The sequence below is a fragment of the Bombyx mori genome, chromosome 18 (genome assembly GCF_030269925.1).
Source record: "Bombyx mori chromosome 18, ASM3026992v2".
Lineage (NCBI taxonomy): Eukaryota > Metazoa > Arthropoda > Insecta > Lepidoptera > Bombycidae > Bombyx > Bombyx mori.
Window position 1 is genome coordinate 1,180,711 of NC_085124.1, and position 72,089 is coordinate 1,252,799.

The 72,089-nt window shown below is 37.5% G+C and overlaps 5 non-coding genes across 5 annotated transcripts; 3 read left to right on the top strand and 2 right to left on the bottom strand.

Annotated features, from left to right (window-relative positions):
• Positions 1 to 6,537: 6,537 nt before the first annotated feature.
• Positions 6,538 to 6,609, bottom strand: TRNAP-AGG (transfer RNA proline (anticodon AGG)). The gene has a single exon. It is a non-coding gene; the product is annotated as a tRNA-Pro (tRNA).
• A 21,304-nt stretch (positions 6,610 to 27,913) lies between these two features.
• Positions 27,914 to 27,985, top strand: TRNAP-AGG (transfer RNA proline (anticodon AGG)). Its single transcript has one exon. It is a non-coding gene; the product is annotated as a tRNA-Pro (tRNA).
• Positions 27,986 to 30,148: 2,163 nt separating this feature from the next.
• On the bottom strand, positions 30,149 to 30,220 carry TRNAP-AGG (transfer RNA proline (anticodon AGG)). The gene has a single exon. It is a non-coding gene; the product is annotated as a tRNA-Pro (tRNA).
• Positions 30,221 to 33,237: 3,017 nt separating this feature from the next.
• On the top strand, positions 33,238 to 33,309 carry TRNAP-AGG (transfer RNA proline (anticodon AGG)). The gene has a single exon. It is a non-coding gene; the product is annotated as a tRNA-Pro (tRNA).
• Positions 33,310 to 48,271: 14,962 nt separating this feature from the next.
• Positions 48,272 to 48,343, top strand: TRNAP-AGG (transfer RNA proline (anticodon AGG)). Its single transcript has one exon. It is a non-coding gene; the product is annotated as a tRNA-Pro (tRNA).
• Positions 48,344 to 72,089: the final 23,746 nt, after the last annotated feature.

The following is a 72,089-nucleotide window of genomic DNA, read 5'->3' on the forward strand; positions in this document are numbered from 1 at the left end:
TACAGAAACCCATAGAAATCACAACGTAACTGCCACCACCTGCCTTGAGACATAAGGTCCCAATTACATTGGACAACGATTGTTCCACTCTTCAAAAGGAGCACCTGACTGCGTTGCGACAAAAATGAACAGCTTACACTACGAACGAACCACCAATTACTGCCTGTTAGCGCAGTATGCTAATTTTATACACAGACAATATTGCTGCCCATTCTCTGGTGAATCTTCTACGACATCCAGGGGAAAATACAAGATGGTGGCTATTCTACATTGACACCATACACCTGAAAGTCCTTTTGCCTTTTCTCTTAAGCACCACCGAGTTTAGTTATTCACAGGAATTTTGAACAGCTATTTTACCATTGTAAGTCAATCTATTCTGATATTTTGAGACCACGATATTCGACTTAAAACTTGTATCTTTAGATTCAATGTCTCAGTCCTTTCTCTCACATTTACTAAAAATTCACTAATATAAAATATCGGTATTGTAATTATTAATTACAGACTCCCGCTTCTAGATATTTACATTAAAAAAATATTCAAATTTCAATATCTCCCACGCCTCAACTCCAAAGAGTGTCATCACCCTTTATAATCCCAAACCCTGAGTGGGACGTACTTCAAGTTTGAATCGTGAAAAAGATATAATACAAAAGATGTTTCCTTTTCCTCTCGTAAAATATGTTTTTATGGAGATTTTATTTTCAAGACAATCCAGGAAGGTATCGTCTAACCTATATATTAATCTAAATGACCTTTAAAGTTTAGCATTTGAATCTTATTCTTTCTTTGAAGTATCAAAAAAGTACGCAGCCTTCTTATAATTATTTATAAATGACGGAATGTTTCTTTAAAAATATTTTGAATGTCCAAAATTTGTGATTTTGGATCAGCCACTGTTCTGAATGTGTCAATGTCATGAACAGTGCTTCCGTTCAAGCTCTCCATTAAAATCGCAAAGCTGTAAGTTTTCGTTGGTAACAAAAGACATTCTATTATACGGAAACAGGAAAAATGTAAATTGAACCTTAAATAGAAATTCAATACGACTGTAAAGTCACTTGAAAACTGTAATTGCAACTTGTTTCGAAATTATTTTCTTTGGCTTCTATAAACAATATCTTCTTTTCAATTGAATGGGTTGCGAGTTTTATTGGAATCTATTTATAAACAGCACCTCCGATATTTTGGGTTCAATTGTTTCTATTTTGTAAAGGGTTGATCTGTGACCTTTTCGATTTCGCATTTGCACGATATAAATCGTTTCTGGATTCGCATATTTTGTTTACTGTTTCGTGTCTTCAATTGATAAAATATATTATTATATATATATTTCCTACCTATGCTAATATGCCTTGAGAGGCTATATCAGCTTCGCCCTAACGGGTAGGTGAGCTCACGGGGCTCAAACCGGAGTGGTGCTAACCCTGGCCCTAGCAAGAGCAGCGCTTCGCAGAATCTAGCACCGGATCGGAAACGCGACCCACTGAGACGATCCGGCGAGAAACTGAGTGGGCTGTGTCTGTGGGTAAAAATATATGGTAAACGGAATGACATTAGTTAGTAAGATAGATCTGATTTTTTAGTTCATATATCAACCTTATGTTAACTTTAACTGGCATGTCTCTCCAGTCCACTGAATTACTCGCCATATCTTCTCAGTGGGTCGCGATTCCCATCCAGTTGAAGATTCTGCGAATCACTGCTCTTGCTAATGCTGGTGTTAGCTAATTCTCTCAGGTTGAGCCCGTGAGCTTAACTACTCATCCGTGTGAAGCTGGTATAGCCCCTTGGCTAGCCCCAGCGAATAGGTAGAAAAAAAAAACCTGTCAACCTATGGAAATGTTCGATGTTTGATATAAATTATGAATAGCCTTGTGACTTATCTATTTTTTTAATAATGTTCATGACTATGTAAGCCTACATATTTATTCAAGGCCATAGACTTCACAGTTTGAATGCCATCGCTAATCCTCAGATCAAATTCGAAATCGCTTGGTTGTATATAAACTGTAATTGTATAAAATAACTTGCAATTGTGGCGATACTTCAGCAGTGGACGTCTGTGGGCTGATAGAATAGAATAGAAAAAGGTGTATCCGGGACGCTTTGGAGTTTATTTGCAATTAGGAAATTGTTTCGACTAGAATAAACAACACTTAAGTCTTTTCGTAGCCCATATATCTTATTCTTTGTCTCCACCTTATCCCACTAGGTGGGTCCGGCACAGCGACTTTTTCTATTCCATTCTCTTCTATCAACCGTCATCTCAACACTTATTCCTCTTTCTCTCTCATATCGTCATTCACACACTTCATCTATGTCGTTTTCGGTCGATCTCTTAAGCCGATATATGCACTAAGAAATATGGTAGTGGTCTCGTGTCTTGCGTGCGTACTCACAATATTCCAGCACGAGTTCTGACATGATTCTCTAAGATGCCGATATATTTTTTCTTTTGTAATTCAGCCCTGCTATAAAATTTAGTGACATATTAACCTAAATATTTTTCCTCGGTATTTCAAAGAGAGCACAAGCTCAAAAGACCACGTTACAAATAGCCAGGGGTTATAAAGGGGCGAGTATATCCAATTACGAGAGATATGTGGACTCTAAAACGGCTCATAAGTTATAGAGCTCTATCGATACTGGCCTCTGTATTTGGATACGTCGATCAATGTTTTGGAACTTGACTGTAAAAATATTTTGTTTTGTTGTGGCCATTAAACTGACGTGGTCGTTTCGTAAATGTCATTTTTATTTTTGTATGTGTTTTTACCTTTTTGAACTAGCGTAATATTTTGTGTGAATTAGTCATAAGTGCGTCGTTTTTGACGCCTATACCTTTTATGCGATTTTTGTAATGAGTTATAAGCTATCTGCATGAGATTTAAACAAACGAATAACCATGGAACAACATTGATAATATTGCCAGACTCAAAGATATCGAAGGATACTATTTTTTGGAATAACATTACGGTATTGTACTCTTTTATGTTAGGCTCTGGAATTAAAGCTTTGGTAAGTAAATATGTAAGTTTTTTTTTTTAAATTACCAATTAGATCATTTGACAATAACTTTATGCCGCACGTCAATTACAAAATAATCCCATCAAAACGCTGTTTTCGTGGCCACCAACAATTCAAGCGAAAGTCTCAAGCTGAAAATTATTTTACCAGACGTGGGACAGGAATTTAGCCAGTTCATGATATTTTTATTCGCCTCACAATTTTAACAGTTTTTAGATATATTTTCTGTTCAGAAAAAAATACTGTCTGGCTTCTTTTTCTTTTGGCTATTACTTTCCAGCCGCGGCTGAAATTTGTGTTAAAGATTTTTGTTACTATATATGTTCAGTCTAGCTCTAAGCCAGCGTGTGAGCTATGACATGAGACATTGACGTGACATCAGAATGTTTATTACTGGTAGTAGGACCTCTTGTGAGTCCGCACGGGTAGGTACCACCGCCCCGCCTATTTCTGCCGTGAAGCAGTAATGCGTTTCGGCTTGAAGCGTGGAGCAGCCGTTGTAGCTATACTGAGATCTTAGAACATATCACAGGATGGGTAGTGCATTAACGTTGTAGATGCCTATGGGCTCCAGTAACCACTTAACACCGGTTGAGCTGTGAGCTCGTCCACCCATCTAAGCAATAATAATAAAAAATGCCGTAACCTCCTACTAGAACCGTTATAGCAACAAGTCCAAATCGCAATTCGAATTTAAGATGAAATATTATGGATGATAAATTATTTGAATTAATTAAATTCTAGTACGCCGGACAGCAATGGAATGTGAGTTTTTCTACTTCGACTTGGAGTTGCAAATTGTTTCATCTTAGCAACGTATTGTCAGACTTTTGCTCCACGCGACGATGTAGCGAACAGACCTTTGATCGTTACTGTTATAATCACTTTATGTATTGATTTAAAATGTTTTTATAATTTAAGTAGCAGACCCGACCACACGTTGCTGTGGCTAAGGTTTTTGTTTCTAAATAACACGCGGCCGGCTATGCTTACGCCAAAAATTTACAAAGTAAGAACAATTGGATTTCACTGTATTGCGTTTACTAAGAAATAAATTTCACTTATACTTTAGCCTCAGCAACACGTGGTGTAAATGCCATTAAATTGTAGCTTATGTGAAGCTTTGGAATTTTTAACACAGCGCCATCTATGAGATATTAATGTCAAACAGCGTTACAATTGTCTGTAAGAACTGATTTAAGGCGCCATCTGTTTTAGACTTATGAAACTTACAATTAATAACAAAAATCAACATAAGAAATCATTTTATTGTTAATTAATTAATATTGCGACCATTAATCGAAATAAAAACCACCCTATCTTTCAAGTTGAATCAAACTGCACACGACGTGTAAATTTAATTTAAAATCAGTTAAGTAGTTTAGGAGTCCATCGCGGACAAACAACGTGACGCGTGATTTATATATAATTAATATTAAGATATTCATTTACACAATTATTATAATACTACTCTCTCAAGAAAGCACCGGAATACACAAAATGTTTGTTATTTATGCATGTTTATTTTATCACCTTCAAAGTATGCTCCTTCAGAAACGATATACTCGGGCTAATCTCTTTCTCTTTCTTTGATCGGTCCCTCATTGCTGAGGATCGTGACTCCGTTTGATTTCGTCAACTAGCTGTCTCCTATGTGCTAATCTAACAAATATAAAAAAAATGAGTTTGGAACCATAAACAAATCATCCATTCCCGATACTTTTTTACCTCTCATTGGTTCTACGTCCTTGAAAATCACTTTTTACTGGTGGTAGGACCTCTTGTGTGTCCGCGCGGGTAGGTAGCACCACCCTGTCTATTTCTGCAGTGAAGCAGTAATGCGTTTCGGTTTGAAGGGTGGGGCAGCCGTTGTAACTATACTTGAGACCTTAGAACTTATATCTCAAGGTGGGTGGCACATTTACGTCGTAGATGCCTATGGGCTCCAGTAACCACTTAACATCAGGTGGGCTGTGAGCTCGTCCACTCAACTAAGCAATAAAAAAAAGGTAGATAAAAAACTATAGTTAAATGATTTTATGGTTGCACTAAGTAATGATATCTCATTGACCAGTATAATAAGTAAGAGTTAAGAGGAAATAGACGATACACAAACATAAATTACTAAAACGCTAACTCCTTCTTATCCATAGCCGTGGTCGGGTAAAAACTAACTGAAACATCTTCAGTAATCCGATGACCGAAAAATAAGAAATTACCAATAAAACACAGCGAACTACGGCTTTACACCCTTCTGCGTGATCTAGTTTATGTCTAAACATCCCTGATTCAGGGCTGGCACATAAAAGTTTTATTAGTAACATGAATTTCACCGACATATAAAAATATTTGCAATAAAAAATTATATTTCAGCGGGTAATGGCGATTTTGACAATTTTTTTTCTAAGGAATTTAGTGGAAGTTAAATCGTTTTGGGTATCGGTGATATGTTTAAATGACGGTTCGGATAATAAAGCATCTTTTATGAGCTTACGAAAGCACACGGGCAGGTGTTAAAGTGCTCAGTTAAGCTGCGGCTATAATGTTTGGGCATGAAAAATACCCTAAAATTATCATTCTCCTGCCCTTCTCCCAGTCACCTGGGGTCGGCGCCACATATTTCCTCTTTCCATTTTCCTCTATCATAACATTTCTTCGTTCACTCCCCTCTTATACATCTCGTCTTTCACGCAATCCATCCATTTTTTCTTAGGTTGACCTCTTCCCTAAAGCAATCCACATTCATAATTAAATACCCTAAAATATGTTTTTAAATAACACAACCTGGCTAACAATTGCTATTTTTTCATACATTATGTTTTCACTTCTCTGTCTACAATTGGTCCCTCATTGCTGAGGATCGTGACTCCGTTTGATTCCGTCAACCAGCTGTCTTATCGATCCCGTTCTGTAGCTCGGTGGAGTGCGTCGCTGACAGGTGTTTTTAGTTCCTCCGATATTTGGTCCGACCACCGTTTGGGACCTCTACCCCTAGGCCTTTTTTCCTCGATTTTACTAATTACTACTTAACTGGGTCATCGGCCCAAAGCTTACTCTGAGTATGATGAGTTTACGGATCCACCTTTTTATTTATTAATTGCGTAGATGGATCGACGAGCTCCCAGCTCACCTGATGTTAAGTGGTTACTGGAGCCCATATACATCTACAACGTAAATGCGCCACCCACCTTGAGATATAAGTTCTAAGGTCTCAGTATAGTTACAACGGCTACCCCATCCTTTAAACCGAAACGCATTACTGCTTCACAGAAATAGGCGGGGTGGTGGTACACATGGTGTACCATGTGTTTTAGCTTACAAAACTTCTACTCGTATCTCGAGATGGGTGGAAAAATTCAAATAAACCTTCAGTAGCCGCTTCCCAATAGTTAGGACGTAAGCTTATATGGTTATGACGCAAATTATAAAAGCAGTAGTACAAACAAAATATTAAAGTAAAAAGTAGACAGATCCAGACCGATCAGAGTGTGTGAAAAAAAAATTGGGCTCGTCCGGGATTTGAACCCGGGACCTCTCGCACCCTAAGCGAAAATCATACCCCTAGACCAACGAGCCGCTTGACCATCGAAGCAAAATTACAGACAGTTTTATATGTGTAGATAAAAATAATACCTTTCACTTGTCATTTATAACGCCATAAAGATTACAGACCAATCATACTAATACACTAAAGTTGCACCGAAATGATTTAGAATGTTAGTTGCTAGTAAGTGTAATCTCTGTGATTCTCTTTGTACAGCTTTTTTTTCATTAATATTATTTCCTTCGGTCTTCGCGACTCTTAAATTATCCATTAGTATATATAGTATCCATAACGGCTGTCTGGTGTAGTGGTAAGTGACATGGTCACTACACAAGGGGGTCGCGGGTTCGAATCCCGCCAAGGAAAGATATTTGTATGAGAAATATAAATATCTTTCCAGGGTTATGGGTGTATATTAAATATACGTATGTGTATAATAAAAATATTATATTTATTTCCGTTATCTGGTACTTGTAACACAAGTTCTTTACGAACTTAGCACTGGACTAGTTAACGTGGCGTGATTGTTAGTAAATATTTATATTTATTATTTATATTTATTAGTCATATGTGACAATCAAAACTCGTAATGAAAGTATGAAGAAGGTCAACAATAATATGTAGTACAATAAAAACACGGTTTTAATTGACACAATCAAATGATGCGTGTGCCCATTCATTATAATTGATCAATTATGTAATTGTTCATTGTCAGTGGTTTGTTTATGATCGCACTGATTTGAATATTTCATGAAAATTCAGTATAAGTTGCAGCTGTGGCTTAAATTGCTATTTCCCTGCAAGGTTAATAATTTTTTTATAGCTTAGATGGATGGACGAGCTCACAGCCCACCTGATGTTAAGTGATTACTGGAGCCCATATACATCTACAACGTAAATGTGCCAGTCACCTTGAGATATAAGTTCTAAGGTCTCAGTATAGTTACAACGGCTGTCCATCCTTCAAACCGAAACGCATTACTGCTTCACGGCAGAAATAAGCGGGGTGGTGGTACCTACCCGTGCGGACTCACAAGAGGTCCTACCACCTAAAGCTTAATGGTCTAGGTCGGGACTCATAGACATAACAGAATACCATAGCCTATTTTTATATATGAAATGGAATTCTGAATATCATTACGGCCGTTGGTGGTATCCAAGAGAACATACTAAAAATCGGCGTACCACAAGTATACTATACCGTTCACTTAGACCATTCAAATCACCCAAATCCAATTTAGAGTAAGTTAGCTAGCAGCATATTTAGGTAAACATCCATTTAGGGCTAGGCATTTAGGGCTTAATTTCATTGTAAACTGTGCATTTTATTTAGCATGTTAATTGTATATATAAAGCTTAGTTAGTGTTCACTTATCCATGGATTGATACCCTTTGCAGATCTGCGCTCATTCACTTTAAAATAATTAGTAGAATAGATTATTACAATACCTTAAAAAACAAAGTCTAAGTTTCTTCTGATTAAGGATATACTGTTCATAGAATAACGAAATAATAAAAAAGCTCCTATCAATTCGCAGATAACACGCCTTTACTCCCGAGCAAAGAAAAAGCTGAACATAAAACACAAGTAAAAAGCGCCCACATTGGCCGCCAACCCTCTTAATAGATTCCACAAAAATTATTCCCCAAATAAATATCAACCAAAAGCAAGTGAGAATTTTGTCGACCAATTTCTGCGAAATTACTCCGAGCCCTGCCAATCGAAGGACCCAAAACGTAGGGACCACTCAGGGGGCCAATTTACAGGGGACATAACGAGACCCCTAATGGACATTTAAGGGTGCAACTGGCTATCCGATTTATCGTGTCAGTTAGGTCGTCGTAATTATTTAAAACTTCACTATCTACGGACTAGTTTTTGAATAATTCATTTGATTATCTGGTATTTTATTAATATTACCGTGTTTGACGCGTTCAACCGGTTCTTTATGAAAGGGTCACGTTATATGGTCTATAGCATGGGACTTCAACTTTATTTCTCAAGGCAGGGGGGCAGTATTCACGTTATGATGTCTATGATTTCCGATAGCCGTTTAACAACTTGAGTCTTGAGAACACTCATCAATGGAGTAAAAAAGGTGAACCTAAATAATAAAATATGTATGTATGTAGATGTGTATATATATTTACGCTTATCTATGGTATGTATACATATTTGTGTATGTATTTGTAATCTCTATATATAAAAATTAATTGCTGTTCGTTAGTCTCGCTAAAACTCGAGAACGGCTTGACCGATTTGGCGAATTTTGGTCTTGAATTATTTGTGGAAGTTCAGAGAAGGTTTAAAACGTAGATATTATATCTATGAAAATGCTCGGAATTAAATAGAAATAACAATTTTGTTTTTCCTTTTATTCTGTCCCTCGTCGGACGGATTCTTTTTGTTTGTATTAAGTTTATTTTATAGAAAAGCTTAGGTCCGCCAATGCAAATTTTACATGAAGTGTAATAAATAAATAAAATAGAAATACCGGTTTATGCAGAAAGCAATCATTAGACGTTAAAAATTCGATGTTGACCGTGAGTCAATTAAGCATGGTTACCACTAGCTGTATGATAAACGACTTAAAATACAAAAAGGCTTTTTGTTTGAGCTTTAGTGAACAAAAATATTTTTCTCTATAAGTGTTTGAAAAGTATGCATGAATTACGAAAACTTTCTGTCTAAGCCCTTTTTTTCTACCTATGCTGATTGTCTTAAGAGGCTATTTCAGCTTCGCCCTAACGTGTAGGTGAGCTCACGGGGCTCAAACCGGAGTGTTGCTAACACTGGCCCTAGCAAGAGCAGTGGTTCGCTGAATATACGACCGGATCGGAAACGCGACCCACTGAGAAGATCCGGCGAGAAACTCAGTGGGCTACTAGATTCTAATGCGCGATATAGTATAATATATATCACATTCGGTGCTAGAAATTTAATAATATGATGAATATTACAACTGAGTGAATCCGTAATGTGGAGTAACACGTATACTTTGGAATATTCCTTTTTTTCTGTATTCAAAAGCAGCCTCTGCAAATGGAGATTCAGCTTAGTACGAACTTCGAAAGCTTCTTCCCTCTCACGTTCCATCCAGACTAAGTTACATTTATTATAACTTAAAGTTTCACGGGCAAACATCACTTAAGTACCCGCGGGGCTTTGGTGCCAGAATTTTAATAGCCCGCACTTAATTAAGGACGTTTCGGCAATTTTCGATTTTGTTCGAAATCTTTAAGGGTCTTCAAGCTAATTTAAATATAAAAAGCCTCAATGCCTTCATTTAATTTGAATATCTATCATGATGCGCTTAAAATTATTCCTTCGATCGACAGTACTGGAAGTTCGTAAAATTTAACTGAAAATGTCTGTTTTTGTTGTTGTATTTCAACGTTTTTATTTTATACTAGCTGACCGGCAGACTTCGTAGTGCCTCAATCGATAAATAAAAGACCTAAACTTTTGTATAAGATAAGCTTAAAACAAACAAAAGGAATCTGTCCGACGGGGACACATCAAAGGAAAAACAAATTTGTTATTTTTATTTAATTCCGAGCATTTTCATATTTATCTACCTTTTAAACCTTCTCTGGACTTCCACAAGTAATTCAAGAACAAAATTAGCCAACTCGGTCCAGCCGTTCTCAAGTTTTAGCGAGACTAACGAACAGCAATTCAGATTAGATCTACTTGTATCAAATAATGTGTATTTTTTCTCTGTGCTTCTTCCTTCCAACGAATGACAAGTTTGTTACTCACAGGTACGCCAGACGCGTTTTTTTATGATATAAATGCTGTCTTATTACTCGCCCGTAATCACTAATGATACTTTCACTTTCTTATCAAATCTGATATTTTCCTCATGGTGCATAAGGTCATATAAAATGTTGAATTATGTGAATTCACTATTCAATTATCCAATCTTGTTAAAAGGTTGGCAAGCTGCCATTAACTAGGCAAGCGCTAATGAAAAAAAAAACTCCCATTAAATATGTCAAACTTCTTCTTTCTCCGCTTTATATTGCATTCTAATCAGATTCTGAGCTGTGGTCGAAATTTTATCAGGAAGATATTTCGAAAACAAATATGTACAAAATTCTAACCGCACACACGAGTCGAGAAATTCACAAAACCGTGATCAAATGCTGGGAATGCTCAACAAAAAAAGTGTGTGTGTCCGCTCCGACGCACGACTGGAGTTTACTGGATATAAAAAATTAAACGAAACAATACGAGAAATAGTTCTATATTACGACAACACGATACACTACAGATTATTAACAAATTAACGAGACACAAAACAAACGACTAACAAATATATGAAAATACAATAATGAGAGAAACGCGCGATCAGTACGAGGCTTTGTGGCGGACTGCCGGCGCAGCAGCCCGGCGTCACCTGCGATAACGCGGCCGCGCGTTGGCTCCTGATTGGCGCGCGCACGCATCACGCAATCAGGAGCCAATCAGGCGCATAACGCATTTCGTGTGACATGCTAGTACGATTTTGGTCCCCATAATTTTCATACCCCGGGCCTATATATGTAAATCGATTCTAAAGGAGTAAACTCCAAAAAGTTGCCAAAGTACAGTGAAGTTTCCAGTCCAAAGAAAAATTCAATTGCACATTAGCCTAGCTCCATTTAAAAACCTTACAAGCCCCAACCAACACGTAACAGAATAACTTCTTGCAACTTCAACTCAGTGAGTTCTTTCAAAACGAAGTTAGAACGCTCTAAAATTGAACAAGATATTTTAAAGCTTCATTGAACAACGAGAAACTGATCGCGGGCTAGCGGGTACTACCATTCGTCAATTCATACAGCAGATACTCTGTTTTTTTGGAGTTTACTCCTTTAGAATCGATTTACATATATAGGCCCGGGGTATGAAAATTATGGGGACCAAAATCGTACTAGCATGTCACACGAAATGCGTTATGCGCCTGATTGGCTCCTGATTGCGTGATGCGTGCGCGCGCCAATCAAAATCGTACTAGCATGTCACACGAAATGCGTTATGCGCCTGATTGGCTCCTGATTGCGTGATGCGTGCGCGCGCCAATCAGGAGCCAACGCGCGGCCGCGTTATTGCAGGTGACGCCGGGCTGCTGCGCCGGCAGTCCGCCACAAAGCCTCGTACTGATCGCGCGTTTCTCTCATTATTGTATTTTCATATATTTGTTAGTCGTTTGTTTTGTGTCTCGTTAATTTGTTAATAATCTGTAGTGTATCGTGTTGTCGTAATATAGAACTATTTCTCGTATTGTTTCGTTTAATTTTTTATATCCAGTAAACTCCAGTCGTGCGTCGGAGCGGACACACACACTTTTTTTTTATTATTCAAAGGCTTACTTAACTTTATGAAGTAGTCTTTGCCTAAGGTATAAGACACCCACGTTATTTCAATCGTGTTCGAATCCCTCAGACAGGAACCAAGTTTTGTAATGCCATACGTAGTTAACAAACACTCACGAAGTTAACAAATGACTTCCACGGTAAAGGAATAATATCGTGTAATAAATATACCTATATATAAATCTCACAAAAAAGGGAGATTAGGGTCGTAAGCCCCTGTCCGATTTTTTAACGCAACTATACATATTTTATACCACCACGTCATTTTCTTACAGTGGAAATCGAAAAAGTGAGTTAAAGACGTAAACATTTACTTAAAAAACCACCGCATGATTTGAGCTTGGATGAAGTCGCATCACTCGATGATGCCGATAGTCTAGAAGTCAAGGACTCTCGAAGAAAGGTGTTTCTCGGGGACGGGGTGGCAATGACAGTGTTAACATCGTCTACGTGAATATATTAATGCATGTGACATTTTTTAATAAGAAAATCAGCAAATATTGAGAACTATAATTTATTTCATTATTACTTTAATCTTTTGAAATACTAAAATGGCGGATTAAAGGTGATTGCATGCAGCAGAGATATGTGAAGTAATGAGAATGGATAGAATACGGAATGAATATGTTAGAGGAAGTCTGAAAATGGCACCTGTGACAGAGAAGTTGAGAAGTGCTTGGGATGATACGGACATGTGATGGAACTTAATGAAAATGAGGTTGGTAAGAGAGTGTTAACTATGAATCTGGAAGGATATAGAGGAAGAGGTAGACCTAAGAAAAAAATTGATGGATTGCGTGAAAGACGATATGTGTAATAGGGGAGTGAGTGAAGAAACGGTATATGATAGAGAAGTATGGAAGGAGAAACCATGTTACGCCGACCCCAGGTGACTGCGAGAAGGGCAGGAGAATGAACCATGATTACTTTAATCGTTTGAAAATGATTATATTTTTTTTGGATAACGATTATACCTTTATATTCAACTAAATGATAAATTTAACTAACAGCGGGTAACATCGAATAGAATTGCGTTTCTTATGGCCGGCACACTTCGTGCTCATTCACAAACCCATTGCCTCTAAATCACTAATTATTCTTGTAATCCCTTATTGTACAAGTAATTTAGTCATCTGTATAATTAAAAGTGTGAATAGTCAATATTACTGTCTACTTCTTTTTATTGCATCTGCAGCCAAACGAGTATACGGACCACCTGATGGCAAGTGGTTACCGTCGCTCATGGAAATCAGCAATGCCAGGGGTAGAGCCTAGCCGCTGCTTACCGCTTAATGTTTCAACGTTTCCTGTAGTTCATAGACCACCGTGGTCTCCTGTGCTGGTCTCTTCTTCAATCAGTGTCCTCGAATGCACGCCATTCTCTTCGATCTCTTGCCTTTCTCATCCAGTCTCTACCAACTACTTTGACTAGGTCATCGGTCCACCTCGTTGGCTGTCTACTGGTCATGAACCAACAATCACATGCGACAGCACCACCTCCCAACGCCCCATTATACATTTAAAAGATTCAACGCCACAAATATTCCTCCAAATATTAAGACATTAAACCAACACATCATGTAAGCTCTGTATATTAGTCCACAGATATTTGCGGTGCTTCGTACATAATATTATTATACAATATATAGCAGGCGACCACAGTATGCGCTGCCACATTACTCGGTTGGATGAAGCGTTTAATTATACCACATATCATGTACGATCTACGATGAATTAATAATGTTTTTACTACAGCTAGCCATTTGACTCGAGCCCTACATCCTAGCAGAGGGTAATAAGAAAGAAAGAAGAAGACAGCCATCGGTTGCATTTGCTTACAGACATGGGATAGCTAAGCCGCTACTCTTTACGTAGCTCGTGACTATTAGATATCAGGAGGTGGTGGTAGGACCTCTTGTGAGTACTGGTGGGTAGGACCTCTTGTGAGTCCGCACGAGTAGGTACCACCACCCCGCCTATTTCTGCCGTGAAGCAGTAATGCGTTTCGATTTGAAGAGTGGGGCAGCCGTTGTAACTAGACTGAGACCTTAGAACTCAAATCTATAGGTAGGTGGCGCATTTACGTTCTAGATATCTATGGGATCTAGTAACCACTCAACACCAGATGGGTTGTGAGCTCGTCCACCCATCTAAGCAATAAAAAAAAAAATTACAATATCTGCGGCGTCGCCTATGTGTTCCAAAACAAGGGTCAGTATAGTTTCCCATAGAATGAGGTGTGTGATATCCCGTATTTTTTTCAAATGTTACTACTCTTCTGACTTATAAAAGAACAACAAACTTACTTTAATATTTGTAAAATTAAAATGAAATATAATGAATACATTTTTTTATTTATCTGTTATCGTGGAATTAATTTATTTGAACACGCATTAGTAATTTATCCTAGGATGTAATAATTATGGTGTGACATTGATATTTGCGGTTTGAAATGGCCCCCGCTGGAAATCGTAGGTAGGCAGCGGCTTGGCTCTGCCCCTGGCATTGCTGAAGTCCATGGGCGACGGTAACCACTCACCATCAGGTGGGCCGTATGCCCGTCTGCCTACAAAGGCAATAAAAAAAAAAAAAAAAAAAAAAAAGTCGTGTTTCAGACCGCAATTGGCTTTAGTGAAGCGAATAGGCGAGTGATAGAATAAACCTAAATTGCCTAGCCTGCCGTATATTACATGTCGAAAGGGTAAAATATATTTTTTTTAATTTAATTTTCTTCTTAGACTGTTGAACGAATTCACGCCCCATCTGATGTTAAGCTGTTACCTTGACTTGAAGTCTGTCTCAATAGTTAATAACGCTTATTACAATTGACTGATCAGATGAAAGTCTTTGCCAAAACCCCACTTAACGAATGCGTCCGCCAAGCCTTAGTTCGCGAACTGCGGAGAACAGCTGTCAAGGCTTTTATAAACAAGGATTCCACATGACCACGACTGCTCTGCCAAGAGTAACCGACTATGATGAATTAATTACAGTTGTTGCTGATCTCATTTTAAGCTATTGCATAGCTTTTATCGCGGGCTTTGAGCGCGGCGATCGATTCAAGAAATTCCGTAACGAAAATAAAACCTAATGCACCACACTCCGCCTACCATGTAGCTCGCGTTCAACACATTCACACGTTGCGCTTGTGTAGTATTTGTGAATAAGTGCACGCCGTGAAGTCGCAATGCATGCGCATCATGAAAAGTCTGCCCATCTCTCTCTCTCTCGCGCGGTCTAGCTTATGAATATGAAGGGGACAGTTAATGTTTTGCTTTTGTTAACGTTTATAAATATAGGGTGGCCTTATTTTATCATTGTTTTAATATTAAATTACTACTGCGTAATTATAATTGCATAAGCTGATAAAAAATGCTATGCAATAGCTTTACCGCGGCAGTCCCCGAGTGCCACACGTGTTTTTTTTATTACACGATGTTATTTCTCATCGCGGAAGTCAAGAGCATATGTTAAGTACGCATTTACAGCAAAAGGTACTTGCGAGGGGCTTGAACACCGGCATAGTCACATCGCTCGATACGAGTAGGTATACCGGGCGTCTTATCCTCAAGACGCCTTCATAAAATATGGAGCTGTGATGTTTTTGTTCTGCTCATTACGATACTTTTAATCCCTACCTACTAAAAGTCCAAACCATTCGTTTTCTGATGTACATTGGCTACGTAAAGGCTTAACCTCAGATGAACTAGTCTCGATTCTAAATAATAACAAATACGAAAATGATATCTCAACAATATTAACACAATTTTCTTTTCGACTCGCTAATTTTACAGTATATAAACCTTATAGAAATGCAGTGGCCATTTCGCTGGAAGACTTCACAAGTATTCTTCGTCAGTGGCTCGGATAATGAACATCGAGCCAGTGAATCTTAGCTTTGTTTGCGTGCTACTTATATTCAATAAGAAATTGAAATAAATACAGATTGAAAAAATCTGAAAAATGATCTGGTTTAAATATCTACTTTTATACACGTAAGTCGCCGAAGTATCCTGTGAACCAGTAATTTAATAGCATCCTTGATCACTATCAATGTGAAATAGTTACAAAAAATACATTAATGCTGTAAATTGCGAGAAAACAAAAAAGCTTTCAACCCGAATTAACTCCGTAGATAAATATACATCCGATTCTGTCTCCAAATACTTATAACAGAAATAAGTAATGATAGAGCCAATATCTTATACGCTGGCCTATGCTTATTTGTATCACGTTACAGAGTCATAGATTGCGCCATGCTTAAAATACGTTTACTATGTATACTTTAAATATGGTAGGAATATCCACATTCCGATGTTTGATGCTTGATAAATTGATTGTCAAGCATCAAACATCGGAATATGGATATTCTTGGAATTAATTTTTCATATTTGGTATTTTTACCTACTACTACCTCAATTGGCAAGTAACTTGGCAGTAACTTTAATAATAATGCCACTTAGCAAAATTGACTGTCACCAGAAAAAGTATTTGGACTTAAAGGAATTAAGGCATTTAAAGTCTTCGTTTTGGCAAAAGGCCGAATTTGCGAGAAGGCTGCAGTGCCGGAAATAAAATATGTAGAACAGAATCCCTGTCAAATTGAACTCTTTATGATTTTTAATTTACTAAATTAGATATGCATACACAGGACTCATGTGTAACTACCAAAGCTCTGATACCACAACAAGAGAGACGCTGTCTTAGTGTGATACGAATTAGAAATCACATTTGTATTGGAATAATGCAGGACTGGTTTACGGGAAAAATAACACAAAATATCCAAATATTTTTTTTTTTTTATATTTCCTAACACCATTATCGTCATATTACATATACGGCTTAATAAATCGATATTATAAAGGTATCGTTAATGGTGCTTGTCACGGTACTTTTATATTCATTTTCGACCTGTAGATGCCTTAATTGTCACTATTTAATTTTAAATTGCAAACTTGTGCAAGCATCTCACATGGATTAAACGCTTTTGGTTCGAATTAAGTGACATTGGAATATACCTATTGCTACCGTCATTATATCATAAGTATTTATGCCAGATTTTAAGTGAATTTATAAAAAAAAATGTTATCAAAATTTAATTAGTAGTTCTTAGCGAGATTTGGAAAAATTAACGAAAGAAACATAATTGGGGATTTGGACAATAAAAAAATACAATTTGATGTAGGGCGATATATTTCTAGTAGTTTAAGAATAGAAATAAAGGAGATGTTAACTGATTGATAAATGTTACAATAATAATATTCAGTGATGATATTGATTGCAGTCAAATAAATCAAAACTATTTCCGAACTCCACAATGAATGGCAGCAAATAATATATGCTAGAAGTGGGTCATATAACGTTTCTAGGTACAATTTACCTTCTAAAAGCATTACTGTCTAGTTTCGAATATCGATAATATTCAACAAGTATCCATTATCGAGGGAAATTTCAGTTGGAATCGAGAAGATGTTCGGTCCATTAGGATGCTGTAATTAAATTGTTCCCGAGCGGGGAAATCATTAAGTACTGCGTCTCTTATGGAAATTTCTACTTAGTTAAGGTCTATATGAGGGGTACGGACTGCGAGACATGTGTGGATATAAGTTTTTCAGGTGCTGTGCCAAAATCTCCTTCTTTCCCTTTGTTTTAAGGTACACCTTGATATTTTGATTATGAAATGATGCAAAGCTGTCGCCAACAAAGACATAGATCAATTTAAGAGCAGCCCTAAATAATAAACCGATCTTTTATTGAATAGCTGTAGAGGATATTAGGATAATAGTCCTTTGTAAAACCTTTTTTCCACAACACTCAAGACGTTACCTTTGATGACCCGATTTGAATGTCTTATGATCTGCTTCCATGTTCTCAACTTTTTATTAGAAGTATACTCGTATTAAACTATGCCTTGTTCAGTTTTATCGCTAGTCCAAACAGAGTGTATGTGAAATTTTTATAGGACCGTTCCCAGATTGCATTCCCTAGAAGATTGCACAAAGTGGGAATGAGTTGCTCGCTCCGGGCATTTCAATATTGTAATAATTGTTACGTTATAATACTCATGTAAAAATGAATATTTAAAAAAAATCTAACATTAAAAAAAAAATCTAATATTAAAAAAAAAAAAGACATGCCCGCTGAGTTTCTTGTCAATTCTTCTCAGGACGGAGGCTAGTTGTGAATTGGCGGTAGTTCTTTTGACGTTCAATAAGTATGTACTTTCATTTATGTTGAATAAAATTTTTTTGGTTTGATTTGAAACTCTAAAGTCGCCTTAAATATATTTTTTAGAAAAAAATGTGATACAGATTTTGTCATGTTTATATCTCATCTTATTGGCAACATATCATTATATTATTACTCTACCGTGTGTCTTGATTTATTTTAATTTGAAACTTACCAATTAACTGTTCAAGCAAACGATTTTTACAAAAGCCTCTGTTACCCTACCACTTCTTTTTGAGGTATTTGTCTGAAAAATCCGTCAATTTTATTTACGTGGGTACAAAAGAATGGGCAACTTTACCAACAATGATAACAACAGCTCTTCTAAAGGAGAACATTTTACAGAAATTCTAAAATGATTTACGAACAAAGGCTCCAATATTCTAAGTACTTTGTTTTCTATACGGCTAGTTAGTGCAAAGAAAATAACAATGCCACGTACCAAAGTGAATACCTTTAAGGGACAGAGGACCTTTGAACCCTTTAGAATAAAAGATAGGTATTTGACTAAGGCCGGCCGAAATGTGACCTTCCAAGCTATTCGTTTAAGGTATCTCTAAATAATTGTCTAAAATACTGCATATATCTGGACCGGTAACATTACGAGTTTGAGGCTGGTATTTGTCATGTTTTGGGGTTTTCTTAAAACTATTTCACTTCAAGGGTTTTCTGAGTCAAATACTGCTTAACCTACATACTAGTAAAATTTTTTTGCTTCGTAGTTTTATGGAAAAATATCAGTATTTTTCAGCATTTACAAGTAAATAATCTGAAGCCCTTGTTTCAGAGGATAGGGGTAATTTACGTTTACATCAAGTGTAAATGTTGATTTTTAGGACATAAATATCAAGGCTTGAAGGTCAATCGATGCTTGTTTTGTGCCACAAGTGTGAGTATAATCCGGTGCATATGTTCTTCATTTCAATTTTTTACTTTATTGGAGTTTACTCCTTAAGAATCGATTTACATATATAGGCCCGGGGTATGAAAATTATGGGGACCAAAATCGTACTAGCATGTCACACGAAATGCGTTATGCGCCTGATTGGCTCCTGATTGCGTGATGCGTGCGCGCGCCAATCAGGAGCCAACGCGCGGCCGCGTTATCGCAGGTGACGCCGGGCTGCTGCGCCGGCAGTCCGCCACAAAGCCTCGTACTGATCGCGCGTTTCTCTCATTATTGTATTTTCATATATTTGTTAGTCGTTTGTTTTGTGTCTCGTTAATTTGTTAATAATCTGTAGTGTATCGTGTTGTCGTAATATAGAACTATTTCTCGTATTGTTTCGTTTAATTTTTTATATCCAGTAAACTCCAGTCGTGCGTCGGAGCGGACACACACACTTTTTTTTATTATGACCTAATCGTGAAGAAACTTACTGAATCTCATACACTCTAAAGCATGTTCGCCACTGTCTATCATGTAACAATTCTTATTACTTTAAAATAATCGATCTCTTTTATCTAAATAATCTACCAATTGCATTTTTAGCACCATAATGTTCCTTAATCGTGAATTTTTCGTTGTTGTTCAAAAGCCTTTGGCAAGTTGTTCGTAAATACAAAAAATATAGCCAATCAAGTTATAATTTAAATTGCCGTTAACAGACCCAAAACAGATATGACTGAACTTGGAACGGATTATACTTTATTTTAATATTACTGATGAGCAATAATGATCTAAGGTTTTATTTAATGTAATTAAATGTTGCAATTCCAATGTTTCCAATTAATAAGTAACTCAAAACCATTTTCACTCATCGCCTATACTACGAGTAGTCATAATTTAATTTCAAAATTTTATTTCGAATTATCTCGAGATTGGGACCTTTCTGTTGGGAATACAATAAATTTAAGGCACCCTTTGGTGTCCTTTGAGAGCTAAGGCTAAGGTTGAATTCAAAGCGTTTGGGTTTTCGACCCTATTTGGTTGTTAAAAATACGAGTGGATTCTTCATTTATTTACTTAGGTATACAAAACCTAAATAATAGGTAACATATCACTATGGATAGTACTAGGAAATACTGAAAAATATTAGAAATCTAATAATAATAAAGTAACTAGAGAATCCTGGTCACGCTGGATATCGCTAGATTATACCAGAAACCTTCCCTGGAGTATCAGAAACTGTACCAAGTTTCATCACAACGAAATGGATAGTTTAGGAAATAATACACGACAATCATACAAACAATTACTTTTATTTAAATAGCTACAATAAAGATAATATGACTTTGAATTGCCAAGGCTCACTATCGCTCACAGTTTTCCTCGCTGTGAACAAACGCGATCCTGGTTCACGGCAGTGAGTATCAAAGCCCACAGATGAGACTACCCACTTGAGATACAAGGTCGGAGAAGACACTCGTTCAAATGTGTAGTGGAGGAAGGTTGTTCCGCCCCTTCGATTGGAATAGAGGATGGCCTCAGAACTAACCGACAATTAACGGTAAAATATGTATATGCGTGCAAATTGTTAATATACTCAAAAATGTTGTCAAAATCTAGCACGGCTAGATATGACTTATATTATTATGACCTTAAAAATAACAATTTTTTTTTTATAATTACTTAAATAAATGACTATTGTTTTTCGTTTTTTTTATTGCTTAGACGGGTGGACGAGCTCACAGTCCACCTGGTGTTCAGTGGGTACTGGAGCCCATAGACATCTACAACGTAAATGCGCCTCCCACCTTGAGATATAAGTTCTAAGGTCTCAGTATAGTTAGAACGGCTGCCCCACCCTTTAAACCGAAACGCATTACTGCTTCACGGCAGAAATAGGCAGGGCGGTGATACCTACCCGTGCAGACTCACAAGAGGTCCTACCACCAGTAATTACGCGAATTGTAATTTTGCGGGTTTGATTTTTAATTATTTAATTTTGATGTCCTTTTTATCATACCGCCTTACCGCTATTAAAAACCAGTAATCCAATATAAAGTCTCACTAATCTAATCACACTTTATTTTTTAATATACTGCCAATATAATTTAATGTCAGCCGTATTATCGGCACTGTTATTTTATCAAACATTTGATTGATACTAGAGGTCCCGCAGTAGTCTAAATTCGACTTTAATTAATTGTAATTGTAAGTTTGTACACTATTATGATTGTATTTTATACTTCTATAATCACAGATTTCGCCAAGACTACACTATAAAAAATATTAACAAAGACAAACCATATACTATTCTCAATTTGACAACAGACGTCAAGAACAAAAGTTTGACAATAAATAGTATGCATACGTGTGTGCGTCAAATACATGGTATGTAGTGTGTGTAATGTTTTCTTTATCGATTTAATGTATCTTTTATGCATTATTTTAAAAAAATATTAGCATTGTGCACTTCTTCTCTATATTACCTATAAGTGTGGAAAATTTCATACTCCTCCGTCCGCGCAAATTTCGTAAAAAGGGATACAAAGTTTTTGCTTCACGTATACTATATACATAATACATAATACAAAACTGAACAATGAAAATCTTACAGTTCATTAATTCGCAACTGAGTTAGAAAGACTGGCCGCTCATCTGGTTTAACAAAACGTGTTAATGTCCTTTGAAAATTTGTTAATTAAATAGTTTGCAACGTGATTTTGAAGGGAGATTTAACGCAAAATACGCAAATTATTCGCTTCAGCTAAAACACTTCAGAACATAATGGAAAAGTCTTAATTGAATCAACTCAAATTATTAATAGAACTCAAGGTTTTCGGCATGCGTAAGGGTATTGTCGACCCTAAACCGCACAATGGCTTAGAATTCTCGCATAGGACCATCGACAGAATACTTACAAAATATTATTATTTGAGCTAAATGTAATGAAAAACCAATGTTACAATTATTATTATTATCACAACACTTAAATAATAATTCAGGTATTATTTAAGGACCGTATTATTTCAGGTATTATTTAAACAAATAATAGGACCTCTTGTAAGCCCCCAAGAGTAGGTACCACCAGTTTGTAGTTTGAGCCTTTTATAAGGCGCTTTACGACAAATGGGATCTTGTCAATGGAACATTACTGGTGGTAGGACCTCTTGTGAGTCCGTATGGGTAGATACCACCACCCCACCTATTTCTGCCGTGAAGCAGTAATGGGTTTCGGTTTGAAGGGCGGGGCAGCCGTTGTAACTATACTCGAGACCTTAGAACTTATATCTCAAGGTGGGTGGCGCATTTATGTTGTAAATATCTATGAGCTCCAGTAACCATTGAACACAATAAAAAAATAGCAACAGGTTACTTTGAATAAAGCTGATTAGACACATAAACGGACTGGCCGTTCCACTGTTGTAACAAAATCATCTCAACAAATTTGATGTCATTAAGCTGGACATGAGATTCTTCTCTATGAAAGAACAGGCTTATGACTGAACCGATAGGTACATCCCCGCATCCTGTGTCCTAGGTATCACTGTTGCGAAGAAGACAGACGGTCCGGTTTATATATATGTAGTATGGAATGGTTATTCGATTCAATTCAAACTTGGTTCTGAAATCCCAAGGTCAGTAGCGGCGGTCACGTCGTAATGTCTATGGGAAGCAGTAATTACTTAAGACAAGTAATCAGTTGTCACTTGGATCATGAAGTCGTCCACCTACATAGAGCAATAAATAAAAGCAGCAGAACGCTCTTTCTACCTACTAAAGGCTGGTCATAAGAATCTTTATGTTTCTGAAAAAGTCTTAGCAAATTTCTTGCTTTTTGCAAAAGTTGTAAGGGTGACATCCTAGATTTTTACCCAAGCACCAAGTCCTGAGATCTGTTGCATTTTCCATGTAAGCTACTACCATGATTCCAGAACAACATAGGTACCATTTGGAGAGGCTTGGTGGACTATTGAAGCGAAGTCATTGATTTTCCACAACACTGGCCGGGTGGCCTTGGAGTAGCTACACGTCTGGTTGTAGGATTGACCGACTCACTCCTCTTTCCCGGATTCTATATCGAGCTGGAATCGGGTGTCGGGCGAGAATGCAGGAAAGAGTTATTTAGTGGATGTCCTCTACCATCTTCGACACGACCTTTACCACCCTCAGCCACTGAGTCCCAGATATCTCGCGCATAAGAGGTTCGAACCCCAGTTCAAAATGTTGATTAAATTTTTGAATTACCTGTTTTTACATTTTATTGTAGAAATGTGAAACATTTAGATAAAAAGATAGCGTATATGCCCATATATTTGCTTATGCGTTTGGTGGGCACGCATATGCTCATCTAAGTAATCAAATCATAAACAAAAGGTACATGTAATATGGACATGACTATGAAATATATTAAGGTTTTGAACGCATGTGTTTGTTTAAAATGCGTGTACATAGGTATGACAACTCTTTGTGGTAAATTTATTACATGTTTAAAACACGCAACGAAACGAAATTATTTTAATGAGATATGCAAGAGTCTCTTACTGTTACTTTGCAGCGCATTCATCCTGGTATCATCAAAAAATATTTCCAGTGCAACAAAAAACAAAATGCAGTCTTTCTTTCTTAAAGTGTGTTTGATTGAACTGATTTTTACTTAATATGTAAGTCACAGTGTTTGCTGCATTTATTGTAATCTATATATATAAAAGAAAGTCGTGTTAGTTACACTATTTATAACTCAAGAATGGCTGAATTGATTTGGCTGAAAATTGGTGAAGAGGTAGCTTAGAACCAGAAGAAGGACATAGGATACTTTTTATCGCATTCCCGTGGGACGTGACATAAAACGTGGTATAACAAAACGCAACTGATATGGAATAACAAAACAGAACTGACAGCTAAACGTAATATATATTCTATGGTCAAATAAAGTAGAATTTTGAAGTTGACGTGTTTAAAACAAACTGCGTGGCGGAACAAAGTTCGCCGGGTAAGCTAGTTAAAGATATAGTTAGTTTTACGCTGGTCTTGACTATAGTGGTAGAGTTTGAAGGATGGGACAACGCTATAAGATATAATAGTAACTTCGATCTCATGACACAAAATGGGTGACAGCAATGACTCCTTGATAAACATTTCAGACCCCAACTTTGCGTAACGTCCCATTTAACTAATAAAAACTACTTTACTAAACATCAGCAAAAAACCTAATAACCTGAGACACAATAAGCTGCTAGAAATTATCACTAATATCAAAACGTTCTCTTGCCTCACAACAACGAATGACGAAAGACATAAATCGGAGTGAAGGTAATAATCAGATAGGTAATAAATCTGATGGGAGTGAAGGAGAGAACGCCGCATGAGTATAAATAGCGGGTATTACCATTTGTAACCGGGGTATTGGGTTTGCGTGATTTGGGACACGAGAGAAAGAAGTCTTCTGAAAATGACACGCTGTATCATACTAATACGAAATTAGATCGACTTGAGGTCTGATACATAATAATATGTTTTTTTTTTATTGCTTAGATGGGTGGACGAACTCACAGCCCACCTGATGTTAAGTGGTTACTGGAGCCCATAGACATCTACAACGTAAATGCGCCACCCACCTCGAGATATAAGTTCTAAGGTCTCAGTATAGTTACAACGGCTGCCCCACCCTTCAAACCGAAACGTATTACTGCTTCACGGCAGAAATAGGCGGAGTGTTGGTACCTACCCGTGCGGACTCACAAGAGGTCCTATCACCAGTGCAAAATGTATAAATATCAAAACATAATCTTTTTGTAACGGTCATTAGTATAATAATATTCTTTGGAGTACGCGACAGGAAATCGAATTTACTCTTTTGAATCACATCGGATGTAATAATGAGAGAAGGAGAGAGAGAGGGAGGCAGAGAGGGAGAAAGTGAGAGGGAGGGAGAGAGAGGGGGAGAGAGAGGGGGAGAGAGAGAGAGAGAGAGAGAGAGAGACGAATTGCACGCGGCTTACCTACCTATTGATAGAAATTGTCGATGCACGGACATCGACGATTGCGCGACGCGGACGCCGCGAGAAGGACGACACACTGAACTTTTTGAACGCTTTCCAGAGTATAGTACTATTAGACAGTATTAGTATTTTTGGGTCACCATATCAAGTGCGTCCAATATCGAAGTAATATGGAGTTAATGTCGAAAATAGTCTCGATGAAGTTAGAAATTCTCCAAGAACATTTTCTTTATATGCCACAGCTTGGAGTTGTGTATAGTACACACCTGTCAGCTAGCATGAGCAATGAATAATTCTAAAAAAAAACCTGAAAAAAAAAAACTATTATCAAACACAACATTTTTCACTTAGACCACCCCTGCGCGTCGTGTCCATCAGAAAGTAAAACAGAAGCTATCCAATGAACATTAAACTAGTGTATTTCTAGTGAAGGCATTACTATAAAAAGGATATTTCTCTGCGCGCGTTCCTCGATTTTATCTTTATCATTGATTTCATTTTAATTTTCTCAGTGGAATTTTATTATTTGACCCGTATTATTATTATTGCCATTATTGGAACGAGTTATATGATTTTACGAAAAGAACGTCTTGCTCAAATCAATATTAAGTCACAAAGCAAACTGAGTTGAACTGTATTCGTAAGAAAAATCAGGTTGTTGGTATTAGTTTTCGAAATATAAATTACTGCATAGTATAAAACAGAGTCGCTTTCTCTGTCCCTATAACCCTATGTATGCTTAAATCTTTAAAACTACGCAACGGATTTTGATGCGGTTTTTTTTAATAGATGGAGTTATTGAAGAGGAAGGTTTATAATAATACTAACTTTTGCCCGCGACTTCGTCCGCGTGGAATAGTTACTTTGGCATAACGCTAAATTTTACCCGCGACTTCATTTACAGTACTCATTGGAACTTCATTACTGAACCGGTAGATGGCGTTGAAGAAGCTAGATTTTGAGATTTTTTGACAAACAATTTTTTAATTTTTCGTAAAAAGTATTTTTTTTTTTCTTAGTAAAAAGTATCCTATGTTACTTCTAATACCTCCAAGAATATGTGTACAAAGTTTTATGATGATCGGTTGAGTAGTTTTCGCTTGAAAGCGTAACAAACAAACTTACATTCACATTTATATATTAGTAGGGATGTATAATAAACATCCATTAAATAGTGGAAAAATCAATAGTAAATTACAGTTTCCGAAGCGAAGCGAGGGCGGGTCGCTAGTTGGTAATAAACGTATTCGAAGTCAGTGAATACGAGAACCGGTGGTGGGGGACCGGTCAAATAACCAAAAAAATCTGTTAATCATGACGTCATCATTACAATAATACCACCGAGCAAAGGTCATACGAATTAATTTCAAAGCCATAGATTATAAGTGTCTGATTTAAGCCACGTTCGATAGAGAGTGTTAATTTTTATGTGCAATCTCTTGAAAGGTTGTTTATTTATTACGAGTACGTTATGTATATTTCAGCCCAATGAAACCCATCAAAAATTCTATATTTTTTGAGAGGCTATGTCAGCGTTACGTAATGATTAGGTGAGCTTTCGGGGCTCTAATCTGGGGGCGTTGCTAACACTGACCCTAGCAAGAGCAGTGCTTCGCTGAATCTATCACCGCATCGGAAACGCGACCCATTGAGAAGATCCGTCGAGAAACTATGTCTATAAAGTCTGAAGGGTCTGAAGGGTAGGGCAGCCGTTGTAACTATACTGAGATCTTAGAACTTATATCTCAAGATGGGTGGCGTATTTGCGTTGTAGATGTCTATGGGCTCCAGTAACCACTTAAAATCAGGTGGGCTGTGAGCTCCATCTAAATAAAAAAAAGTACATAGCTTGACCTACCTAAAAGCACCGTTAGTGGACATTTCAATGAGCTTTACAGTAACATTCTGGATTTAGCTTACGCGGCATCACTGGAGACACATAGTCTGTAATATAGATCGAAATTTTCGGTGAACGCCGCCTCTCGATACAAAATGGGTCACGTTTTAATACTTTAATACTTTTATGGCAACACCCATGAGACACTAAAATAGTATGAATACTCGGGTAACGAATCAAAGAGATTCTTGCCCGAGACTTTTCATTTATAGCACTGAGTTACCCAAATTTTACGATTTTCGCTTGAGATTGTCAGTGTTGACATTTATAAATTTGATAGCATCAATGGAAATATCAGTACATGAAAATCACAAAGGCAGAATCTTTCATCAGCCATGCTCGACTGACTAATGACCTGAATACTGATGTCTAGAACTTGCTTATTCCCTAAGATGGGTGGACGATCTCACGGTCCACCTAATGTGAAGTAGTCACCGGAATCTATAGATATTAGTAACGCATATACCACGCAAATACCCACCTGAAGACGTGTTCAAATTTTCCATTTTCACAGTACAACAGCTGCCCCACCCTTCAAACCGAAACGTATTACTGCTTCACGGCAGAATAAGGCAGGGTGGTGGTACCTACCCATGCGGACTCACAAGACACCCTATGACCAATTAATATGTAATTACTGGTACATGTTTATGCAGAGTTCTCTTGAATACATCATTAACGCAATCAAAGCCTTTGTCATATATATTTTAGAGTGGTGGTACCTACCCACACGGACTCTCAAGAGGTAGTAAAAGCTCAATAAAATCATATTCTAAATTATACAGCGCCAATGTATTTAAAATAGATAATTTAATGTATGAAATATTAATATTCGTGTCGTATTTACATGATCACTTAAACGTATGACATAATAAATTATCTTTTTGGCGTTCATCGCGCGAGTGAAAGGAGCTAAGCTGATTCGTACAATGCTGTTTGTTGATTCGCATTTTTTCGTAAGCGGCTCGTTGGTCTAGGGGTATGATTTTCGCTTAGGGTGCGAGAGGTCCCGGGTTCAAATCCCGGACGAGCCCAATTTTTTTAAATTCGTCCAACACGCCCAATTAATATCAAAAGGAATAAAACATGAACTGCTCTATGGAGTCTCGGCTTTCTATCGGGCTTTTTATGTTTTAATTATGAGTTTTCTTAATCGTTCAAAATTCTTTTAAAGTAAACGTCGTCAGAGAAGACTAGCCACTTGGTTTTCGGTAAAGGCTTTAACTGAGTGGCGGCATAATACCATCCCACAATCTCTTAACGCAACTATCTTAATTAAGTAACTAAACAAGGTAAACTAAGGAATATGTAGGAGAATAGGCTGCACACATATAAGAACAGCTCAAAAGTTTGTTTCACTAAAGTGATATTGATTGATGACTAGCTGACCCGGTAGACTTCGTAGTGCCTAAATCGACAAATAAAAGACCTAAACTTTTGTATAAAATAAACTTAAAACAAACAAAAGCAATCTGCCCGAAGGGGGACACATCAAAGGAAAAACAAAATTGTAATTTTATTTAATTCCTAGCATTTTCATATTTATCTAACTTTTAAACCTTCTCTGGACTTCCACAAATAATTCAAGACCACAATTAGCCAAATCGGTCCAGCCGTTCTTGAGTTTTAGCGAGACTAACGAACAGCAATTCATTTTTATATATATATGGATATAGATAGATAGATTGGACTTAATGACAGCCCGAGCGGGTTCGAACCGTCATGCTGTCTAGGTTAACCGCAAGGCTGCCTTTCCGGTCTAGATGGGGGCGCAGCCGTTAAGCAATACTAATAATGAGACTTCAAAATCATGTCTTAATATGAGAGGCACCATTCACTTTGTGACACCTGTGCTCTACTTATGACCTTAACGTAGAGCTGAGAATACAATATTTTATTACGAAGCTGTCTGTATTTGAAATATCTTGCATGATGATGAGGTGTTTCTGATATAGCCAACGAGGATGGTCTTTTGATGCATTTCCTAAAATTTTTGCTACGTAGCATCTAACTCTACAATACTCTACCCTTATACTTCGATTGAAAGAGCCGTTAGGCACACTAACCAGAATCGTGAAGTTAAAAGGTAGCTTTTCTTCAAAGATCCTGTGAAGAGAACAGCTGATAAATATACAACTACCGTCTGAACTACCCATAATGATTAATGTCTAAGATTGTGGCTTAAGCATTGCGTTACACTATCTTAATTACCCTATAATTTATCAAGAGTATAACATAAAGACGTATTGATTCTGTACTCTTGGTGGCTGGCTTGTTGTTCTGGGAAAATGATTTTCGCTGGCGGTGCAATATCTACTGGTGGTAGGACCTCTTGTGAGTCTGCACGGGTATGTAACACCACCCTGCCTATTTCTGCCGTAATGCGTTTCGGTTTGAAGGGTGAGTTACCCGTCGTAACTATACTTATACCTTAGAACCCATATCTCAAGGTGGGTGGAGGCATTTACGTTGTAGATGTCTATGGGCTCCAGTAACCACTTAACACCAGGTGGGCTGTGAGCTCGTCCACCCGTCTAAGCAATAAAAAAAGGGATCTCAAATGTTCACTTCTACTAACTTTCATGCCTAATAGCTGCCCCAGTTCAAAGACACCTTAAGAGTTTCAGACAGACTGCCTATTGAATAACTATAATTTAGACTACGAGATTGAGGTTACAAAGTGTTGTTGTAAAAATAGTATAAGTAGTACTGGATTTTGATGTTTTGAATTGTCTATTAGATCGAAGGCTTAAAAAAAACGAATAAATATAAATCTTATACCTTTAAACGAGCAATTCTTGTATATTAATATAATATATATAATCTGAATCTCAGAAACGGCTTCAACGATTTTCATAAAATTTAGTATGCAGGGGATTTCGGGGGCGATAAATCGATCTAGCTACAATTTATTTTCAGAAAATGTTGTTTTCTTCGTGTTTTCAATAATCAGCTCTTCCCGACATCAATTGGCGAATAATAATACTATTTTTCTTAATTGAGGGCAACTAACCGCTTTAAAGACACAACAAGATGGCGTTATAAAAAAAAAAAACCGTCGTCATCTAGTATAAATTAACTTGATATGATTTATCAGTAATATTAATAGGTAGATGAGCATATAGGACATCCAATTGAAAGCGGTCATCGGCACGTAGAATTCGATAGTGTGAAATTATTTCCCAAAAAAAAAAATTGGGCTCGTCCGGGATTTGAACCCGGGACCTCTCGCACCCTAAGCGAAAATCATACCCCTAGACCAACGAGCCGACTGCTAAGTACATATAAATATCAGAACGCACAGTGCGCGTTGGCAGCGTCATCAGCACATTCGGTGAAAGTTGACCTACATCAAGCAACACTGCGTACAGCGTCATGTGGTTAGATTGTATTCTGATTTGAAAGTGCCTTTCGTAATACACATTCTTAGTGATCGTTAAGTCATTCATCGAATTTTAAGGTCGCATATCTTTTTTTGTTATTTCCATACATTTCCATCGAGCCATCTTCTAAAAAAATGAATAATTATTTTTTTGTTGTTGCATATGTGTGTGGACGACCTCACAGCCCACCTGGTGTTAAGTGGTTACTGGAGCCCATGGACATCTACAACGTAAATGCGCCACACACCTTGAGATATAAGTTCTAAGATCTCAGTATAGTTACAACGGCTGCCCCACCCTTCAAACCGAAACGCATTACTGCTTCACGGCAGAAATAGGCGGGGTGGTAGTACCTACCCGCGCGGACACACAAGAGGTCCTACCACCAGTAAATAATGATGTAAATGTCCATGTAAATAGACATGCTTTAATTAACTTTTAATTAACTCGTATGTTATGTCAAACATCACATCACACCCATATCACGTAAAGTCCTGTATAACGAATATAAACTGATAAAACTCTATAAAATATAGTTGAGAATTATAGCTGCAATAAATAACATTGATTGTGGCGATAAGTAGTCCAGAGCTATCTAACACCGAATTAAGAAATCCGACTACAATTGATTTGATTTCAAGAAATCTTGCTCATTTACAAGTGGTTGGAAGATCTTCGCTATGTAGTAGTTTCCATGTGAATTAGTCTTTTTTACAATTAACTAGCGACCCGCCCTCGCTTCGCTTCGGAAACATTAAATTTCATTATTGATAGGCGAAGCCCGCCCGCCATGTTGCGCGCGGTACGACAATAACTGCGGGTGACGCCACGGAGCGAAGCTAGTCTAAAAAGTAGCCTAAGTTACTCCTTATATCATCAGCTACCTATTAGTGATAGTCTCATCAAAATCGGTCCAGACAGACAGACAGACAAAAATTGTAAAAAATGTTTTTTGGTGTATGCACCGTAATATTCATATGCATGTAGTAAAAAGCGGTTATTTCATTATTACAAACAGACACTCTAATTTTATATATATGTATAGATTCGTTTTTTTCCATGTGATTTAGCAAAGAACATTGGCGGTTTAAGGCGATACCGTGTTTCTTGCGACTGGCGATTTGCGATCAAGTCTTACCTTTAATTAAAAATCACACATAAATTCAGGTCCAGCTTCGAAGCCGCGATACTAGAGACAGTTAAAATAAATCTCTGACCTCAACATTTTGTATATGTATCGAGAAAGAATGTGCCAAACATTGTATCGCTGAATATCCCCGAAGCAGCTGACAAAACTAAAAGTTTTGGAGCGTAACCCGAATTGTACGGACTCTTGGACCAAATCCAGTCCAAGCCATTGTTGCACTTTTAATGGAAAAAAAATGTTTCAAGGTGGCACATTTTTTAATGGCTAACTATATTTGTTTACTAACAGTCACGCCACGTTAACTGGTCCCGTGGTAGGTTCGTAAAGAACTTGTGTTACAGGTACCAGATAACGGAAATAAATGTAAGATTTTTATTATACACATACACATATTTAATATACATCCATAACCCTGGAAAAGACATTTATATTTATCATACAAATATCTTCCCTTGGCGGGATTCGAACCCGCGACCCCCTTGTGTAGTGACCATGTCACTTACCACTACACCAGACAGCCGTTATATTATAGCTAACTATATTATAGTAAAGCCATGTCCCGCTGTGACAATCCTGGTTTCCTTTAAAATTATTTTCTAACCGATCTAATCCTGCAAAAAACCCTTTTCTCTCATCAGACTGCGGACGAATCCTGCTGAACATAGGTCTCTCCCAAAGCTCGACGCAATAATCAGACCTCACAATAACGAACACGTAAGAAAATTCAGCCCAGTCGAGATGAGCGACTGATTTTTATTTTTATGGAAACGGAAACGCAGCTTAGGTTCATCTTGGTATCCGTTTATTCAACCTGATAAATTTTGTTAGCTTTTGGGTAGCACTACGTACCATATTGGAGAAAAGCACGCCCTTGAGCTTGCCGATTCTAATCAGTGAAACTGTAATCTCTTTCGGTAGTAAAACTTGAATGAAAGCCCCAATTTTGATTTTGTAGGTTTTACACATCGCGTTGAACTGTTTACTTTAATGGTTAGACGGGTGGACGAGCTCACAGCCCTCCTGGTGTTAAGTGGTTGCCGGAGCCCATAGACATCTACAACGTAAATGCCGCCACCTACCTTGAGATGAGGTCTAAGGTCTCAGTATAGTTACAACGGCTGCCCTACCCTTCAAACCGAAACGCATTACTGCTTCACGGCAGAAATAGGCAGGGCGGTGATACCTACCCGTGCAGACTCACAAGATTTCCTACCACGAGTAAAACTGTCACTGTTGTATCATTTGTTGTGTGATAAGTTTTAATTTCGATCATATCGGTACAAGGGCTATCCAACTTTTCAAACTGGAACTAATTATGGTTTTGCGGTAGAGACATGTGATGTATTTAATACCTCACCCCTCTAAAGATGAATTAAGCAAACTGCTCTATTGGTAAGATTATACTTTTGTGACTGCAATGCACAACGACCAACAGAATTAAATGATTGTAGATTGTTTTTTTAGGTTTTGGAATTGGATTTTGGTAGGACGTGCTGTGAATCCATAGGGGTAGGTACCGCCAGCCCGCCTATTTCTGCCATGAAGCCGTAATGCGTTTCGGCTTGAAGGCTGGGGCAGCAATAGTACTGTACTGAGACCTTAGAACTCATATCTCAGGGTAGGTGGCGGCATTTACGTTGTAGATGTCTATGGGCTCCGGTAACAACTTATCATCACTTGAGCTCGTGCACCCACCTATGCGATAAAAAAAATTACAAAATCATTGTAAAGTATAATTTAAAAAGAGTTCGTAATCGGCTCGTTGGTCTAGGGGTATGATTTTCGCTTAGGGTGCGAGAGGTCCCGGGTTCAAATCCCGGACGAGCCCAATTTTTTTTGTGTTATAATATTAAGCTACAACTGCGCAGAGCCACTACGTTCTAGAGTAGTTTTTCCAAATAACATCTGACTTAAGAATTCATTCTTCTCCCCGGTTTTTCTCAAGTGCTATGACACGTCCTGGTTCAAACTAGCTGGAGGAAAACTTTCAACAGTAGACAATGGCTTGGCATTGCTGACGTTAATGAGCAACATGGTGGGCCGTATGTTCTTCTGTGTACAAATGCAAGAAAAGGAGGATGAAAATTTATATAAAACAAAAATGTTACATTCATTATACACGTCGCCTTAAACACGTCATTTCGGATCCTCCCGATCTATTAACGGTGCTTTTAGGTACCTCAAGCACCGGTCACCTTCTTCGCCGAACCCGTCACATGCGACGAAGGGCTTGACGAGTAAATGAACCCATAGACACAGCCCACTGAGTTTCTCGCCGGATCATCTCAGTGCGTCTCGTTTCCGATCCTGTGGTAGATTTTGCGAAGCACTGCTCTTGCTCAATGATAACAACACTCCCGGTTTGAACCCCGTGAGCTTACCTACACGTCAAGGAGAAGCTGAAATAGCCTCTCAAGGCTATCAGGATAGGTAGGGAAAAACATTATACAGTGTCCATTTTTATTAACCGAAATTTTTGAATTGGCCTTAAATCTATTCGAACCCACTCTCCTTAGTTTCGCCCATCGATCGTGATCACATTTTAACTTTAAGTAAAACTTTACTCTTTGCATACACGCATGAATATCTAAGACGCTACTGTCGTAACCATTAAACCTGGTGAATGGCCCAACTTTTCGATAACACGAACATCACTTGTATTTCTTAGTTCATAGAGATTAGATTTCTATATTCAACTTTCTTCTTTGAATGACGAAAATTGGCACTTAGTTATTCAATGATTGCTCGCGGATTGATAATTCGATTTATCAGACGGTTGCTGACATCGTGATGTGTTCTACTATCAGTAACTCATTTACAATCCCAACTGTGTGTGTTAGTACCGTATAGGTATATTGCTTGTTTTACGAAAATTATTTTACGACTAATTCTTGCATCTGTAATGAACGTTCTAGTGTTACTACGAAATTGGAAACGGCGGTTTTTTTTAATTGCTTAGATGGGTAGACGAGTTCACAGCCTACCTGGTGTTAAGCGATTACTGGATCCCATAGACATCTACAACACGGCTGCCCCACCCTTCAAACCGAAACGCGTTACTGCTTCACGGCAGAAATAGGCAGGGTGGCGGTACCTACTCGTGCGGACTAGGGTGGTGGTACCTACCCGTGCGGACTCACAAGAGGTCCTGCCAACAGTAAACTTTATTGAAGAACTTAATTGAAGCTCAATGAAAAACATCAAACCGTTGATGCTCATACCAAATAAAATGCACTTTTAACTACAACGATAAATGTCGCGTTTAATAGTAATGTCGCTTAAAGTAAACTAGATGATGACCGAGCTTTGCACGATTTTTTTTTATAATGCCATCTTGTTGTGTCTTTAAAGCAGTAAAAATAGTATTACTATTCGCCAATAGATGTCGGAAAGAGTCATAAAGTTGATTATCGATAAAGTTGATTATTGAAAACACGAATTAAACAACATTTTCTGAAAATAAATCGTTGCTAGATCGATTTATCGCCCCCGAAATCCCCTGTATACTAAATTTTATGAAAATCGTTGGAGCCGTTTCCGAGATTCAGATTATATATATATTAATATACAAGAATTGCTCGTTTAAAGGTATAAGATAGCCTTTCAGCCCTCGATAATAAAACTATGTAGTGTATAGTTTAAAAACTAAAAAAGCACGCTTAAGCATCAAACCGGACTAACATAATATTACCCTGTTCCTACTTGTCAGGATATTAGAGCCCAGTTATAAAATCATTGTATCTTCATCGGTCATTGACGTTTCTGCAAATTTTCATGTTTATCAACTGCCATCGGAGACCGTGAAGACTCTTTTTTTCAATTTTTTTTTATTGCTCCTGTTGGCAGACGTGCATATGGCCCATCTGATGGTGAGTGTTTACCGTCGCCCATGGACTTCAGCAATGCCAGGGGCAGAGCCAAGCCGCTGCCTACCGAAGATGACTTTAAAATTCCGTCACACACAAACTAACACATACAAGTCCCAAGCGAGTAAAGGTTGTTAATAATCTTTGTATTTATTGCACAGCTACAAGTCGATCTTGATTTTTTTTGTTTTTATTGCCCCTGTAGGCAGACGAGAATATGGCCCATATGATGGTGAGAGGTTACCGTCGCCCATGGACTTCAGCAATGCCAGGAGCAGAGCCAAGCCGCTGCCTACAGAGCTTACTTAAGGCGTCCAGTATTTCGGTGTTTCCTCGGAACTTTAATGACGCTACTGTATTTTAATCGTTTATATATTAATAAATAAAAATAAAAAACTTTTATTTCAAGACATCAGTCTCATATTGTGTTAGTATTACAAATAACTTACGAACTATGTTAGTATTTAAATAAATCAATCAACTCCGTCCCTGGCAGCCCCATCAAGCAGCATGTAGAACACGCAACTTGATGAACCTACCTAGGGTCGGGCCATCCAGTCTTTCAGCTACTACCCTCAAGACGTTGTTGACGCTTCCTCCTACTCTACGCATAATGGATGCCACCTTTTTGCGCATTATCGCGAAGTAGTCATCCGTGTGCGCATCGGCGAACATGCCTGATGCACTACAATAAGGTGGAAGCCTCAACAATTAATAAATACGTACTCCAATGAATTCATACGAAAGCGAGAGCAATTGAAATATCAAATAAAACACATCAATATTTGCGTTCAAACAGAGAGCGTTGAGAGCGCTCCCGCTGAGATCATTTCTCATTTTCAGTTTGATTATACTCGTAGTTTCAGCGGAACGTATTTATGAGCTGGTTATCTCGGGCGCCTTGTCTTTTTAATTACATTAGGGAAAATTATTTCAAAGCCCTTATCGTTTTGAGCACTATGCCACTGCCATATTTTAAATGCTTCAAATCTCGCTAACATGAGTTAAGCACGAGCTTTTCAAGACAGGATTATCTTTAGTAGCTATTCTTGCATCGTGCCACGGGTAAATTAGGGACAGAAAAAATTAGTTGGGAAGAAACTGAGGAAAGAATACTGCTAATAAGGATGAGTTAAGATAATTTAGCCACAGCAGCTAGAGGTTGTTACGTACTACTAAATTTAGCAATATTTTTTCTACAAATATGTAAGGGACCTCATTGAAACACACAAAATACTTATTCGATGAAATAAAAAACGACAATAATATGACCGTGTCAAATAATAACCGATTGATTGTATTCGAATGATTTTTGGTACTTACCTTCAATTTTTACATTCAGGTGTCAGGTTTAGATGGGTGGACGAGCTCTCAGCCCACCTGGTGTTAAGTGGTTACTGAAGCCCATAGACATCTACAACGTAAGTGCGCCACCCATCTCGAGATCTAAGTTCTAGGGCCTCAGTATAGTTACAACGGCTGCTCCACCCTTCAAACCGAAATGCATTACTGCTTCACGGCAGAAATAGGCAGGGTGGTGGTACTTACCCGTGCGGAGTAACAAAAGGTCCTACCTACCACCAGTACTATATATAGATAATAAGCATCCAGACAAAGAGGAAACAAACCTGTTCATCAGAATTTCCCGATATTTTTTTCCCGCGTACCGCTTCAACAAAGCGCGGCATCTCTTCAGTCTCAGGTCCATTAGACGAGCATTCAAACGATGTCCTGTTTTTCTTCGATATGCCCGAAGCCCTAAGTCTGCATTTAACACCCTTTTCACCGTGGTTCTGCTTAACCCCACCTGAAGGGCCAACAGTTTCTGCTTACGTTTGGGATTTCTTTGAATTTGCGCCTTCACAGCTTTTATCACTGCTGGAGTCCTAACAGACCGAGGGCGACCACTTCTTGACCTGTCATATATACTAGAGTCTTCATTGTATCGTTTGATGGTACGATAAACGAATCTTTTGGTTATATTCAAATTTTTCACTATGTTAAAAATTTGAATTGGCGCGTAACCGCAACGATGCAACGCAATAACTGCAACACGGTCTTCTTTAAGCGTCCACTCCATATTTAAAAATGAGTAAAATTCTAAAAGTATACATTTTTATTTTCATGAACAATTCGAAATTCGAATTCAATAAACTTTTTTGTGGCCAGCATTCTAAAAGAAAAGTTTTTACTGTGTGACAATACTTATGACCTGACTAGGTATATGTATAGTTATAGATGAATCAAGAGAAAAAGACGCGAAAATTCAGAAACGAAATTTTCATTTACGAAATATTTCAAGAATGTTTAAAACGGTGTGAAACAGCAGGTGCTAATAACGTTGTAAGCGATACGGGAACGTGTTAAGCGTTCGATTCTTGGCGCGGCGCCAACCTACAGAAAAATGGAAGTAAAAGTCTCTAAATACGCTGTTCAAAAGTGATAAAAACACAGTCCCCATAATGCAGTCGATACTTTTCAATTCGTGTATTTGCTGAAAACTTTGTGCCAATTGAGTGCTCATCCAGTATGGACTCAACGCATCGATACCTCAACGATTCGCTGTTGATTTATTGTACACTAGCTGACTCGGCAGACTTCGTAGTGCCTCAATCGATAAACAAAAGACCTAAGCTTTTGTATAAAATAAACTTAAAACAAACAAAAGGATTCCGTCCGACGGGAGACATATCAAAGGAAAAACAAAATTGTTATTTTTATTTAATTCCGAGCGTTTTCATATTTATCTACCTTTTAAACCTCCTCTGGACTTTCACAAATGATTCAAGACCAAAATTAGCCAAATCGGTCCAGCAGTTGTCGAGTTTTAACGAGACTAACGAACAGCAATTCATTTTATATAGGTATACAGATTTCGTTAATTGGTCGAGTTAAAAGGAAAATAGTACTAATCATATAAAGGAATAAGAACTAACTATTGTTAATCAAATAGGTACATAAAGTTAGGTGAACTTTCCCATCGTCATAACCTTACCACTGATTGCAGTTTCACCATTGAAAATAATCAGCAATATACCCTGGGTTTGTTCTTTTCTAATATGGTTACCTACACACCTACATGTCTACACAAAAAAAAAATACACTATCGATATTGTCAGCATTTTAGCGATTAATCTGTCCAAAGTAGCTTGCTCTGATATACAATTGTAGACAACCTTTACTGGTGGTAGGACTTCTTATGAGTTCGCACGGGTAGGTACCACCGCCTTGCCTTTTTCTGCCATGAAGCAGTAATGCGTTTCGGCTTGAAGGGTGAGGCGCAGCCGTTGTAACTATACTGAGGCCTTAGAACTTATATCTCAAGGTGGGTAACGCATTTTTTTTTATTGTTTAGACGGGTGGACGAGCTCACTGCCCACATGGTGTTAAATGGTTACCGGAGCCTATAGACATCTGCAACGAAAAAGCGCCACCCACCTTGAGATATAAGTTCTAAGGTTATAGTTACAAGCATTTACGTTGTAGATGTCTATGGGCCAGTAACTACTCAACAGGTGGGCTGTGCGCTCGTCCACCCATCTAAGCAAAAAAAAAAAGAAAATTATTGTAACAGCAGCGAATTTGTCTTCAAAAACTATCAATTGATACAAACTGTTTTCGTTCGCAATTCAAGTCGACTCGCCTTCAACGAAAGATCCTTAACGTTACTCCATCCAGTTGTGGCCGGGTGCAAGGTTTCCGCGCATTTTCTTTGACGAGCTACTTACTAGTTCACTTGTTGTTTCAGAGCCAAAGCGGCTCGGGCACTCCGACTCGAAGCAGTTAAATGAGTGTAATTTCCTTTGAAATGTTCTACTATTGTTACTCGTTGACAAGTTTAACGATAATGCTCTTTAGGTGGTGCACAGTAGCGGTATTTCTGTGAAGTGAAAAGTTAAAAATACCTAGAGTCGTACAGTTAATTTTTTGTGGATTGAAAATCAGGAACGAATATGTACAAGTTTTAGCCGTCTTCCAATAAAAAAATACACGTGTGGCACTCGGGGACTGCCGCGGTAAAGCTATTGCATAGTATTTTTTACTAAAGTATGCAATTATAATTAGACAATGTGTTGAACGCGAGCTACATGGTAGGCGGAGAAGGGGGTGTTAGGTTTTATTTTCGTTACGGAATTTCTTGATTCGGTCGCCGCGCTCAAAGCCCGCGATAAAAGCTATGCAATAGCTTAGAACGTTTTATGAACGATTTAGAGCTATTTCAGTAAATTGAAGAATATTAGCAAACTTGAAGAGCACTGTTTCCACCTATCTGTTATTAAACGAAATTAATAATTAAATTTATGGCAGTAAATAAGCCTTTAGGCATTTTTTTATTGGATTCATATATCACTGAGTAATTAGTATCTCCAAGGACCCGATGATTCAGAGCATCGTAACTTCTCGAAGATGACTATGTCATAATCTCAAAATAGTTGATTCAAGATTAAGGCCGCACTTTCGAATACTAAAAACAATTGTCTCGTTAAGCACTATAAAGTTTGACTAATTAATATCTACCCAACAAAACATGTTCGCTTAAACAATACGGGATAAGCGCGTTAAGTTACGCTAAGTTTACGTCAAGTTGGGGCGTTAGCGGCTGCTAGCGCGAACAACATGTTACTAATAATACTTCAAGTAAGTTTCAGAGGTTTACGCTTGACGTATTAATAATGAGACGCTCGACTTATTCTTCGCGGATTTAAGATTTGTTGTGTAAAGACGAATTTTGCTATTTAGTTTTTTTTTTCCAGAGAGAGTATCCTTTATTAATAAACTAGGTGACCCGGCAGACTTCGTAGTGCCTTAATCGATAAATAAAAGACCTAAACTTTTGTATAAAATAAACTTAAAACAAACAAAAGGAATTTTGATATTTATCTACCTTTTAAACCTTCTCTGGAATTCTACAAATAATTCAAGACCAAAATTAGGCAAATCAGTCCAGCCGTTCTCGGGTTTTAGCGAGACTAACGAACAGCAATTCATTTATATATATATACCTAAAAAATCAAAAGAATTTAACATAAATCAAATCACACAGTCGAACAAATCTTCCAATGCGCTCGAAGGAGGCACAGTTCCCAAGACACTGGCTACGTTACCTCATTCAGACTCACAGTCAGACAAACTCTCTGTGCAAAATACCAGCCAGTCTTAGCATCACGTGTAGCCTCCTTCAAGCGTTTGGAGATTTCTGATACAAACTTCTTTACTTCAGGGCCCCACGGGCTCATCATCTCAACCACGAAGGGCAAAAAAGAAAAGGAAATACCATCTAAATGACAGGGAGCTATAATGTCCATACAAGTAATACTTAGTTATACTCAGTACCTATACTTAGTTATAAAAAAGAAATGGTTGTAAATGAGCCAAATTGAACATCTGCTATCAACTGATTTCCGAAGTCCACTAAGAAATGTTTAAGTGTTCGTCGTGTCAGATACTTAACTATAGATTCTACGCGGAGTTTCTATCCATCCGCCACAGAAGCAGACCTCTCCTATGCTACTTGAAACCGTACTATGTATTACAAGTCATTAATTTTGCCACGTCCAATCCGAATTCAGAATCAACTATCCCCCAAGGAGTTTCCTGTACGTTTTCACAGCTTACACATTGAACAATCTCCACGATGTTCACATTTCATAAGTTCCCAATTTTCGGGGTACAATTCGGTTTTACATTGAAATTTAGATTTTAGCCTCTGATCTCAAAGTTGGTGGTATCTAATTTGCAATGGCCTTCGGTGCCTATTTTAAACCGGGCGGGCCGTGAGCTTGCTCATCTATCTACGCAACAGAAACAAATGTTGATATTATAATCATGAACTAAAGCATGCAATTTTTTTTTTTTTTTTAAATAAATAAATAAATATTTACTAACAATCACGCCACGTTAACCGGCCCCGTGATAAGTTCGTAAAGAACTTGTGTTACAGGTACCAGATAACGGATATAAATGTAAGATTTTTATTCTACACATACATATATTTAATATACATCCATAACCCTGGAAAAGACATTTATATTTATCATACAAATATCTTCCCTTGGCGGGATTCGAACCCGCGACCCCCTTGTGTAGTAGAGTGACCATGTCACTTACCACTACACCAGACGGCCGTTTATTGTAATTTGTATTTGTGTGTTAATGATCTCTGAGATAATGTAGTACTTAATGCCGCCCTGTACTAAAGTATCTTTGAAAATGTTCCACGCTTCATTCTGAATGCTAACATGATGTTCAGAGTCACTATACCGAGAAATTTGTATTTAGTATTACGTTATGTGTATTCTTACTGGTGGTAGGACCTCTTGTGAGTCCGCACGGGTAGGTACCACTACCCCGCCTATTTCTGCCGTGAAGTAGTAAGGCGTTTCGATTTGAAGGGTGGGGCAGCCGTTGTAACTACACTTGAGACCTTGGAACTTATATGTCAAGGTGGGTGGCGCATTTACGTTGTTGATGTCTATGGGCTCCAGTAACCACTTAACACCAGGTGGGCTGTGAGCTCATCCATCCATCTAGGCAATAAATTTTTTAAAAAAATCTTAAAAAAGTTGAAATTTATAATTATGACTATACTTAGTGACGCATATGGTCATTCGGGTGGCTATTATGGAATTGGGAGCTGAAAAAAATGTCAGTAGTGACGGTCGCGTGCGCGGACACTAGCTCACCGGCACACGTCGTTACGGATCCATCAGATCTATCAGATAACCTTTGCATTAGATGCCTTCAGCTCTAACACTAGGAGCAGGCTTAGGGACCCCGGTTACCGTATTCATCGAACTCGACAAAGAGTTCGACGTGTAAACCTAACCCATGAATCAGCTCGCTGAGTTTCTCGTCGGATGTTCTCAGCGGGTTGCGATTCCGATTCGGTAGTAGATTCATTCGGGAAGCAGCTGCTCATGAGTTGTTAGGTCTCCTTCGGAGGCGCTCGGGCAGCTGTTAGCAAATCCCACCCCTCCTGGCTGAACCTTTGATCCCCCACCTGTCCTGGTGGAACTGGAAAGGCCCCCGGGCCACCAGTGATGATTCAATCCAAAAAAAAAATGGCTCACCAGCTATGCCAGACATAGACCCGAGTCGTCTCTACTGAATTACTTTCCTTAACCCTTTATTGCAAAGTGGCGTAACAAACATGCGCTGTCTTAGTTAACATGAAACTTCATTAGGGCAGTGGCTCACCTGTGATTAACGTTATCGTAACGCCATCTTGTTCCTTCGAAGGGGTGGGATACTATCGATAAGTTTGCCTAGCTGTAATGATATTATTATCACCATGAAAGTTGACGTATATACATGTTTAAAGATTATTAACTTCACTTTCGTTCGTTGCAAAATAGCACAAAAAGCACAGGTCTTCAGGATATTATGACGCTTTCTTTCTTAAAAAAAAAACTTTCCATACGATAATATTGCAAATATACTAAGTGATACGACCTCTTGGCCTCTTGGTATCGTGGGAGGAGCGTTCAAGAATGTTCCACCATGTTTAAGAACACGGAGTATCACTAGCAAATGATATGATGAGAAAAGCAATCCAAATTAAACAGTTATGTGTGACGTAGTGTAATTAATATAAGTGAAAGTTTCTCGCCGGATTGTCTCATTGGGTCGCAATCCCGATCCGGTGCTAGATTCAATGAACCACTGCTCTAGCACTGGGCTAGTATTATTAAGTTCTCTAAGCCGAGCCCCGTGAGTTCACTCACCAAACCATATGTAGTTGGAATAGCACCTACGGCTACTAAAGAGTAGGTAGGGAATGCATATTACGCTGAGTAACCATTTAAATTCACAAATAAACCAATACAGAATCCATCACCGTACAAGTCTTAAATAGAAATTACTCTTATTTGGAGACCAGGCCTTTTAAAGAACTCAAAGAAAGTGAGCATTTCAATACCTTCTCACTTTCAAACCTGATTTCGAAGATGATATTTGCGTTGTTCTTGACTGCTGTTCCATACTTCGAAACAAATTATATGATTAATTTGCGGTAAAAAGGTCTCGTTAATTCTGCGAGAATCAAATACCGCCAATGAAACTTTACTAACTAGTTAGAGTGAACCATAAGTACAACATCTGTTTAATCATAGTTTGTAAAAGCTCTTAGAAGCCAGCAGACTCTAAAGAACATTGTTTAACTCAAAGATCGTCTGGTTTTCTAATCAAACTTTGTCAAATATTAATATTATAAATGTTTACTTCTTTGTCTCCACCTTATATCACTAGGTGGGGTCGGCACAGCTAATTTTTTTCTTCTATTCTCTTCTATCAGCCGTCATCTCAAAACTCACTCCTCTCTATCTCATATAATCATTCATACACTCCATCCATATCTTCTTCGGTTGACCTTTTCACCCTCTACCTTGCACTACCATTTTCATACATCTCCAAGTCACATGCATCTCCTCTCTACGCATCACATGTCCATACCACGCTAACCGTCCGCTCTTTAATTTGTCAATCACCGGGGCTACTTTCACACATCCACTGATATACTCATTCCTTATCTTGTCCATTATTTCTCACTCCACACACCTACTACAAAATATTGAAAACGTTTACAAATCACCGAAGTAAAGACAAAACATTGAAGAGACTGTTTTTTTTGGAGTTTACTCCTTTAGAATCGATTTACATATATAGGCCCGGGGTATGAAAATTATGGGGACCAAAATCGTACTAGCATGTCACACGAAATGCGTTATGCGCCTGATTGGCTCCTGATTGCGTGATGCGTGCGCGCGCCAATCAGGAGCCAACGCGCGGCCGCGTTATCGCAGGTGACGCCGGGCTGCTGCGCCGGCAGTCCGCCACAAAGCCTCGTACTGATCGCGCGTTTCTCTCATTATTGTATTTTCATATATTTGTTAGTCGTTTGTTTTGTGTCTCGTTAATTTGTTAATAATCTGTAGTGTATCGTGTTGTCGTAATATAGAACTATTTCTCGTATTGTTTCGTTTAATTTTTTATATCCAGTAAACTCCAGTCGTGCGTCGGAGCGGACACACACACTTTTTTTTAAATTGTAAAGTAACAAATGAGATCTCTCGAAAAAAAATAATGGAGCCAGCTTCCATTCGACAGCACGTCCAGAGCATCAGTTTGATACCAGCCTTATTATAGGAGTCGTAAAGCATCTACGTTTTATTGCCACAGTAAGGGGATTTCAATTCGAAAAAAAAAAAAAAAGTTGAAAAAATATTCCCTCGCCGGTATTTTATACTCATATTTTAGTGTTTTTCCCTTATTTCCCTGGCGGCACATTTAAATATTTTCGACATTTGAATCGCTAAGGTGTCTTTCTGTTTTCCGTTCAATCGGTTTCGCTTTTAGGGCAGGTGAGAAAATTTCGGGGATGATCTCCACAGGGCTGACAGTTGCTATCATGGATAAACCACTGTATTATAGATTGACCAGGCTATTCCTATACAATACTTATTTTGATTTATTTTAATTTTATTTTAATAAATGATTTTCAGAAATAAATTTCGCAAACAATCGACAAACGTTCATCTCTACATCCCTATTTGCAATCTACCGTAACGATCGGCTATTAAGAGGCAGGTAGAGTTGTAGAGTACCCCCCTCTACATAAACATTGTAACTCTACCCTCGGACATGCGATCCCTTTTATAATCAAGTACTGTAATGGACAGTGTTATTAATTAGGTTAAAATTAAGTTTAATTTTTGACGTCGCTCAATCGTTGCTTCTAATCGCATCTAACTAATTATTACATCGTATCCATATTAGGATATCACATATAATGGTAGTTCTACTTTTATTTGGTACCTGAATTTATCGTGCGTTTTACTAGTATTGTTTATGGCGTACTGGTTGTATGGATAGGTTTTTTTGTGAAGGACTAGGACAGGTGGGCGAGGGAAGGGTGGGTGGGTGAATTTACTACCAGATCGGAATCGCGGCCCACTGAGAAGATACGGCGAGAAGCTCAGCGGACTCACGTATGAGTAAGGTTGCACGTTGAACTTTTCGCCGAGTTCCATGAGTGCGGATACCAGAGTCCCTAAGCCTGTTCCTGGTGTTAGAGCTAAAAGCGTCTAATGCAAGAGCTATTGGATCTGATTGGTCCGTAAGGACGTGTCTAGGGCGTCGACGGTGACTGGCTTCTGCATGAGCAGGAGTCAGGCAGCAGAATGGATAGGTACCACTGTCTTACCAATTTCGGCCGACGGCTATTCCAAATTGAATGATGGGACCACAGTTCTCCAATACAATTAACTTCAGCCTCGACCAAGGTAAGTGTTCGCGTTATGGTATCTGTGGACTTTATTAACTTCTCAAACAAAACTCTTCAAATTTGTTTTTGGTGTTAAAATAAATAAAAATAGTAGTGTAATAAATTACCTGGCGGAGATAATTTTTCGGACACTATTAAACTTGTCAATTTTCCGCTGATAATGAGGAAATTAGTGATTTTTTTAAGTTGATAGCTCCGTATCTTAATTTGCCTGTGGTTTCACCTTTGACTATTAATAGTATACTTTAAACTATATTTTAGTTGTTTAACATAAATTCTAAACCTGTTTAGGCAATTATTGCAAATTACTTTTTTACATAAAATGGTAAAATTAAGTTGACATTTTAACAATAGTAATTGTATAATAATGAGGAAAGAAATAACTGATCAGTCTCCAGTGTCTCCAACACATGACCCCTTGCTTGGAACACATGATACCGATGCCATTAATACACCATCTTTTTCAAGCCTCATAAAACTATCAGCCCCTTGAGACGAAGCACAGGTAAACGAATAATATAAACCTTGCAGGAGCAATACACGCGAAAGGTGCGGTAAACAAGTTGGGGCACTTGGGAATAGCGACATGCATGCTGTCTGGACGTGACCCAGTTCCGTGACGAATGCCTTAATGGTTAGGGTATACTGAGTGCAATACGTTTGAATATTCTACCCTCGTGATTTGGTGACAGACACTGGTGGTAAGACCACTTGTGAGTCCGCACGGGTAGGTACCACCGCCCTGCCTATTTCTGCCGTGAAGCAGTAATGCGTTTCGGTTTGAAAGGTGGGGCAGCCGTTGTAACTATACTTGAGACCTTAGACTTATATCTCAAAGTGGGTGGCTTATTTACGTTGTAGATGTCTATAGGCACCGGTAACTACTTAACACCAGGTGGACTGTGAGCTCGTCCACCCATCTAAGCAATAAATAAAAAAGTCGGTTTCTTCACTGTTGAAGGTCGTCTCTAGCTTGAAGTTTTGATCACTCGATGGACTATACTTTTCCATGTCTTCCTGTCCTCAGCGGTCTTTATAGCTTCGTTAATTGACAGACCGGTAAGTGTCTTTACCGGTTCTGACCAGCGGGTAAGTGGACGACCGCGTGATCCTTTCCCGTCAACCTGACTAACTACCATCAGCTTCTCTAAGTTATCAGGGTATCTACGAGTGATGTAACAAAATACTTTAATCTTTTTAAATTTAAAGTTTCTCTCGTTGTAACCACAAGCTTAAAGCGATAAAAAGGAGAGGGCCGTTTCTCAATGATTTCCTTTTCTGAGGGACCTTGTATTTACGACGAAAACAAACGATTACAACCAGTTCTAACTAGTTCTGATGGGCCCTTATATATTTTATGCGATCTTTGATCTCGCAAAGGAAAGGGGACGATTTTTTTTTTGTATTTTTTTTTAAGTTATTTGCGTGTAAATGTATTTACAATACATAAATTTGTAGATAATATATTCGGAATTACGCTGGGCGCGTTTTGGTGAGGTGCTTAAAAATACCCGAATAATTTGCTAACATTTAAATAAAAAAATTAAAACGCTAGGATTTTGTAATGCGTTATTGGCGCTGACATTTGCCACAAGTATGCTTCCCTTCAAATATGCCCATGGACTGATCGTCAACCGAAATTCCGACTTCGTACAAAATTATAACTCGCATTGGGTTTTGTGAGATTGACTAGTGTGAATATTCATGCAATAAGTCAGATGTTACACAATTAATTTGTTCGTCTCACAGTAATTCATTTTCAATGACAAGGGGCTGGGATGGGGGCGTTGAATGGAGTAAAATTGGGACTGTGGCCATTTTAGAGTATATTAAGACAGTAAATTTGCGATGACACAGCTTGAATAAGAGATGTTTCTTTTGATGGCACCACGTGGGAATGAGGCGTTCGCTCCTGGCCTTTTCATTTTCATTATTATTATTATTATTATTTTTTTATTGTATTTATTTGTAAATATTTTTACTTATTAAAAAAAAGGAAATATTTGAGAAAAAACAAAAAAAAAAGCCCGCTGAGTTTGTTTCGCCGGTTCTTCTCAGGACTGTGGCTTTTTTTGGAACCGGTGGTAGAGTTAACATTGTTATTTATATTTTGACATTCAACAAGTGTGTTATACTGACATCTAAGTTGAAATAAATGATTTTGAATTTGAATTTGAGCGTGCGGATCTATGTGAATAGTCGTAAAAATCGGCTTTGGAATGAACTCCCCTCCACGGTCTTTCCTGAGCGCTATGACGTCATGTTCTTCTTCAAACGAGGCTTGTGGAGAGTACTTAACAGTAGGCAGCGGTTTGGCTCTGCCCCTGGCATTGCTGAAGTCCATGGGTGACGATAACCACTCACCATCAGGTGGGCCGTATGTTGGCCTGTCTACAAGCGTAATAAATAAATAAATATATCAATTGCTATATGCCAATGATAAAACAATTGATAGAGAACGTAATTGGTAAGTAAAATCAATCTAAGCCTTGAGTTTTCACTGATTATGGTCGAATTTCGATCATCGCAGACAATTGATGACCATAAATCAGGTTTATGAGACTGGTTTAATGATTTCAGATAATAATTATCGTTATATATTGGTACTAATGTGAATTTATAATTTGAGCGTAGTAGTAGGTGGCTCGTTGGTCTAGGGGTATGATTTTCGCTTAGGGTGCGAGAGGTCCCGGGTTCAAATCCCGGACGAGCCCAATTTATGTTTTTACAAATTTTATACATTACTACACTATATACCATTAATAAATATTTAAAACTACCTCAAGAAACGAAAAAGTTAAGAATTGTTTTTTTACAAACATAAAGTACAATAACCGTAGATTGAAATGTCACCGAATTATATATTAAATATAAATAAAAAATAATAATATTAAAATAATATTTACCGAATAAGACTGTATATGCAGCTTTAATTACATCTATGACTGGCTAAAGCCGAAGAAAATACTAAACCATACTATAAGTTATCAATCAGTCAATCCAATTGCATACAAATTTGATTAGTTAAACGCTGTATGAATGAATTTTTGTGGTTACCATGGCAACGTAAATGCCGCCATGAGTCCAAAATCCCAGTTGTTATCAATAAGTCTTCAAACCAGTTCACGAGATTTTTTTCTCCACAAATGATGCTTTAGACCAGAGGTCGGCAAAGTGCGGCTCTTTGAACTCTTGAGTGTGGCTCTGGCACAAATATCCTACGGGCTTGCCCGGCCTCTAATATTATCCGGCTGTGGACGAAAAAGCCGGTTAATAGTATGTACTCCTGACTGATGTCGATTATTATATATCATACTAGCTGACCCGGCAAACATTGTTTTGCCATATATAAGATTTCTATGGAATTTCTAGTGTAGAAAAAAAAACTAACTTATTGTAAGTGTGTAAGGATGTGGTAGATGAGTGAAATAAAAATAATCACTTAGGGGTATGAAAAATAGATAGTAGCCGATTCTCAGGCTTACTGAATATGCATAAAAAATTTCATGAGAATCGGTCAAGCGGTTTCGGAGGAGTACGGGAACGAACATTGTGACACGAGAATTTTATATATTAGATTAATCGAAGCAGTATACAATATAGCATTTATTTTATGATTTGCAATAATAATTTATTACAAAAAAATATATTATTTCAAGAAAAATATATCTTTTTAATATTAAATATGTCTTATGCATTATTATAAATGAAATGTTAACACAAACAATATGTATATAGTATAGTGTTTAAAAATTTACAAACAGATGTGGCTCTCAATTTTTTTAAATCGTTTTTATTTGCATATTTGGCTCTTTTGCTAATATGTTTGCCGACCACTGCCTTAGACGTTGCGTTCATAAAATTAAGTAACTTGAGAACAAATTTCTCTGGTCTTTTTACGCGAAAATTTTGCATTAACAGGGAACAGTGCGTTACTGACTAGTGGCCACATGCAATTTGTATGATTGGAGCCGCCTCGACCTTACTCCACCGTAGCTGAATAGCGCATACATAATATCTTAGATTAAGAATATCGATTGGAACACAAGGCAGAGAGTTTCAGTAAGATTTTTTTTTTTTATTGCTTAGATGTATGGACGAGCTTACAGCCCACCTGTTGTTAAGTGGTTACTGGAGCTCATAGACATCTACAACGAAAATGCGCCACCCGTGCGGGTGGGGATCCGGCGATTTTCTCCTGTGGTAAAAAAAAAATACCCACCTTGAGATATAAGTTCTAAGGTCTCAGGTATAGTTACAACGGCTGCCCCACCCTTCAAACCGAAACGCATTACTGCTTCACGGCCGAAATAGGCAGGGCGGTGGTACCTACCCGCGCGGACTCTCAAGAGGTCTCAAATCTATTGTGTCTTACTCTGATGAATAACTACCAAACTAGTCTAATGGGTGTACGAGATATTGGGTACCTAGAGCCTCATGCATCTAACTTGAAATTAAAAAGATTTGTTGCAGACGATGCGGGAAATTTAAAGCATTTTTCTGCTGAGCTTATAACTGAAGAAAAACGGCGTCATTGAAATTATGATATCGCCTTGCTTAGCTTCCAGCAACCGAAGTATGATAAATAAGCATTGTTATGCTCAAATAATGATTGGTCGGTCTGAATGCTGGTGTGCTCATGACTCCGCAGGTGCCGGCGGAAGATCAAGGCCGCAAGATAATCTTTTGTAAGCCTCGTAATTTTTCTGTTTTTTTTTTGTGATTTATAGGTGGAATAAACGTTTATTATTATTATCATAACTATTATTACCTTATGTAAAAAAAAATTTACTCATCACCCCAGCCTCATTGAGGTATTGATTCTAATCAACACTTGTAAAACATTACACGATATTTATGAAAAAAAAACTATTATAAAATTTTTGTGTAATTGCATTCTCAAACGTTCAATTTCACTGATGGCTCGTTTTCAAATTTGGGACCAAAAGCGAGGTATGGTAGGTATTATGGTAGACAGCAGCTTGGTTCTGCCCCTGGCATTGCTGACGTCCATGAGCGACGGTGACCACTTACCATCAGGTGGGCCGTATGCACGTCTGCCTGCAAAGGCAATAAAAAAAATGTTATTTGATTTAATTCTCATAACCTTAATACATATTACCGTTTTATGCGCGTTTGGGATGGTATGGACATGTGATGAGACGAAATGAAAATGAGGTTGGTAAGACTCGGTAAGAGAGTGTTAACTATGAACGTGGAAGGATATAGAGGAAGAGGTAGACCTAAGAAGAAATGGATGGATTGCGTGAAAGACGATATGGGTAAGAGGGGAGTGAGCGAAGAAATGGTATATGATAGAAGAGTATGGAAGGAGAAAACATGTTGCGCCGACCCCAGGTGACTGGGAGAAGGGCAGGATAATGATGAAATGATGAACTTTAATGTTACCGTAATTATAAGTTTTTTTTTTTATTGCTTAGATGGGTGGACTAGCTCACAGCCCACCTGATATTAAGTGGTTACTGGAACCCATAGACATCTACAACGTAAATGCGTCACCCACCTTGAGATATAAGTTCTAAGGTATCAGTATAGTTACAACGGCTGCCCCACCCTTCAAACCGAAACGCATTACTGCTTCACGGCAGAAATAGGCGGGGTGGTGGTACGTACCCGTGCGGAGTCACAAGAGGTCCTACCACCAGTAATTACGCAAATTATAATTTTGCGGGTTAGATTTTTATTACACGATGTTATTCCTTCACCGTGGAAGTAAATCGTGAACAATTGTTAAGTACGTATTTCATTAGAAAAATTGGTACCCGCCTGCGGGATTCGAACACCGGTGCATCGCTAGATACGAATGCACCGGACGTCTTATCCTTTAGGCCAAGTACAGTAAATTTGTTGTCATGACAATAGGCATGTGGTCCTATAGCTATAATATATTATATTCGTAAGCACTGTTAAATTAGGAGTTATATATACATTAAAAATTACCCCAAATCTCATTCGTATCACTGGTTCGAAATTCAAATTCTAACTTGTTTTCTATGTTTCCAGTAATGCATGTTAAAATTCGGCAATTTTATTTAATCAAAACATAATACAGTAATAAAGGAAAACTAACTGGATATTAGAATATTATTAAAAACAAAAGAAGTATGATTTCTTTAGCTTTTAAAAAAAGTTCCTATTTAAATTGTCATCCGTGTTGGCGTTATCAAATGCGTAAAATGAAAAATTTAAATGCATATTATATAATATAATGTTATCAATAAATGAGTGATCGACTTGATTGTGATGAAGAATTTTGGATACAGAATATGCCTAAATACAAAAAAAATATATTGGAAAATTAGAAAAAGTTTAAATTCATGAAATCGTTACTTTTTTGGCCGCAAAATTGAAAACGATCCTGATACCAAATGCCACTGAACCAAAAAACACAATAGCATATAATAGCTTCGTCGGCAGTAGCTTGTGGAGAAAATTTATAATGCACGTACAGCATTCTCTGGAGTTAATTGGTAAAATGCAATCGGGAGTTGAATACTGATCAGACTAATGGAATTGGATGGAAGTAGAATTTGTTCGTTCCGAATTTCGTGAGCACGTCGTCGATGGGTTCTAATTATGGTTCTTTAGATTTTAAATTACCCAGGGCTATTTATCTACATGTTTGTTAGTTGAATGAATTTATGAGGTTTCTGTCTTTTACTTGGAGTTCGATATCTGTATTAGAACAATGCACTGTTAATAAATCAAGTATTGAAAGTAATAATATGAGCTTAGCTTGCTTTTCTAAATAATATTATTATAAATATATATTTTTTTTACTTAGATGCGTGGACGAGTTCACAGTCCACTTGGTGTTTAGTGGTTACTGGAGCCCACCCTTCAAACCGAAATGCATTACTGCTTCACGGCAGAAATAGGAAGGGTGCTGGTACCTACTCACAAGGGACCTACCATTAGTAATAACACAAATTGTAATTTTGCGAGTTTATTTTTTATTACAGGATTCCTTCACCGTGGAAGTAAATCGTGAACATTTGTTAAGTACCTATTTAATTACAAAATTTGCTACCCGCCTGGGATTCCAAACACCGGTGCATCGCTCAACACGAATGCACCGGACGTCTTATCCTTTAAGCCACGACGACTTCAAAATTGGGTCAATCAATCACCGGTTGTGAATTGTTACCTTGGGATCGAGGTAAGCCGTTGACTGGGAAACCAGGAGAAAATTACTAGAATAACTAAAATATTTTCTTATCTTAAAATTACCCACAATGGGTTAAATAATTAAACATGACAATTCGATACTTGAAGATATTATACGTAACGCTATAAGTTGAAATGCTATAACAAAGACCGCGGTCAGTGGTGTAGGTCAGTAGACGCCTAAGACCAGCAGTGGCCCACTGTGGGCTGATGATAATGATGATGATTCTATAACAAATTATGAAATAAAAATCCTTCAATTCAGTTTTGTTTTCAATAAAAATATTATGGTGAGTTTACTGGTGGTAGGACCTCTTGTGAGTCCGCGCGGGTGGGTACCACCACCCTATTTCTGCCGTGAAGCAGTAATGCGTTTCGGTTTGAAGGGCGGGGCAGACGTTGTAACTATACTTGAAACGTTATGGGCTGTGGGAATCACGGGCAGAAATTACATGCTTAATGCTTTGCTTAATATTGTTGTATTTTTCACGAAATCTTTGGTACTTTAGGTGCCTCTGAATTAAAGCCATAAAGGAATTCAACTTATTCACAGCATAAATGCCAATAAGCACTGGGTCATTGTAATTATACTCCTATACCTATACCTTAGAACTCATATCTCAAGATGGGTGGCGCATTTTTTATGGATGTCTATGGGCTCCAGTAACCACTTAACACCAGCTGGGCTGTGAGCTCGTCCACCTATTTAAGCAATAAAAATAAATAAATAAAAAGTATATAATAATGAATTATTTACTTATATTATAGCAGCCGATCTCAAAATAGAACATCATATTCCTCTTAAAGCTTTGAGAAATCAAACAAAATAAGTGGCATCAAATTTATGCGTTTATCGCTCGCCTGATTCAATTAAAGGGCCGAAGAGAAATACGTTTGTTTGTCTTGGACTGTTCATCGTGGGAATCGGAAACCTAATTCGGGGAATGGTGTTTGTTCCAATTAAATTTTCATGTTGGGCTTCGAATTTGAGGGTCCGATTGAGTTTTAGGTGAAATGGCATGTTTTTCGTGAAATTAACGAGTTCGCGTGTAATTAATTGCCTTTTCGGGCTAATTGTGTGTCGTAAAATAGATTATGTGTCTTTATTATCCAGAATAATACGAAAATAGTTGGAATCACTAAATACTTGAATTACGTAGATAGGATTATTGGCGAGAGACTTTTTGAAAAAGCTATTGAAAAAAAACCTTAATTAGACTTTTTTTTATTTTGCCTGTATCAATCAATTTTAGATATGGTATAAGCGGCATCTATATTATAGACTAATAATTGTGAGTTCGATCAATCTACCATTAAAATATTACTGAAATCCAAAAACATAACCATGCGAATAGGGCCACTCACTTGGCACATGAGGTAATCTCAATTTTATGGTCATTACAGTTGTATGCCTTTACAATGGAATGCATTACTGCTTTGCGGCAAAATAGGCAGGACGGTGGTACCTACCCGAACGGACTCACAAGACGCCTACTATCAATTAGACATACGTTGACATCTGACTACGTAGACGGGACGATGTATAATGTAATGTATAATTCCACATTAATCCAAGACCACTGGTAATTGAACTCAGTTTAATTGTGTGATTACTCTGAAACAGTAAGCACTGCTGAACCCATCTTCATTACAAAACAATTCATAGCAATTCATGTAATTAAACTTCATTCACACGCAAGTAATAAGAAATAAAAACATATTAAATTTAAAAACCAAATATAATAGTTAAACACATCAATTAGATCCTCTCAACATTTAGAAATATTAGCTACTAAGCTTTTAGATGAAAGATACAAAATCTGTATTCGGGATTGGCGGTTTGACCAAAATAAAAGAAATGACAAAGAAAATAATATAACAATAGCTTCAATCACAGATGTTTATTATCTGCATTCCCAAGCTACACTGTCTTGATTTTACACAATAATGTCTATGGATATTACCAATAAGTACAAGTTTATTAAATACTTTACCAAAATTTTTACAATTTTTTACTAGTGGTAGGCCCTTTTGAGAATCTGCGCGGGTAGGTACCACCACCCTGCCTATTTCTGCCGTGAAGCAGTAATGCGTTTCGGTTTGAAGGGTGGGGCAGCCGTTGTAACTATACTGAGACCTTGGAACTGATATCTGAAGGTGGGTGGCACATTTACGTTGTAGATGTCTATGGGCTCCAGTAACCACTTAACACCAGGCGGGCTGTGAGCTTGTTCACTCATCTAGGCATTAAAAAAAATGTACGTACTATTAATTAATTTTATCTCCTTCGGATCAAAGAAAGGCAATTTGAAATTTGATAAAAACTAAGCTATCAATAGTTAATAATATAGATGGCGGTTTTATTATAATTAATACAACCATTTTTCATTCTATATTTTCATGTCTATGTACTTGCCTAAAGTTAATGGAAAATCTATCTACTTCAAGATTTATGATGCCCATAGAATACTGAGAATAGAATACAATGGTTAGAGTATGATTTATTGTAAATTAACACGTTCACTGCGCCATTATTATCAAAGAACTTTCAGCTGGTGCTTTGGAGACCTAAAAGATCTCGAAACTTACCCACCCTTTGGTGCGTTTGAGACCTAATCAGTCTCCTAAAGATACAGTTTTGAAAATAATTTATATCTTCCAAAAAAACAATGACATATACTTTGAAGTTTTTGTGGATGAAAGATAGCCTATTGATTTATATTTTGCTAGGTTCGCACGCAGTTATGACATTTGAATAAACTATAAATACCAAAAAAAAATTTGATATCGATTGTATCTCGTACCGCAACCGAAGATAGTTCAATATGTGTAGTAAGTAGTGATGGGAATAAAATAATATCTCAGTTGTCGATTGAAATAGTTTTATTAATTATGCAAAGTGTTTTTCATTAAAACATGTAAGCACATTGATTGCTTGCATTGCACGCATATGGTAAGAATTCGTTTAGTTTTTTTAGAAGCGTCATGCGTCAGTGCTGTTTAATGTGCATCGTAATTTTTCGTAACAACCCACACAACGTCTTTTTTTGTCGCCACGTTGGAAAATATGATCAGTACATCTTCCTTCGGGGAATCCTGTAAATTTGAACATTTTCCAAAATTTTTATTTTACTGGATGATGCAGCAGTATAATCCGGCTTTGATTTTTTGTTAGAAATCTCACCAAAATAAATAGAATTATTTACACTTTTTTCTTTTAAAAGAACTCATTGTTTATCAAAAATAATCAACACGTAGGTATATACGCGAGTGTTATTTCCAAAACGTGCGCGCAAGCTCCCACGTCGATGCTAGGACAACACTAAAACGAGTCACGCAGCGCCCGCGCCGCCCACCCTCCCTCTCTTGCGTCTACGAGGCGTACGATTCCACGAGTACCGACATATCTCCTAACGCAAGGAATGAATATAATTACAGTACTGTGCGTTAGGGACCTAATCCATCCCTAATTTCTTTTTTAATGTCCTTGAATTCAGCTTTAAGTAGGAAGCAAATATGTATATTTGTCCTACTCATACTTAAAGAACTTTACACGTTAGATCCTCCCGCAAGGAGTGAAACAACACGATTATATTCAACGCACAACACAAAAGTCCTGCAAGAGATCTGATAGATCTCGTAATGCAGCGAACGTGTTAACAAAACAATAAATAAAGCAAAACTAGTATCTCTAATATTCGCCGAATTCTAAAGACTAGAGGTCCCGCAGTAGTCGAAATTCGACTATAATTAATTGGAATTGTAAGTTTGTACACTATTATGATTGTATTCTATACTTCTACTAGCGACCCGCCCTCGCTTCGCTTCGGAAACATTAAAACACACATGAAACAAAAAAAATAAATAAAAAAAAATAAAAAAAGTAGCCTATGTTCATCAGGGACAATGTCGTCTTCTAATGGAAAAAGAATTTTTCAAATCGGTCCAGTAGTTTCGGAGCCTATTCGAAACAAACAAACAAACAAATCTTTCCTCTTTATAATATTAGTATAGATAATCACAAATTTCGCTAAGGCTGCACTATAAAAAAATATTAATAAAGACAAATAATATTTAATCTATTCTCAATTTGACCACAGACGTCAAGAACAAAAGTTTAACAATAAATAGTATGCATGCGTGTGTGCGTCAAATACATGGTATGTAGTGTGTGTAATGTTTTCTTTATTGATATAATGTATCTCTTATGCATTATTTAAAAAAAATATTAGCATTGTGCACTTCTTCTCTATATTCTCTATAAGTGTGGAAAATTCCATACTCCTCCGTCCGCGCAATTTTCGTAAAAAGGGATACAAAGTTTTTTCTTCACGTATTAATATATAGATAGTTTGTCATTAGTGGCATCGTTTCGCTTATAGTGATATTATTTCTGGAAATTCAACTCAGAAATACTCAGAAGAATTTAACCACATTACGGGAGAAATTTGTAGTCGAACCCCGACCGATCAAAACAAGAATCAACGTAATCGCTTTAGTTACGCCAGAGAAATCGAGAGACGTAAAAATATATATTGCGGCCTGGATTGGTTGTATCTTATTCAAGTTAATTATAATAAAAAGAAAAACAACCAAAGAGTTTTTTGAATATTTTTTTTATTGCTTAGATTGGTGGACGAGCTTACAGCCCACCTGGTGTTAAGTGGTTACCGGAGCCCATAGACATCTACAACGTAAATGCGCCACCCACCCACATTTGTAAAATTATACTTTATTCGGACGGATATAGACGTAATAATTAAGTTGAAAGATCAACTTATCTAGATAAATAGATAGTTACACAGATATAGACAGATCCAGCTGATGATATAAGTAAAAAATTGAAGACAATAATATTCTCAATAGTATAGAGGACAGCGGGAGTTTCTTGCCAATTCTCACCAACCCTACAGGCCGGCATAAATAGAGACATTGATGGTCTCTATTTATGTCTCGGCCACAGAGCAGCCATTTTTTTTAAAAGTAGGCAGGCGACACATCTCACGTCTCCAGATGTCCTTTCAAAACATAAAACGTGAATTTAATAACAACTTCAAGAACGCAAGTAGAAAAAAGCGATGTGATGATACTATCTCGTTTAAAAACACAATGTTCTTTGAACTAGAATGTGACGTTTATTGTAACAGGTTAAATAGAAAGATGTCTTCAGTGCGTCGACTGAAAATCTGTAATGTCACAACAAAAGTTAAATAGGGTTATCCATCTACTGAAATGACATGTAAGATATAGAAAGAAAACGTTATAATTTTGGGAAAGACTGAGAAATTTAAATTTTGATATATGAATATAGTTTGGGGTGTTTTGAATATAAGCATTTTAGATATTACTTATTTATTGGCTTTCTCTTTTCGTTTCGTGTAAGCAACTAAGATTTGAAGAAGCGTGATAAAACAACCACGTGGCTCAATTTTTTTTGACAAAAATTAAAAAAAATATTTTTTAATAAATTTATTTATGTACACACAGAAAAGAGGACATAATACAGAGTAATAGGAAAATTATGTACAAAGGCACTGCTTATTTCTTTAAGAAATCTCTTCCAGCAGACCTGCGAGAGGATTATGAGAATAATAATAAAAAGTGATGAGTGTGTGTAGAACAAATAACACATAACTAAAATAACAAATACAACATGAGAATTATAGTAATGCACATACACATAGCAAATATTGTTAAACTTGAATACAAAATATTATAAGTAGCACAGTAACACTCGTATATACGAAGAGTATAGAACCATGATCATTCGGTTGACGAGAGATAAAATTGTTTGACCTTGTATTTATTATTTTATTTAAAAAAACAATTGTCATTGATACTACGAATAAATAGACTTATTATTTATTCGTAGCATTGATAACACTGAAGCTCATCAATTGACATAAAACGTGTAAATAAAATATAATTTAATTGCCGGCTAACTCAATAAAAAAACAAAGCCTGAATATTTATTAACTCTCTTAAAAATCAAATCGAACCGTACGAATACTTCGATCAAAATAGTTTTCATAGCTTCAAACCAGACATCACTGTGTGGTATAGATGTGATTACCCTCTGATCTCTTGGTTTCGGTAGCGTGGGAGCTGGAAAAAAAAAACTTGAGTGTGAGCGGTCTCTGAGTATACCAGGGTACGGTACCATATTTTTCCACTGGGCGGTGTGGATTTTCTCGATAGGACTTAGTCTCCTGGAAGATATTGGAAGAAGAGGAAAACCTCGATCTTCCTCTTCTCTCTCCATCTCTGGAGGCGCTGGAGACCGACTTAAGACAGTCTGTACTGTACGGGTATCTGTAAATAGATTCTCAAGCTTTAAAAGGGGTGTACTTATCGCCAATTGAGAGTCAGCGGTGCTAATCCACGTGATCCACTGTGAAGCAGTCGCGTGGTCGGATCTGAAGGATGGGACTGTCATTGTACGTCGACCTCACGTCTCAAGATGGGTGGTGGCATTTATGCTGTAATGCCCATAGGTAAACACGATTCACCAGGTAACGAGGTCGCTCATACACCCATAAAGAAAACCAATCCGATGATAGTAAATATAGTATGTACTTACATCAAATCGTAGGAGCATCAAGCATCACTACATTTGTAAATCCGGCTTTATTCGGCTTACGCTGTATCGGGCGTTTCGCATGCAAAGCGATCTAAGCCCTCGCAGTTACAACATTTCAACTTCCACACTCATAATGTATTCGTAAATCCATTGTCAACTGGTCGTCCTAAATTAGAATTTTAATAAAACATTTCCAATGTAATAAGTCCATAATTTAGGATACTAAATCTATTTTTACTTCATAAATATATAGGATAATTAATATATGAGATTTGACATGACACTAGGGAACGCATATTAATAAAATACAAACCAAAAATTCTATATGTCTATTTATAAGGATTTCACTTACGTAAGATTTTTAAGTTTTTCGATTACGTTGCGAGGAAAAAGGGTGCCAACATCGAAAAACTACTGATCATCGGCATATTGGAAGAAAAGGGGCCTAGGGGGCGTAGGCCCATGCGCTGGTTGGATCAAATTAAGACGACATTGGACTTCAGGATCTATGAGCGACATTGATCCGCTGCGCAGAGGACAAGGAATAGAGGACCATAGTCCAAATAAAAGTGCTCCGTAAAGGTCACGACCCTCAGCACTGAGGAAAAGGACGCAAGGAGGAGGATTTATAAGAGCATGACAGTTTTATTTTTCGGAAACCACGGTTTCCGGTAACTTACATCTGGGAGACAAGAATAAGTGCTCCCATATTCCGCATATATTAACTTGAATGAGTGTTAGAAGATACTGAAGTTTTGAGACGTAGGACCAAACGAAATGAGGACAACGCAAGGGAATCAAAAACTTAAGAAAATGAATATCAGTCGTCCCGTCTAAGTTGTAGTTTCTTGATTTTCACTTCTTTTTTTTTCCCTACCTATGCTGATAGCCTTGAGAGGCTATATCAGCTTCTCTTTGACGTGTGGGTGAGCTCACGGGGTTCAAACCGGGTATGTTGCTAACGCCTGGACGGTTACCGGGGATTTTCACAAAGACGCGTATTAGATCAAGATTTGGAAGATTACTAGCAGTAGGACAATGTTTCAATGGATCCAATTTGGGTCTTCGAATCTATGTGTCCAGATGGGCAGCGCCCTTCGTGATATGGTGTCTATATGTTTCAGTAATGACGGTGATAATTTCAGTTTGTCGCTTTGACCGTCTATAAGCCACGGCCGATAAAAAACAAAAAAAAAACAGCCCTGTCAAACATATCCTTTGCCGTTTTGTTATAAGAATCCCAAACGAGGAATTTCAATGAGTCCTATTCAAACTAAATTTTCGTCCCCACTCATAACCGAGTATGGCAATGAAATATAAGTTGGTTTGGTCACTTAAACGGCATCAGTATAGACCAATGGGATGTGTCTCTACTCTTAAATGGATATTACTGGGAGATCGATCTGGTATCCATTACCCACACCCTACGAATATCGAGGGTCGGTTTCGTAAATACGGTACCAAGTTTCAGACGTTCACGCGGCGTTGATGCTGTTGTGCATGAGCAACGGTAACCATTCACCACCAGGCGGACCATATGCGCTGCCTAAAATGGACAAAAAAAAGGAATGTGTAGTGTCGTGGGACACCGGATAGGAACGAAGTTCCTTATTAAATAATATAAAAAATATGTTATTTTTTGTACGTTATTACAAAGTTAAGTCGTACACTGTGTGCATTACTAATAAAAATCTTACGTTACGGACGTTTTTTCCCGGTTAGGGTACCCCTCCGCGTCGTCCCATAAGGAACTTCGTTCCATAAAACATTCGAAATACCTGTTATCTTCTCGCGTGGATAGATCAATCGTTCTTCCAATGTAACACGGCCTCCAAGCTCTTTCTGATCGATAGCTTAATACCAAAAAAGATGTGTAAGATTTTGTATTGAAAAAAATATATACTGAGAGCATGTAGACAATATCGAATAATATCATAATTTCGTTACTTAGTATCTTATAGTAGTAACTTTGTAATATAGTAATTGAATAATGTAAATCTTATTCTGATACTATCGTCTTTGATGTTGTTTATGAAGGACTTGAACCGAAAATATGATGTACTTAATTTATTTAGTTAGACGTAATAGCTGATTATTTTAGAGCTTTGAACAAAGATCACTAAGAAAGTTGTAGGACTCCAAGCATAGTCTTATAATTTTGGCTCATAGCGGTCTCTTTGGTTGTTAGTTTACTCACATAGATATTTTCACTCTAATGAAATCAATCACGTAGTATCTAAATGTTCTCAAATCTACCAACTTACATCTGTAAATATTCACCGGTATTTCAATTATTTAGTATGGATCAACAAAATGAATATTTCTTTTAAATTAACAATATCTTATTATCTTATACCTTTAAACCTTAATACCTTTAGCTATTCTTGTATATATAATCTGAATGTCGGAAAAGGCTCCAACGATTTTCATAAAATTTAGTATACAGGGGATTTCGGGGGCGATAAATCGATCTAGCAACGATTTATTTTCAGAAAATTTTGTTTTATTCGTGCTTTCAATAATCAACTCTTCCCGACATCTCTTGGCGAATAATAATACTATTTTTCCTAATTGAGGGCAGCTAACCGCTTTAAAGACACAACAAGATGGCGTTATCAAAAATAAAATCGAGCCGAACTCGGTCGTCATCTAGTGTCGTTTATAATCAATCATCAAATGGGACGTGAGGTTTTGTACCGACATAATTAATAAAACATATTGAACTACCAAAATGCAAAGAATTAAAACCAGTGGAATGATAATGTTTAAGCGGTCGACTTCAGTATTAAGCGACGTATGTTTCCGCTCTTGGTACTGTGAAATCGCAATAAGAATTCATGTTCAACCTTTGGAATGACAAATTTTCTGGAAATATTTATGTTCACGCCGCGCAGGGTGCGGGCTTCCCCTGAAATATTGTAACCCTCTTATCTTATGCTCGAATTTGAAAAACGAATTTCGAGGAATATACCCTGAATTATGGATGAGGATTTTTTCATTAGGCATATAAAGCCATGGCTGCTGTCAAGTGGTTACTGGATCCTATAGACATGGAGGCGTTAATACAAACACCTCATTATAATTATAATAATGATCAACAATAAATAACTGGTGCTAGGACCTCTTGTGAGTCCGCACGGGCAGGTACCACCACCCTGCCTATTTCTACCGTAAAGCAGTAATGCGTTTCGGTTTGGAGGGTGGGGCAGCCGTTGTAACTATACTGAGACCTTAGAACTCAAGGTGGCTGGCGCATTTACGTTGCAAATGTCTATGGGCTCCAGTAGCCACTTAACACCAGGTGGGCTGTGATCTCGTCAACCCATCTAAGCAATAAAAATAAATAAATAAAACTTGGTACAAATCATGCATTGGTTATCCGACCCCAATTTAAGATTCCCTGTGTTATGGATACTAGACAAACACACTTAAGTACGTTTAAATATATACATAATAATATAAAGATAATAAACAGCCAGACAAAGAGCAAACAAACCTGTTCATTACATAATATTTGCCCGATGTGGAAATCGAACCCACGACCCTCGGCGTAATAGTCAGGGCCGCTAACAATTGCTCCACCGTGTCATGCTTATTGGAATCATTTTATACCAGAAAAAGAAACGTGTGAGTAATTCGCGACAAGAAAATATGATATACTTAGTCTGGCCATAAATCCTGTTACAATTAAAAATAAAATAAAATCTATGGCAAATAACATTTATTACTTTTACAGTGTGTTAGTTTAATACATAAATAGTATAAAAAGCTTATTCGAAGTGGTTTCCATTGGCTGCAATACAGTCCTTTAAACGTTGAGGCCAGTTATCAATAGAACTCTTTCCATGAGAAAATTATTCACTGCCAATCGTACGGATTGTTTTAGGAACTCCAAATTATCATGGCGTTTAGAGCAAGCCGTACTCTCTAAAACTGACCATAAATCATAATCCAGCGGATTAAGATCGGGACTAGAAGACGCCCAGTCTTCAGCTCTGATGAAGTCCGAAACGTTCGTTTCCAACCAAGACTGCGTAGACCGAGCTTTATGTCCTGGCGCCGAGTCTTGCTGGAATGACCATTCTTGATTATTGAACATGATGTTGTTAAGGGGCTTCACTACCTTCTCAAGAATGGTATCTTGATACACTTGTGCCGATATTTTGATACCTTTTTCACAAAAGTATGGCCCAGTCACTCCTTCATAGCTAATACCCCACCAAACCATCACTGAAGTCGGATAGTGCCCACGTTGCACTCTGTCGGCTAATTAGGAAGCTTCCTTAGAGCTTTGAGCATAAATACGGTTATTTTGCTTGTTAAAATGTTGCTCAATTGTAAACAAATTTCTCATCCGTAAACAAAATTTTTCTATGACCTCCCTTTGCGTACCGCTTCAGTAGTTGTTTCGATTTTACCACCCTATTCTCTTTTAAATTATCAGTTAAGAAATGACCAGTACGTCTCTTATAGGCTGCAAGTCCTAAGTCATCTTTTAAAATACGCGACATGGTTCTAGGTGCTATCTTCATCTCCCGAGATAAAATCTTTTGCTTTCGGACAGGATTTTATTTTTAATTGTAACAGTATTTATGGCCAGACTAAGTAGATGAATAGATGAATTTACCTAGTATTTCTAGTATCGTTCATCGTCCGCGTCGAACCCGTCGCTTGCGACGAAGGGCTTGTTGAGTAAATTAACCCCAGACACAGCCCACTGAGTTTCTCGCCGGATCTTCTCAGTTGGTCGCGTTTCCGATCCGGTGGTAGATTCTGCGAAGCACGGCTCTTGCTAGGGTTCGTGTTAGCAACGTCGTCAGGTTTGAGCCCCATGAGCTCACCTACTAGTTAAGATTACGCTGAAATGGCCTCTCAAGGCTCTCAGCTTAGGTAGGAAAAAAAGTATTGTTAGTAATATGGCTATATATTACTAACAATCACTAGTTAGGATCGTTGTCGTAAATATTTCTACCACGAACCCATCGGGCATTGAAGAAAAGTCATTATTCTAGCGAAACTCAAATGGCAACTTCATTATTCGGACACTCAATTTATGCGTGAGCACGACTTAGCATCTGCACTTGGAAATAAGTGGTGCGGTCCTCTGTGGCAAATTTCTAGTGAAATCTACTGATGAAATTTTACAGAGTCTGGTCGATGTTGTTAATTGTCCATTCCCATCTTGTCTTCTTCTCTTAGATTTTTCAGAGCGTCATTTTTTTTTGGAACAAAGTTCCTTACGGGACGATGCGGAGGGGTACCCTAACCGGGAAAAAACGTCCGTAACGTAAGATTTTTTAATAAAAATCTTACGTTACTGTGTGCATTACTAATGTAATGCACACAGTGTACGATTTAACTTTGTAATAACATATTTAAGTAAGTAGTTTTATTTTTACTTTTATCAATAAACAAATCATAATAAAAAATGTATACCCGAATAATTATTTTCTTTATACCTCGAATAGAACTTAAAATTAATATTTTTATAATAAGGAACTTCGTTCCTATCCGGTGTACCACGACACCACACATCTTTTTAATAGCTTAGATGGGTGGACGAGCTCACAGCCCACCTGGTTTTAAGTGGTTACTGAAGCCCAAAGACATCTACAACGTAAATGCACCACCCACCTTGAGATATAAGTTCTGAGGCCTCAAGTATATACATACATATATTAAAAAGTAAAACTGAATATTTTACTTACTTGTCATTTATTACCAAAATAACTAGAGGTCCCGCAGTAGTTTAAATTCGACTATAATTAATTGGAATTGTAAGTTTGTACACTATCACGATTGTATTTTATACTTCTATAATTACAAATTTCGCCAAGGCTACACTATAAAAAAATATTACTAAAGACAAACAATATTTAATCTATTCTCAATTTGACCACAGACGTCAAGAACAAAAGTTTGACAATAAATAGTATGCATGCGTGTGTGCGTCAAATACACGGTATGTAGTGTGTGTAATGTTTTCTTTATTGATTTAATGTATCGTTTATGCATTATTTAAAAAAAAAATATTAGCATTGTGCACTTCTTCTCTATATTCTCTATAAGTGTGGAAAATTTCATACTCCTCCGTCCGCGCAATTTCCGTAAAAAGGGATACAAAGTTTTTGCTTCACGTATTAATATATATATAAGTAGATATGACAAGTTTTGTGTACGTTTATTTAATTGAGCGAGTTGAAGCTGACAGTTATTGCTGAAGCCCGCAGTTATTGCTTCGGTGCTATTCACAGGGCTACCTCCGAAATAAGTATCTAAACAGTATTTCCTGAAGTCTCTGTGAGTTCACGTATGAATGCTTATAATATGGAAGGCTGTTTGCATATGTTTTGTAGAGCAGTAAACCCTGCCGAGGAAAATATTTTCTAAATATTATGCAACAAAACTTTGCACGGACTTTTTATATGCTTACCACTGCAATAGTGCACGCTTCTACATGTTATAACAATGTGGATTTATTTTAAGTAATACAGTAGCTTTAAATCTAGTTTAACTTTAACCTAAAATTTAATTAACTAACAATCACGCAACGTTAACTGGTCCCGTGACAAGTTCGTAAAGAACTTGTTACAGGTACCAGATAACAGAAACAAATGTAAGATTTTTATTATACACATACATATATTTAATATGCATCCATAACCCTGGAAAAGACATCTTCCCTTGGTGGGATTCGAACCCGCGACCCTCTGGTGTAGTGACCATGTCACTTACCACTACACCAGACGGCCGTTAAATCTAAAGGCAAACAAACACATACATGGTTTTTATAAACTGAACAAAATTGTTGAATTACGCTCGTCTTAAAGATAATAAGTACTTTTAAACTATGTGTCTAACCAGATATCATTTTTGCTGCGACCAGCTCAGTCGTTTGATCTCTTCCAAACGGGATTTAGAATCTTACTAGCAACCCGCCCTCGCTTTGCTTCGGAAACTATAATTTATTATTGATTTCTCCAATATTTAATGGATGTTATTATACATATAAACCTTTCTCTTTAATCACTCTATCTATTAAAAAAACCCGCATCAAAATCCGTTGCGTAGTTTTAAAGATTTAAGCATACATAGGGACAGAGAAAGCGACTTTGTTTTATACTATGTAGTGAAGCGATCGACACCAGAAAACTGACCACTCAAGATCAGCAATCGCAGCATCCTGTGATGGCAAAAAAATAATAATAAAGTAAAATCCCGCAGCCCTTAGTATCAAATCACACAACCCAGCGTGAATCGGAACAAATGTCGAGTGCCAAGCTTCGTGTCACTGCGGTGTTGACGTGCCCCCTGCCGTAGCTGACAAATTGACAATTCCCGTATTTAATATGGCATTTAAACTGTCATTTCGGTGAATACGGTAAGTTTTTAAAATACGCGAGGCTAGGCTAGAAATTACGAGGAATAAATAAATTGAGTATAGAATCGCATCATGGCATGTGGAGTCTGGACTGGAGACAACGTACCGGTAAGCGCAGCGTTGGGCGAGCCCTGCCTGGTGAACCGATGACTTGCGGCGATATGCTGGAAAAGATTCAATGTAGAAGGCGGAGGACAGTTCATTGTGGCAGACTACGGGAGAAGCCTACATCCAGCAGTGGAGAGATACAGGCTAATTATGTATGGAGTCATGCCAGCTCTAAAAATAAAGACCAAAGTTTTTGATATCAAATAATACGGACCCACTATTGTTCTACCTCCATTACTTACTCTATATAAGAGTCAAGTTTTGAGGAATGACGGTAATAAAAAAGCATTCGCCTATGAAACTCTTTTTAAAGTAATCAATATCATCGTTAATCTATTTGTGTAATCTAACAATCTGAATCTTTGCCTGATATATCCCAACCGTCACGAAACTGCACTGAAGCTAGTGATAAATATCAAAATAATTAACATTTATAAACGACAACTCTATTCCGGATAAGGGTAACAAAATTTCGTAGGAGAATGACGTAAAATATTCGTAGGACGTAGGACCTGTTGTAAATCCGCACGGGTAGGTACCACCACCCTGCCTATTTCCGGCGTAAAGCAGTAATGCGTTTCGGTTTGAAGGGTCGGTAGCCGTTGTAACTAGACCTTAGCACTTATATCTCAAGGTGGGTGGCGCATTTACGTTAATACAACAATGCAATGGAAAAACTGATTTAATACATTCAAGAATGTTGCAAAATATGCCACGAAAAACCATAATCGTAAAATCGCACAAAACAACCTCTCAAAAAACAAACTCAATGATATTTCTCATTCAGGAAAAAAAACAGCTTATAAGTATTCACACGAATGCCAAAGTGCAAAAGTTCGCAACTCGTGCGCCTCGTGGATATCCGTGAGACGTTGTCTCATGCTACAATCTCGTTCGTCTCAAAATCGCTGTAACTTTTATTTGTACATTCTTCACTCGGCAACTTTTTCAATTTGAATTCCCCTTTAATATTTGTGTTGATGCGAAACTTCCGGCGATTTGTTTCGCCACGGAAACTTTGGTATTGTATTAAATTTTTACGTCTTCTCTGCTATGCGTTGGCTAAAATTTAATCTGCGCTGTAGCTAGGTAGACATTAGATTCATGCATTTTTACGATCTTCCTTTGGTTTGGTTGTGCGTTTATTAATCCACTAGCGACCCGCCCTCGCTCCGCTTCGGAAACTGTAATTTATTATTGATTTCTCCACTATTTAATGGATGTTATCTATCTATATATATAAAAATGAATTGCTGTTCGTTAGTCTTGCTAAAACTCGAGAACGGCTGGACCGATTTGGCTAATTTTGGTCTTGAATTATTCGTGGAAGTCCAGGGAAGGTTTAAAAGGTTTAAATAAATATAAAAATGCTCGGAATTAAATAAAAATAAAAATTTTGTTTTTCCTTTGATGTGTCCCCCGTCGGACGAATTCCTTTTGTTTGTTTTAAGTTTATTTTAAAACATATATTAATACAAAAGTTTAGGTCTTTTATTTTTTTATTTATCGATTAAGGCACTACGAAGTCTGTCTAGTCAGCTAGTTATACATATAAACCTTTCTCTTCAATCACTCTATCTATTAAAAAAACCACATCAAAATCCGTTGCGTAGTTTTAAAGATTTAAGCATACATAGGGATATAGGGACAGAGAAAGCGACTTTATTTTATACTATGTAGTGATTCCCAAAAACCGAATGGACCTAACAACGAGACCTTTAACGCCTGAATATAGCCACAAGTTACTTTTATATTGCGTGGACGGGTGAATGACCTCACAGTCAGCCTTCTGTCACCAGAGCCTATAGATATCATAACTGCCTCACTAGTAGAACTGTATAGTAATGCTTAAACGTTACCCAAGTTTACTGTTCGATGATAAAAAATAAAAGAAAAAGCTACACTCAAATAACTCTTCAAATAATACTTTGACACAACGTCCTTGTACAAAACTAAATGGTAAATATCTTTTCTAGTTGTGAACTATTAGTATTTAAAACCTTTAAAACCCTTTAGTTGAAATTATTGTTCTTAGACAGAATAGTTCAGAGTTACATTGTATAATAACACTATTTAATATATTAATTTAAAAAGAGATTAAGCACTTTAAATTCTGTCTTATAATGATATGGAATACTCCAGAAAGAATTAACACTAAAATACATAATTGTGTTTTCTGTAATATAATCGTTTTTGTAAACTAAAGAGTTTTAAAGGTTTCAAATACTAAAGGTTTTTTTAAGCTATTGCATAGCTTCTATCGCGGGCCTTGAGCGCGGCGACTGAATCAAGAAATTCCGTAACGAAAATAACCTGACACCCCCACAACGCCTACTATGTAGCTCACGTTCAACACATTCACACGTTGCGCTGGTGTAGTGTTTGTGAATAAGCCCGCGGCGTGACCTCGCACTGCATGAGCATCATGAAAAGTCTGCCCATCTCTCTCTCGCGCGGTCTAGCTTAGGAGTGTGAAGGGAACAGTTAATGTGTTGCTATTGTTAATGTTTATAAATATGGCGTGGTCTTATTTTTATTATTGTTTTAATATTAAATTATTATTGTCTAATTGTAATTGCATAAGTTGACAAAAAATGCTTTGCAATAGCTTTACCGCGGCAGTCCCCGAATGCCACACGTCTTTTTTTTCTTTACATTTATAAAATAACAAGAACCAACCATGACTCGAAATGCCTAATACAGAACCCTAATACGAAAATGACGTATGCTCCTTCCGTGTTCTACAAACAATACAATAAAATTTAACGCTTCACCTACGTACAGGGAGTAGCTGACAAAATTTTATTATGAATCTATCTATCTATATAAGTATATATAAAAATGAATTGCTGTTCGTTAGTTTCGCTAAAGCTCGAGAACGGCTGGACCGATTTGGCTAATTTTGATCTTGAATTATTTGTGGAAGTCCAGAGAAGGTTTAAAAGTTAAATAAATATGAAATTGCTCGAAATTAAATAAAAATAAGAATTTTGTTTTTCCTTTAATGTTTCCCCCGTCGGACGGATTCCTTTTGTTTGTTTTATGTTTATTTTATACAAAAGCTTAGGTCTTTTATTTATCGATTGAGGCACTACGAAGTCTGCCGGGTCAAACCATGACTGGAAATGCTTAATACGGGACCCTAATACGGAAATGACGTATGCTCCTTCCGTGTTCTACAAACAATACAATAAAATTTAACGCTTCACCCACGTACAGGGAGTAGCTGACAAAATTTTATTATGAATACTTAATAAAAACGACATCGTCAAACGAAATTCAGCTTTATGGGAACGCGTTAACGACTAACTTTATGGTGCAATTAATTCATATCTACCCTGCGCATTGGATCGGGCGTGAAATGTTAATTAATTTTTGGAACTCGTTGTTAAGTATAATACAGTGTCTGTTTATAACCTTAAGATCATTTCTACCTCGTTCCAGCTCCGGAAGCGACTTCCTTCCATTTTATTTCCTTAGTAGGTATATAAAAGAACATTATACTCACTAGTTGATGGTGGGTTGTCACAGTTGTTCGTGTATGCAGTAGGTTAACAGTTTATTTACAGTTTTGGAACAAAGTTACTTATGGGACGATGCGAAGGGGTACCCTGACCGGGAAAAAACGTCCGTAACGTAAAATTTTTATTAGTAATGCACACGGTGTACGACTTAACTTTGTAATAACGTACAAAAAATAACATATTTTTTTATCATTCATTGACCACGATCTCAGAGCGTTCGTTTGCGCAATACACTAACTCTTATGCAAACAACCGTGAATGAAGTGAACCACAATAAGTTCGCACGTTACCGAATGACCGTAGGTTGTTGCGAAACCTCCAGTTTTATTTTCTTTATACCTCGAATAGAACTTAAAATTAATATTTTTATAATAAGGAATTTCGTTCCTATCCGGTGTCCCACGACACCACACATCTTTTTTTTTAAATGTTGGTTTATATACAAGTGCATCAACGCATGATAGATGAGTATTTGCTTAAATATTCTAATAGTTTCAGTATTAAGTGCACTGCATAGTCAGTACAAGTGTACCGGGCGTATCTCTCTCACTCTTCAATCGGTCCCTCATTGCTGAGGATCGTGACTCCGTTTGATTCCGTCAACCAGCTGTCTCCATAGACCCTGTTCTGTAGCTTGGTGGAGTGCATCGCTGACAGGTATTTTCAGTTCCTCCGCTATTTGGTCCGACCATCGTTTGGGACCTCTACCCCTAGGCCTTTTCCCCTCGATTTTACCCGGTCTCCAAAAGGCGTTTCAAATTTATGGTATCCTTGCGTGCAACATGACCAAAATACCGCAATATTCTTTGTAGGCAGGTTGCATATAAAAATCCCAAAACTGAAAGTGCGAATTTTTAAATTTTCTAATTGTGTTTTATTTATTACAGGTAAGTCGCATCCATGTGAAGACATATGGTAAGATTCGTATTTTGTTTATTCGTAGATAACTAAAAATACTTACATATCTATTATGAACATTATTGATTTCTTGAAATGGAACCCGGACACGCTGCGATTAACATAGTGACTATCGCCACGTAAACTGCTTCACTCCGAGTGCTATGACATAATAACATAATAATAAAAAAAAGCAATAAAAATCCATCTAAGCAATAAATAAAAAAAAATAAAAAAAAATATCCTTCTTCAAACGAAACTTGTGGAGAGCACTTTCCGGTAAGCAACGGCTTGGTTCTGCCCCTGACATTGCTGACGTCCATGGGCGACGGCAACCACTCACCATCAGGTGGTCCGTATGCTCGTCTGGCTACAAGGGCAATAAAAATAATAGGTGGGTTAGGAGCTCATCTACTCGCCTATTGGAATATAAATAGGTACATAATGTTCACTTGTTGACATTCCCGATCCTGCGGACAGAATGAAAAGCATTCGACGTTGCCCAAAACACGTCATTACGGATCTTCCCGATTCACTAACGGTGCTTTTAGGTACCTCAAGCACCGGTCATCGTTCTCGTCGAACCCGTCACTTGCGACGAAGGGCTTGACGAGTAAATTAACCCTCAGCCACAACCCACTGAGTTTCTCGCCGGATCTTCTCAGTGGGTCGCGTTTCCGATCTGGTGGTAGATTCTGCGAAGCTCGGCTCTTGCTAGGATTCGTGTTAGCAACGTCGTCAGGTTTGAGCCCCTTGAGCTCACCTACTAGTAATTGTTACGC